Genomic DNA, 72,089 nt, shown 5'->3' with positions numbered 1-72,089 from the left:
CCGGCAAGCAAAGGCAAGTGCCCACAAGACACCAAGTCTCGTGCACCGCCACCGTCTCTCTCGGTCACCCGGCCGAAATCCACTACGGAGCTTCTCCACCAAGGAGGGGGTCTCCTCTCCCCCCGCACAAAGTGTCGTTGCCACTCTACACCAAGTCGGAGGGTCACACGATGGATCACAAGGATTGCTTGCTGCAGCAAGACTTCTCTCAAGGGAGCTCTCGCAAGAACTAATCCCTATTACAAGCACTAAGCACTCTCACAAGTGTGCTTAAGCCTATTTGATGTACAATGAAGCTCTAAGGTGGTTGGAGATGATCTTTGGCTCTTGTATACTTCCTTGGTCTGCAGCACCACCAAATGAGCCGTGGGGTGGAATATATATAGCCCACACACCCCAAACTAGCTGTTGGAAAAAGGCTGACGAAATCCCTTAATGCCGGTTAAACCGACGCTCAGTTCTTATCATCACCGGTTTAACCGGTGAGTGTATTTTCCCAGCAACTTAGCTGTTACTGCTCCAACGGCTACTTGATCAATCGACCGACGCTCTCAAAACTAACGTCGGTTTAACCGATGAGTGCAAGCTCAGAAACCCCCCGAAAAATGGAGTCTCTGGACAACTGCACCGACGCTCACTTTTTCTTTATCGTCGGTTTATCCGGTGCCTCTGGGTCAGTTTTCACTTCAAGTCATTGCACCGATGAGTTGTCTTCAAGCATCGTCGGTTCATCCGGCGCAAAACCCTAGTCTCAGCTTTCTGCTTCCATTGCACCGATGAGTACAATTTGCCTAACGTTGGTTTAACCGGTGATAGCAAATTTTCTCTGTCTTGTTCGTTTTGACTTGATTTCTTCACGATCTCTTCAATTCTTGTCCCTTGGACCGAAAAGGTTTCAGGGCACTGCCCTGAGACCCGCGAGGGGCGGAACCACCATAGGGGCGGTCCTTCGGGCCTTGCTACGCCTATCTTCTCTTTGTCATCACTTGAACCTAAAAGCCTGAGAATGATCATCTTAACAATCATATTAGTTCAAGTGTTGTGTGTGTCATCAATCGCCAAAACTTAATATTGAAATATGGCATGAGAGGCCATTTTCGCTACAGCACACTTGGAAGAAAATCAGTAAATGCCACAGATGATGCCACGTTGAGCAAAGCACATCTCACAGTTCTGCAACAATCAGCCTTGGTGGCTCCATACATGGAGGAGCACATGCAAATTGTGCGAAGCATATACCCTTTGAATGGCTACATACATGGAGGAGCACATGCAAATTGTGCGAAGCATATACCCTTTGAAGTCTGAGACATGGATTACAAAACATCATAACGATACATTCGCCACCTGGTTGCAGAAGCAAGTCGTGGCCAACGATCAATTTCATGAGCAGCTAGCTTGGCTGGCCAGGTGTCCGGAAAATTCAATCCTAATGTACCAAGGATATGAAATTAATGGTTACACATTTTATACAAGAGCCCAAGATAACAAGACCACCAATCAAAATAGTGGTGTCCGTATAGATGCCACCGACTCTAGTGGCCAAACAAACTCATATTTTGGTTACATTGAAGAGATCTGGGAACTCGACTATGGGCCGTTGAAGATACCTCTATTTCGTTGTCAATGGGTTAAACTCACAGGAAAAGGTGTCGATATCGACGAGTACGGAATGACAACGGTAGACCTCAAAGAGCTTGGCTATCGAGACGAGCCATTCGTCCTAGCTAAAGATGTCACTCAAGTTTTCTATGTGCAGGACATGTCTAGCAAACTGAGAAAGGACAAGTCCAGAAATAAATCAAGTTTTGTAGGTGCCGGAGATGAGCCAAAGCGCCATATTGTTCTGGCAGGAAAAAGGAAAATTGTGGGAGTCGACGATATCAAAGATGAAGAAGAATACAATAAGGTTGAAGATATGACTCCGTATGCACATCATGATCATAATGAAGGGACGATTGTAAAGCGAACCATCATTAATATTCCCTTAGTTGAATGATTATGTCTTGTAATATTTTCTGTGAACATTATCAGATTTCTTATGCAATGCATTGATTTATTGGGCAATTAAATGATTTATTATGCAATTATTTGATTTATTATGCAATTAAAATGATTAGTTATGCACCTAAATAATTTATCATGTAGTAATTAGAATTATTGTGCATTTAAATGATTTATTATGCAATTATTTAATTTATTATGCAATTAAAATAATTAGTTATGCACCTAAATGATTTATTATGTAGTAATTAAAATTATTGTGCATTTAAATGATTTATTATGCAATTATTTAATTTATTATGCAATCAAAATGATTACATATGCTACTAAATGATTTATCATGTAGTAATTAGAATTATTGTGCATTTAATTAATTCATTATGCAATTATTTGATTTATTATGCAATTAAAATGATTTATTATGTCTTTAAATGATTTATTAGGCAATTAGTAGACAAATATATCATTTATGTGGCAATTAAGAGAAAACTCCTTTGGTACCGCTTGGTAGTTTCAACTGGTACCAAAGGCTTTTTTGTCAAAAAAAAAAGTGCTCTGGGCGGGAGTCGAACCCAGGCTCCCGCGCTCAAAACAAGTTGAGTTACCATTGCGCTATTTAGAGATTTCAAACATTACAGGGCCACCAGTCTAGATAAAGCAAAAGATGCCTTAGGCACCGGTTTGTTTTCCTCACCCGGTGCCAAAGTGTATTTCATTTCCCGCCCGTTGGGGTCCTAAGGCACCGGGTGAAACAGAAATCGGTGCCTAAGGCTTCATAAAGGCATCGGGTGATACAGAAATCGGTGCCTAAGGCAGGCATTGGCACCGGGTGATGTTTTCACCCGGTACCAAAGGCCCTGCCTATATAATCCATCCCCTTCTTCTTCCTCGGCTAAGTCCTCCCCGATCTTGTTCGTTGCCACCACCGCCACTGCGTCGACCCCAATCCTCGTGCCGCCGTTGCCGTCCTTCATCACGCACCGCCGCATCGTCGTGCCGCCGTCTTCGATGGCCCTCCTCCACTCTCGCTCCACCTCCGCCCTCGCCCGCGCCGGTGGCCCGCCCCTCCTCCGCCCTCGCTCGCACCGACGTCTTCGTCGACGTCGACTCCGGGTGAATCTGCGCGGCCGGCCCGGCTGGGAAACGCCCTCGTGCCGCCGTCCTCGACCTCTCCGGTGCTCGCGCCATCCTCGATCGCCCTCCCGGCCCGCCTCGACGCCGCGCGCGGCCCTCTCCCCTGCGGCAGCGAGCACCTCGACGCCCCCCCCTCCAACACGCCGGCGACTCGCTCCCCACCACCATGCCGGCGACTCGCCCCCCTCGACCGCGCCTTGCAGTGCCCCCACGCGCGCCGACGACGTAAGGAATGGCGGCGTTGCCGCTCGCCGCCCTTTTTTTCTTTATTGTTTTATTTATTTATATATTCTGTATAATTAGTTTGTTATATATGTATATATGTATGTAGTATACAATTTAGGTATATAGTATATAGTATATAATTTATTATATTAGTTTGTATAATTAGATAGAATTTAGTTTTAAATTAGTTTGTATAATTATATAATTGGATAGAATTTAGTTTGTATTATATATGTATATAGTATATAATTTATGTATATTAGTATTTAGATAGAATAATGCTTTTAACTATTACTATTAGATAGAATTTTATTACTTTTATGTATAATTTTATTACACTGTATAATGTAATGACGATGACGAGTAATGACGATGACAACGAGTAATGACGACATGTGTGAACTTGTATTCAAACAATTGAATTTAACAAGTATTGATTATTTTATTTTGTAATTCTTGATTTCATGTATTGCATTTGTAATTTAGATTGATTTAAATTAATTCTCGAGCTCGAACCCGTTCGTATTCGCTCTCTAACTCACACACGCATTCGCCGAACCTCGACCCTTGACCCCGACCCTCAACCCCATCCCTCGACCCTCGACCTCGACCCTCAACCCTCGACCCTGTTACTCGACCCGGTTCCTCGACCCTGTTCCTTGACTCGGTTCCACGACACACACACACACTCACATCACATCACACACACACACTAACTCTCTCTCTCTCTCTCACACTAACTCTCACACACACTCACACTCACTCTCACACAAACACACACACACTCTCTCTCTCTCACACACACACACTCACACACACACTCTCTCGCTCTCTCTCTCTCACACACACACACCCTCTCGCTCTCTCAAAGACACACACACACTCACACTAACACAGACACAGACACACACACACACTCTAACACACACACAAACACACCCTAACACACTCTAACACATTTATATAAAGTATCGACCTTCGACCCTTGACACACACACACACACACTCACACACTGACACACACACACACACACACTAACTCTCTCTCTCTTTCTCTACCCCCTAATACACAAACACACAGACACACACACCCACACCCACACACACACTCACTAACTCTCTCTCTCTCTCTCTCTTTCTCTGTCCCTCTAACATACACACACACACACACTCTCTCTCTCTCTCTCAAACAAGCATATTCGTTCAAAGAATTGAATTCTCCTACTTCATTTAAGGAAGGACACATACTCTAACACATTTTTACAGTTTCAGTTAAGGATGGACCCCTTCGGTGATGACGAGGTCACCAAGCAATACATGTTGGATGCAATAAACGAAGATACAAGGGCCAACACCACCCAGCCAATCGCTGAAGAAGATGCTCAGACAGCTGATTCGTTTCTGAATATATCTGGAGATGCCGATGAAGAAGATGATGACTTTGCGCTGCCTCCCAATCAACAGCAGCATGTTCCAGTACGAATCTTAAAACTATATGCATGGTGACTTCGGTAGATTAGTTTTGCGATTAACAAATCTTTTCTGTAATTTAGTCGACCTCCGCATCGACTTCTTTGAGCAAGTCAAAAGGGAGACGCCGGCCAACCAAGAAAATGGAGGGAAGACAGGTCGTCACAGAAGTGGACGCAAAGGGCTGTCCAAGTGCTCCAGAGGCTGCTAGCACAAAATTTGTCAACAAATGTAGGGTTATGGTTTGGGCAAGAATTCCGATCACCACAAGACTATGGAAAACGAGCAAACCCGAAGAACAGCAACACGACGTGCCTGGACATCAGAAGGAAATGCTATGGGCAGAACTCAAGGATATGTTCACTCTTCCTGAAGGAGTTGACCAAGAACTTGTGAAGAAATGTGCCTTGAAAAAGATGGCCCTTGCCTTTGCAACTTTCAAGAAGAAGTTGTAAATCAATTACATCAAGAAGGATAAGGAGCCGAACTGGGATGATCTTCCTCAGGTTAAACCATACTGGGAGGAGTTCAAACAATACAAACTATCAGAGGAAGCCCAAGAAAAATCCGAACAGGCCAAGGTGAATGCAGCAAATAAGAAGTACAGCCACCACCTTGGGGCTGCCGGGTACAAGAAGTCAGTTAAAAAATGGCAGAAGATGGAGCAGGACCTTATGGATAGAGGCATCAGGCCAACGACTTGGGATTGACCGGATAGATCCAAGTGGTGGTTATTTGCTAATGGCGTGACACTAAACCAGTTGGATGGAAGTTTGGTCGTGCCCGAGCATATGCAAGAAGTGTCCCGTGATCTAGTCGCTGCAATAGATGAGACCCAACAAGGAACATTCCAGCCTCAAAGGGAGAATGATGAGCTGACAAGGGCATTAAAGAATCCGGAACACCCTGGACGAGCCCGCAGCATCGGCGTGGTCCCATGGAAAGTTGCTTGGGCCGGAGATTCCTCTTACAAGACTCATCGAAAGAGCAAAGCCGAATAGGAAGAGAAATTCCGTGCCATACAAGAAGAGAAGAACAGGAAGGTTGCGTCCTTGGAATCTCAGATGGACGCCAGGGTCAATGAGGCAGTGCAGCTAGCTCTGAGCCAAAGGGGTACTGCTGGGTCTCACCCGGATGTTGTGATAAGCCCGGCCTCTCAGCGACGCAGCAGCTGTGCATCCACGGCGGCTCCCGACGTACAAGTGAAACAATAACCCCAGATTGAGCCAATGGCGGTAGATGACCAGAGGTATCCAGTGGATGATGTCACCATGCCGACACTGTGCGAGCTTCATGTGCGAGCAAGAAATATATCCATTCATGTCGCATACGGGTCAGCCCTGCCCCTGAATCCTTCTACTACAATTCATGGAAGGCCGATACCCCCTAGCTACACCTCCGTCACAGTCGAGCAGATAGTTGGAAACAATGAGGATCCTGAGCTCGACTTCGTTGGAGGGGATGGAGAGAAGACATTGGGAGACGCACTGCACGGAGTCGTTCTATGGTGCAAGGCCGACATCAAACTTACTGCAAGCACAACGGCTCCCGTGCAGACCGATCGCCTGTCTCCGCGCCCTCCCTCACCGCCGTCCCCACAACCACCTCTTTCACCACCGTCTCCGTCGGCGCAAAGGGCCACGAGTACTCCAACTCCTCCTGCACCCGAAAAAGGAAAGAAAAAGACAGCATCCCTCCCAGCGGCTGGACCCTCAAAGAAGAAGCAGAAAACGGTAGAAAGAAAATTAACCTATGAGAAAACCGTTGAGGAGTTGGAAGAGGAGACTTCTCGATATATAAAAGAACAATTGAAGCCTAAAGTCCCCCCGCCGAGGGAAAAGGTACCTCTAGATCTAGGGAAAAAGCTTCTCGCAAACCTAGACAACCCACCAAAAACGAAAAGCTTACCCTCGAACTATGATCGTACTCTGACAAAGGCACACTAGGTGAGAAAACTGAAGAAAAAATGTGGCAAGACCATTCCTCAGCTTGGCACACAACAAAAAGAACTCGAGCCCCTCCAGGCGCCAAGGTTGCCACTCCTACACCCGATGGACGTACAACTCCAGGCGGACCTACAGGCCGCGATATTTCTTTCTGAAACTGGATTAACGCTAGAGGAGGCAACGGGGCAAGTGGAGGCGGAAATCCCTGTTGCTCCCGTTCTTACTCCATTCCAGCATGGAAAACCTTTTGTCACTGAGGAAGAGGAGAAAAGTCTAGGCACATAGATGTTCAATTTGCATAGATGGTACCTGCGAATGTCGAATGACGAAGGGACCGGCAATCTTATACTCTTTGACTCAATGAGAAATCCAAAGTCTGCAATCCAACATATCCTAGACCCCTTGAACAGGTAAGTTCAGTTTGCACAATCAAATCCTTTTTCTGTTAATAACAATTTCTGAATATCAAACTTAACTTTGAGCACAGGGTTTGGAAAAATTTGTGAAAAATAACAAAGGACGTGGTCAATGGAGGCCCGAACTGAACGTTAACATGGATTATCCAGTATGTTGATTCATAAAGATTTGTCTAGTTAAGTATATAATCCCAAATTGTTCTAAATTGAGTAATTTATTTATTTCTCCTTAAGTGTGCGAGACAACAACAAGAAACTGATTGGTGCGGGTACTACATATGCGACTACTTGCACATCATGACTCCATGCGGGAAGACTACTGATGAAGACATGAGAGTACGTCCAAACCGTTTACTAGTATATTTTCATAATTGTACTAACGCACATGATGTTAATCCTTTTTTCCTAAATTATAGATGTCTCAAATGGGGGATGAATGTTGCTCTACTGATCGGATCAACGCCGTGTGCGAGCAGCTCGCCTGATTCATTTTGAACGAGATCTTGGATCCTAGAGGCGAGTTCTACCACGACGGTCACATCCATAGAGGATTTCCATCGACCTCCTGAGGGGACCAGTAGTTGGACTACAAACATGACTTGTACATTTGTAAATATTTTTAAACGATATTGCTTGATGTTTGTAAATTTGTAAATATATTAGTTCATCTAATTAGCTTAATTATATGCCCACATTTCACTTTTAGTTAGTTTCAAATATTCTTTGAAAATGAACACAAACGACCAATGAACGTATAGTACTATAGAGCTTGAATGCGTTTATCAATTATAAAAGAATAAACAGTAATAAATATGACAAACAAAACTGGATTTGGAAAAAAAGGAAAAGTCATTGGTACCGGTTGGAAAGACCAACCGGTACCAAAGGGGCTGCCACCTTATGTCAGCGTGGCAGCCTCTTTGGTACCAGTTGGTCTTTCCAACCGGTACCAATGGAAGCCTAAGGCACCGGTTAAAAAACCCGGTGTCTAAAGGTGAGGCCATTGGTCTCGGTTTGCGGGAACTGGTTGGAAAACCGATGTCTAAGGGTGTTTCCAACCGGTTCCCATGGCGTGTTTTCTAGTAGTGAGGTAGGGCTCGACGTTGCACTCGCAGTCCCAGGCGAGGCCAATGACCTGCTTCATCCATGCCTGCACCAGGTGGTTGCGGTGCTGGGCCTCCGTGAGGTGACAGAGCAGGGCATTCATGGTCTCCATCTCGTCCCTGATGAATTCCACGTTGCCGCGGAAGCCGCCTAGTAGCTGTGCCTCGTCAAGGAGCACCGACGTCAGCCGGCCCAGTAGCGAGTCCACCGCCCTCTGCGTCCCCCGCCATCGCTCCTCCTCAGCTCCTTCGTGTTGTTCTCCTTCTCTCGCTACAGGCTATATATAGCTTATTGTATGGAAATCGATCAATGGGTGTTGGGATTTGGGAACATATCATAATGCAAGAAGCATGCAGCTCGTCTTCATCTTGGTAATAGGTTGTTAGCCTAAGATGATGATGGTGACCGGATGCATGGACATGGACATGATGGTGTCTGCTGATGAATGGCTACAGCAAGAAACAAGGCACATTGGGTTAGAGCAAGCAGTAGCAATAGGAGGCCATTGCCGCCATCATCCAACAAGGAAAGGCAACCACCAACTTGTCGACTACAGCATGCATAGATTCTTGTGGACTACAGCTAGCTGCTGCACATTGCCGGAATCAGCTTCTTTGCTTTGCACATTGCGAGGCATCAAGCATATATGGCACTTGGCTTGCTCAGAAATGCGACATCCACTACTGGAAACCACTTTTTTCCTGTGTGTTGACCACTACTACAAAAACGATTTGTAGCGATGCCTCGATTTCTTTTTAGGGGCGGACCAAAAAGTCACCCGTTCCTATAAATGGGGCGCAGGTACTGTAGAAACGAACCGTCCCTAAACATGGCAATTGTAGGGGCGGCTCACCCCTCAGCTGCCCCTGAAAATGCGTGCGGTTTGTAGGGGCGGGTGGGCGGGGGTCAGCCGCCCCTACAAATTAGGTGCTACCGCTTGAGGCAAAGGGATTTACGTGCAGCTAGCTGCTGCACATTGCCGGAATCAGCTTCTTTGCTTTGCACATTGCGTGGCACCAAACATATATGCCACTTGGCTTGCTCATAAATGCGACATCTTTGGTTTTTGCCTTTGTTAAGTATAATTATTCTTTGAACATAAACTTATGTAGCACGTGCATCTCCACTAGTTGTTTCATAATTAGTGAAACTTTGAATTGATGTAATTATTTAGGTCGTGTAATTAATGTACTCCGTCCAGCTATGATCTCTGCATAAGGGTGGTGCGCCAAGAAGTACACTATTAATCTCCTCATCATTTCAGCAGCGTGTAAAGAAAATACTCCGCGGAGAAGATAAGCACATCAAGCGGCAGCACCAACAATTACACTTCAGCACGAACGAGTCAGTGACCAGTTGGTCAGCTGGGCTCAAGTAGCGGTGGAGCTATATGTCGCCCACATTATGCCATTGCCTGAAGGCTCACCCGAAGTCGATTTCCACAGCTCTCCATCGTATTCGGTCCATTTCAATTTCCGCAGCCCAGAACGGTCTTCTTCCTCCTCTCGCACAGCGCCTTCTTCCTCCTCAGTTCATGTTCCTCTGCTCGCCACCGTACTAGGGTTAGGATTCGTAGGTTCGGGGTCAGGGTCATCGCTGGTGATGTTCCCCGGCTGTAGAGGGAGGGCCCAGGGGCGACGGCGGACCGGCGGTGGCGACGGGTTATGGGCGGGCTGGCGGCGAGGTGGCGGAACGCCACCGGTTACGGGTGCCACTACTATGAAAAGCATTTGTAGGGGTGGGTAAAAACGTATTTCTAGGGGCGGGCAGAAAAACTGTTGTTACTTTTCGATGCTAAAAATACTTTTTTTTAGGGGCGGGTAACGAAATGGATTTTCAGGGGCGTGTGAGGGGTGACCGGCCCCTGAAAATGGATTTTTAGAGGCGGTTAGGGGTGTGACCCGCCCCTGGAAAAATTTTCCCGCCCGCCAAAAAATTCACCGATTCGAATTTGAAAGTTTTGATTATGTTTCCTGCTATTTTTTGCAATTTGCATTCCCGCCAATTTTGATCATTCAATCTAGTTGATTGTCGAGACATCGAATATGTTCGGTAACTAAAAATTCTCACATACAAAATTAAATTATAAGAAAGCCAATCATCATTAGAGTACATCATTAGAGTGCACATTGAATACATATTTTTTCCCCTAATCCTCTCTAGGACCGCTACTAGTGGCGACACAGTGCAGTTGATTGTCCCATTCACGAAGCCCAATGTATTTATCTTCCGTTGCCAAATCTTGTGCTTCATAAAAAAATTTTGCCCCTCATGTTGACCACTTTATGCATAATGAAATGGCACAAATCATCGACTACATTTAGAAGTTTTCTCTTGTGGAGCTGGACACCATGTTTTTCAGGGTGAATCTGCAATTATTGAATCCATGGTAAAATTAAGCAAGTGCTAGTTATAGTTAAAAACAGTGTACACATATGCATATCCGTAATAAAAAGTAGCCCCTTATACGTTCGGGATCCGTAGTATATCTCCCTTGCACCCTTAGATGCTCGCACATGTAGTACCCACAGTACACGGAACACGCGGGTTGCTTGTGGCACGGGAACCTTGTGCGTAGAGTCATTTCATTTGGTTTGTGGGCGGGATGAACTCCAAATTTACGAATGTAGAACCTGTAAGCCCTGTTTTAAATGAAACAAATGAAAAGTTAATTTATATATGTATACTTCTCTAGTGAAATAAGCATGATATGCTTAGGGAAGATAAGAAATTCACTCACAATTGTAGAATATTTAAGAATTCTTGGTATCTCTGGGTTGACAAATCTAAGGAGTCCAATACGAGAATTCTTCTGAGTTTTGATTGTATATGGAAAGCAATCCAGTGATTTCTGCAAAAAAATATATGTACATTTTTTAGGCATGGATCGGAGCAATGGTTTATTATGAAATGGTTGATATTAGACTTACTAGATGTGGTATGGCGCAAATATGGCATCCATGTCTTCCCATCGTGTCATCATAACCGATATGTAGGCCGCAACTTTTGTGAAGCTCTCTTGGTGAAATCTTTTTCATTCCTTTTGTTTTTCCTTCTTTGTTTTAAATGTCTTTAGGTGGTCATCGTCGTCCTTCATCCATAACGGCGAGGCGTGCGTAGACTCGCAAATTGCTGTGGGGTCAAGGTATCGGACCTTTCTCTTTAAAATAATAGCATCATATGTTTGCATCCAGTATAATATAATGTATGACAATTAAATATTTATGCATATAATACATTACTTTATGCCATAATATAAAATGAATTAGTATCATGAGGCACTTACATGCACCAGAGTCGAACCATTTCAATACCAAGTTCTTTGAGGCGGAACATGTGCTGGATGTCTGCAAAATTGAACATGATTTCAAAGATTTGTGGACCCTTAAGTCCGCATACATCCGGATGGTGCGGAGCATATATGGTTTTGAGCCCAAGTCTACATGCCCTCTTGTACCAATTATGAAACATTTGCATAAAAGGAGGACAATCTGTTAGTGCCCAATCCGGTAGCAAATCTTTTCCGTACTCAAACTTTATAGGAGCATCGTCCAAGTTTTGAAAGTCATCAACCCCAATGTACATTTTGTGCTCCGTATCAGTGCGGGGCGTAGAAAAGCCCGACCATCTGCTGGCACTAGAATTTGCTGGATTATCCTTGGACTTAGCCTTTTCATCAGACTTTAAGTTTGTGGCGTGCCATCTATTAACAATTTCTCACCCTTCCTTGTCATTTTGGTAAGGCCGCAACATTCAAGGCAGTACTGATCGGGCCATCGAAGCCGGGGCCGGTGGAGTATGCTCTCGTCATCGTGTCAGTGGCGGAGCAAGTGGTGATACCAGGGGCCTGTGGTGATGGCTCTCATGGTGGTGGTGATATTGGGGCCTATGGGGATGGCTCTCATGGTGGTGTTGATACCAGGGCCTGTGGGGATGGCTCTAGTGCTGGCGGTGATGGCAGAGCTAGCTCTCATGGTGGTGTTCGAGGTGGTGGTGATGGCTCTCGTGATACTGGAGCCGCTAGTGATGGCGGAGCCTGAGGTGATGGTTCTCGTGAAAATGTAGTAGCTGGTGATGCATCTCGTGTAAAAAATGGAGCCTGAGGTAGTGAATGCTCTGGTGCTGCCAAAGGTACTTGACTAACCAGTAAGATATCTCGTTTATGCCACAGAATGGTGGTACCGACACATTCTCCAAGTCAACTCTTTCCATCTGCAGTGGAGAAATCTATCTCATTATCCTCATAGCTTGATTTCAAAAGTTTCTCTACTTGTAGGGATGCATATCCGATCGGGATCAGTTTTCCCTCAAATAAACCCCTAGCCGGATGCACCTGGGCCTTGGCTACTTCCTTTGTCTTTCCAGCTCTGCCGATAGGATAGAGCAACAAGCAGGGAGTAATACTCATTATGGTATCCACCGGGTATTGCTGAGCTATGGTCAAGGCGACACTACTCTGTGCACATGATGTAGGTTGTAAATGGATCTACAAAACAAAATGTGACTCCAAAAGGAATGTAGAAAGATATAAAGCGTGACTTGTGGCGAATTGCTTCAAGTAAAGAGAAGGAATAGACTATAATGAGACATTTTCTCCAGTCTCATGCAAGGATTCTTTTAGAATCATATAATGGCGTTAGTGGCACATTATGATTTAGAGTTACATAAGATAGACAAGAAGACGGCATCCTCAACGGGGATTTGCAAGAAAAGTTTACATGGCACAACTCAAAGGTTTCGTCATGGAAGGAAAATAACGTATGGGATGCCACTAGAAGGAATCCATTTATGGATTAAAACAAGCCTCTAGATAATGGTATTTAAAGTTTTGGGTTCAATGAGAATGAGTAGGACAATTGCATTTATGCAAAGTTCAAGAATGGAAAATTCATTTTCCTAATCCTGTATGTGGATGACATCTTACTCACTAGTAAAGATGTTGATCTGCAATTAGAGAAGAAGAAGTTTTTTGTCCTCAAGTTTTTGATATGAATGATCTTAGTAAAGCGTCATTCATTCTAGGAATTGAAGTTAACCGAGATAAAAGAAAAGGGGTATTAGGACTATCATAAAAGGCATACTTAGGAAAATATTCTAAAGAAGCATAGTATGCGTGCGAGTAAACCTACGCCTGCATCTATAGTCATAGGTGATAGTTATGGGAACTTTTAGTGTCCTAGGAATAGTTATGGGAACTTTCAGTGTCCCAGGAACCAATATATGATCGATCGAAAGAAATTGGTTCCATGTGCTTCAGCTGTCGAAGCCTAGAAAGTGTTCAAGAAAGAACTTACTCTGACATAGCTTAAGTATCCGGGATATTTTGGCAGAAGTCCACTCCAGATATAGATCACTGGAATAGAGTTAAGAATGTCTTGTAATTTTTGCAAAGTATTACAGGCCTCATGCTAAGTTAGAAAGAACAAAGTACTCTCAAATAGTTGTGGGTACAAAGATAGAACTTCTGCAAGATGTGTAGAGAAATCCACAGTAGTTGCTAACACTCACAGTTGGAGTTTTAATGTGGAAAAGCTCCAAACAAATAGACAGTTGTGGTATCATCAGTGATGCATATTTTTTCTGTATAACAAGATATGAGGCCACCTAGCAGGCACTTAAAGTTAATAAAATCATTCCCGGAATCAAGTATTTCACTCCTATGACAATAGGTCATGTGTGCTGCCAAACACAATGACATTAAGAGTTACATTGTCAAGGAGAAAATCTAGAATCATATTGAAAGTATTGAACCCGTAAGTACCAAGCAAGTGCTTGCGGATCCGCTTAACAAAGGCTTACCTCCATCCCTCCTCGCCCCTTAAATCATGTCATGCTGCTCCATGCACACCTCCTCACCTTCCCAGCCCTCCACTCTCATCGTCCCGCTCGCATTCCACGCGGATTTGGGGGAAGTTCCCCTTCCTCGTTGCCACCTCCGTGTCTGGCCGTTTCGCCACCGCGCCGGAATTCTTCCCCATCTCCGCGTGCCTTTCCCGAGCCGTGCCCGAGCCATCCCTCTCCGGCATCGCCTCACCGCGTCATCCTCCACCCGTGCCCTCGCTGCCCCATCCTCATCTTTTTCCTCGGCTTTCCCGTCATCTATCACACCACCGCTAGCCTCCCTCCTCAACGCCGCATGCTTCCTCAGCTCCGCCTCACCGCATCCTTCCCCTTGGTGAGCCGCCTCCGCCCCTCTCTTCTCCCTTGCGCGTGCCACCACCATTCACCCTTCACAGCGCCATGCACATCAGTTAACTTGTGTAGTTCATTTTCCATTGCTGCTGCAGCCCTGGTCCTACCTAGCCGGAAGAGGTGCCCCTCAATTTAGTTGAATCAAGTCTGATAGGTGAATTGCAATTGTTATTAAGCTTTCGCTGATAGTGGAACTTGTGTAGTTCATTTTCCACGGCAGCTGTGTCCCAAGCCCCACCTAGCAGGCAAAGGTGCCCCTCCACCTGGTTCATCCAGACCAGGTAGCTAGCCTCATTTCCACCAACACACGACACCCTAGCGAGCTCTGCCAGCGACGAGCTATGGCGCAGCTGCTGGTGGATGACCTCATCAAGGTGGTCCTCCTCCGCTTCCCGCCGGACAAGCCCGAGCGCCTCCTCCACGCCGCGCTGGTCTGCAAGGGCTGGTGCCGCACCGTCTCCGACCCCAGCTTCCACCACCGGTTTTGCGCACCGCCGCACGCGGCCCCTCCTAGGCTTCGTCTACTACCACCGGGCGCCCGCTCGCTTCATTCCCACCACCGCCTTGCCCCCGGACGATAGCTGTACCGACTACCTCCCACTTGACTCCCACCATGATGACGTCGTCCTCCTCGATGTCCTCTCGCTGCAGCCTCAGCTAGGGGTGGTAATGGGCCATGGCCCTAGTGGCCTCTTCCTAGCCCAACATGACTCTTATATTTTTAGTTCAAAATTGTATAGTATTAGAGCCCGACCCTTTTAAGGCCCAGCCCTTGAATTCTCTAGGCTAAATTTTTGTGCCCTTTACCACCCCAAGCCCCAGCAGCAGAGGGAGCTCATCGTATGGGACCCCATGATGGCCGACCTCATTGTGTTCGTGGCCACTGATGACCTCGAGCTGTTCACGCGTACCTATGTCTACTCCTCTGAGGCTGGAGCTTGGAGCGAGCTCACCTGTGTCGAGCATGGCAGCGGCGACAATATCAATCGGGGGCCATGTACCCTTGTGGGGAACACACTATACTTCATGTTTGAAATGAGCATCAGGATCCTCAAGTACGATTTGGGCACAGGAGAGATGTCAGTGATAGAATTACCACGTGCAGTTCACGGGCATCACATTGTGGTCACGGCCACTAGTGGACTGGGATTCGCCACCGTGATTGAGTCAAGCCTCTTCCTTTGGTCCAGGAAGGAGGATGGTCCGGATATAGGATGTGAGATGGTCACAGAGATCCATTGAGCTCAATGCTTTTTTTTTGAATGATGGGGCTCGCTACTGTCCCCGGCCTCACTGGAGGCTTAATAAGCGCGCGCACGTCCGTTCTCGAACCCGGGCGGGTGAGCTCCCCACCGGGAGGCTCAAACAACCGAGCTACGCTCAGCCCAATGCTTTGCTCCCTGTTACTGCCCTCGTGACCTCGCGTGTGGTAGTTGGCTTTGCGGAAGGTGTTGGTGTGTTCTCTTGCGGACATTCGATGGTTTCTTCAGTGTTGATCTGAAGTCCGGCTGTGTTAGGAAGATAGGATAGGGTTTGGGATTCTATGATGTTCTTCCATATGTCAACTTCTACACTACAGGTATTGCCTCCTGAAAGAGAATACTTCACTTAATAAAATGAAGAAATATGTGCAGTGATATATATGCTCAAGAACAATGAGTTTGTAAAAGTAGAATACCATACAAACTATGTTACTCCTGCCTTTTCGTTTTTGCAGTGTCTATGAATGTATTCCTGTAGTATACTCCTCCGGACTCAAGTACATGTCGCTGGTTAGTGCAAAGTTGTACTAACCAGAGACAAGTATAAAAATCTGGAGGGACTATAGGTTTATGGGCTGATTATTTAAGTTTAGGATGATCCAGGAAGGCATATAACTGGAGATTGTTTTTGTTTTTATTTTGAAAAGTTCATTACCTACATGAGCTTTGTACGCTTCAGATAGTAGCCATGTGTTCCTTCGTGCATTTGTGTCAATGTTAGTGAGCAAAATTGAAATATGGATGGCGATAGCTATGCTAAACAAAGGAATATATTTCTTATTGTTTTGAGGTCACCGTCTCTTAGTGTTCTTCAAGTGTGTTTAGCTGGTGGAGATGTGATTAATACATGCATGATGTTTGGCTGTTTAATTAACCACCAGGGGAAACTTGCTGGTTCTTGTGGTGCTAGGAAAAATGTTAATTATTGAGGACAAAATTGGTTCATGAAAGAGATATTGTTTTAAAAGTGTGCGTCATTTTTGCTGTACTGGGAGCAGCAGCATCTGGTGCGGAACCAAGAGCGGGTGCTTCAACTCCATCACAAAATAAAGGATCTCATGTCAGTGATTCTCAATCAAGGGGGAATTGAGCTGCATCATATTGATAATGGTAAAAAGAATAAGCTTTATGGTGGGCCAACTCTAGCACCAGTAAGGTTATTCTGTTTTCTTGGCCTTCTACGTTTCTTTGTTCTCTTGGACAGGTCATTCTCTTACATATTTTTAATTTTGATGTGTTAATGTCAATTCTACTTTTGTGCCTCCAATGTGGTCATCCCTGCATTATCCTACTTGGGGTTTACACTAGTACTTTAGGTTGCAATGACAGCCTGGAACAAAAATTATTCCCTTGTTTGTTTATAAAATCAAGAAACTAAAGAGTATGATTCCTTTCCCCAGAAACATGTATGCTATAAAATACATACCGTGCTTCACTAGTGACTTCTCAATTCATATCACGGTGTGTGCAAGCCAAGGCAAACTCTATGTTTGTCTCACCACAATTTCTCTGCACGATGAACTACTCCTCAACGTAACTAACCTGATCAGAGTTGCCCAAAATGTAGTTTGAGACTCTCTCTTTAATACTACCCTTGTTTAGTTGGGGCCCGAAGTGCTAGAATTCAGAGAACTTGTCGATGCAACATGAAATTTTCCATATTTGGGACAGTTTTCGAGTTTACTGATCTGTAGCAAAACGTATCTTTTTCAGTACGTACTTCTGGCTATCTAAATATTTCCCAGATCCCTGTGATTGTAAACTATCCGCAACTAATACTACGTAAATGGCAAGTCTGCAGCTTCAGGAAGTTGAGAAGCGCAAAGGAACTTCCACTACTAGAAAACAAGTCTTAGGTCTACCCCAAAAGTACCAGTATCAAGATGAACCGGTACCTATGGTAGCATAGGTACCGGTTCATCTCCATACCGATACTTTTGGGGTGGATGGAATCTTTGAATAGGCCTTAGTCACCGGTTGGTATTATCAACCGGTACCTAACGCTCTCCATAGGTACCGAGTGGTAATTTTTATATTAGTACCGGGTGGTACCACCAACCGGTACCTATAGACGAGCCTTAGGTACCGGTTGGTGTTACCAACCGGTACCTTAGGAGCCTTTGGTACCGGTTGGTAACACAAACCGGTACCTAAGGCTCATACATGTGCTACTTTAAAAGGAATATATCTCCTTAATCAGAACAACTGTGTAGTTGAGATGGTAAAGGGGTAGCGTGCGAGGCTAGAGGTCGCGGGTTCAAATCCCAGCGAAAGAATATTTTGTCTCATTTTGGAGGCCTTAGGTATCGATTATTTTACCCGGTACCAAAGGCTCGAGCCATTGGTACCACTTTCGGGGTACTGGTTCAAGAAACCGGTACCAAAGGGCAATCTCAACCGGTGGCTATGGCACTTTTTCTAGTAGGGTTCAGAAGTTCAAGAGAGGATGTCGAGGTTCAGTTAATTCTGAAACGCAGACTTGGGAGTCGACACTCGACAGAAGCCTCGATTTCTCGGTTTTCACAATGTGCGCAACGATTTCAAAAAAATAAAAAAATTAAACTCAGCTGAGCAACATCTCCGCGGCCCTCTTCTGTAACCGTTTATGACAAGGCTCACTGCGAGGACTATCTAAGCGAGTGGATCCACAGAAGGCACCACGAGGCAGGACCTTGCAGCCGAATGAGGAAACAGGCCACAAGAAACGAATAGGTTTCTCTTTCTTTATAAAAGAAGAAAAGGGCCTCCGCCCCTGCCTCCAGAAGTTGGGTTCGATCCTAGCTAGGATCTCTGTATATAGCCTTACTAGCTCCACTAGCAACTATGTAGCTAGGTCTCTCCATTCAACCGAGCGAAGACACGAGCTGCAAGAAACGAATCAGGATTCTTCTTCCTTCCAACGACAAGAGAGAAGCAGACCACAAGAAATGAATCAGGCTCACTTGTTCTCTCTTCTCTTTCTGAAACTGGCCCCAGTGTAACTTTTTTTTGTACGAACGCATCGTACATGTGCAATTTGAGCCTGCAGATCGTGGCCAAGATGCCAAACTTGAAAAAACTATGTACCACTACCTGGAAATTTGAATGCATTATTTTTCCATTCTAAACCTTTTCACAAATTTGTACCAAGGTGACGCTGTTGATGCCGCCGGTGGTGGCCGTGGTGGTCTGGACCATGGCTGTCGTCACTATCGCCGGAGGGTTCTTGGCCTTCTTCTATCTTAATTAAGTCATCCTGATCTGTACCCATAATTGCTCGTGCCGATCTACCCTCTCGTGTACGGGGATGACTCAATTCATGTTTGTAAATTTATTATTGGAATAAACCTAGAGGTCGACCTCTTACAGCCCGAGCAGCCGCAGGGCCCAATCGCCGTGGCGGATCCCTGTTTCTGTACAATCATCCGGAAGAAGTCGTCGTGTCGCCTGTCACTGTGCTGGAGTGGCCACGGACGTATCTCCACACTACGTGCGACTGCCGTCACGTGCTCTTTCTATCTTAGTCGTGGTGTTTCAGATAGTCTCAGCAATCCGAAGTTCAGCGTGCATTGTGTCACCACCTTTTATGAACTTTCAAATAGTCAAACGCTGCTTTTGTTGGAGTTACCTCTCCTGTGTATCTGTGTAGAGTCTGGTGAGACTACCTGGATGGAGGTGGTAGGACCTGATAAAGACATGCAAGTAGAAAGCAGATAGTTCCACTGAATTATGCATCATTAGCTGCGTTGGATGTACAAATGTTACTATTCAAACTGCAAGACATGGTGGAAATATGGGGCCGGTGACTGCGGGCATGGAAAAAAAAGATTTTTGTTTCTTTCTTCGTCGTGTTCTAATGCTGCGATTGTAGCCTCAGATGGAAAAATAGTATATATGAAAGTTGTAGGTCCCGACCATTATAGCTGTGAAATGGGTTATATAAGACATTTGAAAGTGATGACAAAAGAAAAATATCTCATTATTGGTCACATGTGATGGTGTAGCCCAGTGGTGGGGGGTACGCGCGAGGCTAAGGTTGTGGGTTCAAATTCTGGTAACGGTGGGAAAAATAACACGCGCGCATATTCGCGCAAAAAATCGTCTTTGTGATGACATAGGTGACGGGCTAATACTGATACTTGTCACATTTGTGATGACATAGATGACGGGCTTCAGCCCGTCACTTTTGAGTAGTCATTAGTGACATGATAAAGGTAACGGACATCTTAGCACGATGATACCCGTCACCTTAGGGCGTTTCTTACATAGTGGGGTTTCCTCGTTTTGTTTATGATTTGGGGCTGCTCACCGAACTTACTTCTCAGATCGGGAGTCAGGCTTGTTTCACTGGTACGTTGTCTGCTTTGCGTTTTTTCTTACGTAGTTTTCTTGGTGGTCGGGAAAAGAGAGGGGAGCGTTGAAGAGATAGACGCGCCTCAGCTTCTAGTAGGCATAATTCCTTGTTTCATTAGAAAGCAAATGATATGCTAGGGACACAAGCCTACAAAGGCACCCACACAAGGAATGAAAAACTTTATTCTTGCCTCCGAGGCGCGCGCACACGATTCAGGCAGTGCCGAGGCAACAATCTGTGATCCTCCTGCAATGCTAACTTTATCAGCTCCCTTAAATACCAATACGGAACATCCAGGCATCCAGCAACAGGGAAAGGTCATGCCCCTATCCTAGGAAGGCAACATTTTTTTGTTGACAGCTGGAGTCACACTTGGCATTCATGGGAAAACGTAACTCTATGTTGCCGAGGAGCGACACTCTTGGCACTTTGGGCAACAAACTCGGCGCCGGCTTTGGCAGGACATAAGAGCGACCCACCCACGCTGTCCTACAACTCAAAAGCTAGGTTTCTCCTTTCAGCCGAGCGGAGACACAAGCCGCAAGAAATGAATCAGGATTCTCCTTCCTTCAGCCAAGAGAAGAAGCAGACCACAAGAAATGAATCAGGCTCACTTATTCTCTTTTCTTTCTCCAAAACTGGCTCCACCACAATGTACGGTGAACATGAGACCGCGAGAGCTTTGCACCGATGCCGGAAGTTCCACCATGATTCCTCCGGAAATCTTAGAGCTCACATCACCTACCTCCCTATATAATGGCAGCACCGGTCCCCTGCTCTCCATCCTCCTCATCACCACAGATACCAGGGATTGGGTCAGGGCTCCAGTCAGCAACGACCTCACCCCCGCCGCAACAACATACACCAAATCGACGTCTCCGTCTGGTAATTAAGCACATACAGCCCGTCACCCTCTCCATCCAACTCTGTACATGAGGTTCTAAGTAGGAAGCACCATCAGTGCACTCCACACACCAAGGTGAATTTGGATGTCACATATTTAGATGTTTGGCAATTTAACACCTATGTCATGCTAGTTAGTATACAGGGCAGAATTTATATTTCCCTTACAAAAGAAAACGCAGTTCCAAAGTCAAAACTTGATTGCATCAAGCCTATTTAATATATGGTACCCCGTAGTTTATATCGACATTGATGGGGTAAGGACTAAGGAGATGGAAAACACCCTTTTTTTTAGGACTAAAACCTGACAAGTTAAGTGGCCCCCAGGTCATATCTTATTAATCCGTACAGCTCTCAGTGTGTCTATATATTCAATTGCCACATTTATTTACTAGCGAGTCATGTCAGAATCACATCAAAACACTACATGTGCAATTTGAGCCTGCAGATCGTGGCCAAGATGCCATACTAGAAAAAACTATGTACCACTACCTGAAAATTTGAATGCATCATTTTGCCATTCTAATGCTTTTCACAAATTCGTATCCTCCAAATTAGAAGTATCTGTGCAAATTTGTGCAATGCTAAAAGAAGCGCGTGCACCTGGACGAGAGCTGGCATGATAAACAAAAACTTCAAAAAAGCTCCGTGGCAACACCAACTATGCTAGTATTGGTAGTATTTGTACCTATGCTAGTATTGGTACCGGTTCTTCTTCATACCAGTACTTTTGCGATGGATGGAAGTTTATGGAGAGCCTTAGATACCGGTTGGTAACACTAACTGGTACCTAAGGCTACACATAGGCACCGGGTGGTGTTACCACCCGGTGTGCTAAGGTTCGTCCATGGGTTATTTTAAAAGAAAAATATCTCTCTTTGCATCACAAGTAATGCGTAAGTGAGATGGTAAGGATGGTACACGCGAGGCAAGAGGTCCCGAGTTTGAATCCTAGCCTCCACCCGCGCGCATATTTTTGATAAAAATGCTTAGGTACCGGTTATTTTACCCGGTACCAAAGACCAAGCCTTAGGTACCGGATTCGGGGTACCGGTTCTTGAACCGGTACTAAAGGGCATTTTCAACCGATGCCTTAAGTAATTTTTCTAGTAGTGTATTGTGTAGCTAGCCACAGTTTAGCCTCTCCATATATATATATATATATATATATACATACACATACATATACATATATATATATATATACATACACATACATATACATATATATATTTATATTTATATACATATATATATATAATTGTTGATCAAAAATATATATCCTAAGTTGGAAAGGTTCGATTCTACATATCGCTTGTTTACCTTACTGAAGCGAGTAGTAGTAAATTTTAAAGGCTTCTCGGACTCTAAAATTCAAATGCAGGTTAAGATGGCCTCAGAAAAGGTCAGAGTGAATGCTGCCATGAACCCCCCTATACTTCTCGTTGACTACAGTCACAGAGCAAGGTTAAATGGGACGGCAGTGGTGCGTGTCCAAGCACCCTCGTCTATGAAGAGCAATGGGTCCATTGACATAGTTACATTGCTTGATGTTAGCCACAGCATTAGCTGGATGGCATCATCGTCAGATGAGACGCCATCAAAGATGGATTTGCTGAAAAATGCCCTGAAGTTTATAATAAGTCAGCTTGATGACAATGACCGCCTTGCCATCGTAGCATTCAACGATCAGGTCATCAAAGAGCATACTACTGGCATTTTAGAAATTTCAGGCGGTGGTCGGATGGCTATTGAGAAAAAGTGGATGGGCTCGTGACTCAGGGCGACACTGCCTTTAAACCAAGCTTGGAGCATGCTGTGAAGGTATGTAGCGAGCTTAGCTACTCAATTTGATTTCAAATATGAATTTATTTAGGTTTGCACATAAGAATTAAATAGTTGATAACATTTCCATATATATACTTTCTAGTAAAAATGACAACAATAATAGATGGTAATATCCAGCGGCCAAAACTAATTTAGGATGTAACCCAACGAGAGGATAAACGTAGGCATAGCACTCCGGCTGTACTTTCAAGTAAAAGTGTTAACTAGCAAGTCGGTCCCTGCAAATTGCAAATTTGCACAGCAAGCAACCTCTTTTTTCCTTTAATTTGCTTTTCTTTTCTCGAATATCTCTTTATTTTGTTATATTCATATCCTTGTTAGACTATATGATTTCCAATAACTCAAAATATACAATATATTTCAATAGCTTATTGCACTTAATAAGATTACTAATGCTAGCTACGTGCTAATGGTTATCCATGAGAGGTGCAAGGTAATCATTTTACTCCCGAGACCAAAGTTGTCTGGGCCCTCAACTGCTCAACAGAATACATACGCATTTGGTGGTTGTAGACACGTTCTAACATTTTTCTTATTTATGCTTTGTTCCTATCTTTAGCTATATAGTGTTAGCCGCCAAAATATTTATTCCAATTATTATTATTGAGGAAGATATTACACTTCATATATATGAAGGCCCTCCGTACTTTGTTAATTTTAGATTTTAGAGTGCATGCAGAAATTTGATCACTGAGTTTTTCTAATTAATTTTTCTTATAACTACACTCCATTTATTTAGGTATTTTACTTTTGAATTTACATAAAAATAAAACAGTTGATTCATGTAGTCGTTACTCCAAATTTCTATTATTATCAGACTGTAGCTTAGTTAGACTCTTCTTCGCTACAAAATATTTTCCTCTTTTTATTGTTTTATAATTTTTTATGTACCCATGCTTACAGCTCCTGGATGACCGTGCTGATAAGACGCGGGCAGGCTGCATCGTCCTCATTTCGGATGGTGTAGACAAGAGCCAATTCATGTGGAGCCATGAGAGTCTTGCCCCCACTGACCCCATCCGAGGCCTCCTCCGAAAGTACCCAGTTCACACCTTGGGCTTGTTCAAGGCTGACCCAAAGGCGCTGCACTACATCGCCAAAGAATCCTATGGAACCTATTCCTCAATCACAGACAACAAAGACCTCGACAAGAACATCATGGAGGCGCTGGCTGTCTGCCTAGCCGGGTTAAAGACCATCGTCGCCTTTGACACCTGCGTCGACATCACGTCAAGCAGCTTGGAGATAACAAGGGTCGACTCCGGGGGCTACACACGCCGGGCTGCTCCTGGATCAGGCATCTCAATTGGCATGCTGTGTGCTGGGGAGGTGAAGGACTTGGTCGTCTACTTCAGTTACACGACTGGGTCTTGGGAGCGTGGCTACTATACCACTTTGAGTGGGATCACTGCTAGGGTCACGTACAAGGATATGCCGGGTGGGCAGGCATCAACCTCAACTAACAATTGCTCCGTGTCCGTCGCGGTTCACACGACCCAGGATGGATCGCTTCCTGCAAACCCATGCCCTCCATTCCCCTTGGTCCTGCAGCAGATGGTCCGGTTCAAGGTGGTGGACCTGCTCATAGGCATCCTACAGGAATTGAAGGCCTTGAAGAAGGATGCTGGTGGTGCCAAGGAGAAAGATGGTGTTGATGACCCAGTGTTGCAGTCCATTGCAGCCAACATGCTGCAGAGGAAGTGGATGGAGTTCAAGCAATCTGAATATATTGCATGTAGTAGCAATTCAGCAGATGTAGGCCTAGGCAGGGCTGCAACTGTGAAAACACAACATGAGCTGATCTGCGTCTTTCTTCTAAGCATCAGCGCTGGAACTGTAAATGTAGTTATCAAGAACAGTGTTGGTTATAAAATAGTTGAAGATAACATGAAGCAACAATTCATGGTGTTTACAGTGACAAGTGGCTACCTCACACTGGTGTAATGACAATTTGTATATGGTAAAGAGAAAATAGCAAATATTATATGTGAAGGAAATAGCAAGTATGATTTCCAAAGATGATATGTGAAGAAAATAGCAAGGATGATATGTACTGTATAAGCAGGAGGACATGTAAACATGGTAGGAGTACCTAAATCAAAAATATTTTTGCAAGGGTAAGCGCAGAAAGATTATTTGATTAATAAGAAAAATTATGTTCATAATATTGTGATGTAGCAAATGCATAAATTGGCAAGGATTAATAAAGATAATAATTTTTTATCAAGTGTAGCTATCTGTAGCTGATCTATCTGTTTCATCTAGAAGTTTGTAGCAAGGGCATACCTAAGCTTGGGAGTGTCATGGACACAACCATCATCTTTATCTTCATTGTCTTCATCAAGCAGCTGTTTTCTGGCAATTTTCTTGCTAGGTGAGGGGCGTGACCTAAAAATTGTACATGTTAGATATGAGATTATTATTGGATATGTTATGAAAAAACAAATCTGTATTGGCAATACAGACCTTTTACTTGTGATAGTCTTTTCTATCTTAGTTGCTGAATTTGCAGCTCCATCCTTAGACTACTTTGGATTAGCAGTAGACTATATGATAGACCTGGAAGATGAAGCAAAAAATCACATAGATGGAATATGGATGGATATGGCTAAACTCCTATAAGCTCCATCCTAAAACTCTTTTAGATTAGCAGTAGACTACATGATAGAGCAGGAATATGAAGCAAAATATCACATAGATGGAATATAATTGGATATGGCTAAATTCCTTTGTTGAAAAAAGGTAAGTGCTGTTATTTCATAAGGTCAATACTCTTTGTTGTGTGATTAGTCAATGAGAAGAAAGAGATTAAGTGATTGTAGTTTACCTTAGCTAAAATGGTGTCATCATTCTTGTGTGGTGTACTTGTTGATGTTGCAACTGCGGTTTGAGTAAGGATATCTGGAGAATTGATGGACCTTACACCTTGCTGTGTTGGTACTAAAGCAATATCTGTTTCCTTGGTTGGAGTGATCTGCAATTGCAGATAGTAGTTAGACAAGATTACAAAATGTCTCCTACCTATTTTAGAAAAAAAGATTACAAAATGTTTGAATTTTGAATCATCTAGAAACAGGTATGGACAAGACTAATTACAGGCCAATGGCACATTGCAAGACGGAAAAAAAATAGTAACTAGCAAAAAACAGAATAACTATATCAAACCCTACTAAACATATATATACTTCACATAAAGAGTAGCCTAGCTGCATCTATCAGTATCTTTACTTTTTGCAAAAAATAGGATTACTGTTCCTTTATAATACCAGATCTGCGATGCTAAAATAAGCGGAATTTTCATGCCAAACTCTAGCTACGGATTTGTTAAGGTGGGTTATCTAGATAACTGTGCTATAGATAGCAACTTGATTTTTATTTAAGATCAAATTTTACAAATCTACTGATATCATAAAACATGAGGCAATATAAGTAAGGTAGCCTAATTATAAATTTATAAACTAAACAACTGCTTTGCAGGCAGCAACTAAAAATGACTCAAACATATAAAACCACCATAACATAACTAAGGTAAGGAATAGAGCATTTGCAAGTGTAAAAAAAATGAAAAGAAATTGTAGAAACTACAAACTGATTGAAGGAGAAAAAAAGAACCTGATTCACTAAGGGGTCATCTTTTTTTTTTGCACTCATCAGCTGAAACTGCAAACAAAACGATGGGAAATGCATCCTAATCACACTCAGTAAAGGGCTGCAGCATCTGGACGGCAAAAAAGAAACAGGATCAAAGAAGATGAGCTGAACCCACCTTGAAAGGCTTCAATCTGGCTGTTGCTATTTAACCCATACACTCCAAGGTCGCCAGACGCCATCGCGGTACTTACAGGCAGCCACATAGAAACCTTGCCGATTAGGCCAAGGATTTTTTCAGAATGTTAAAATGTCAAAATTTTGAATATGAATAAGGATATTATTTCGCTAGTGTGGAAATATTTGGAGTGATTGGATTTATTTGGCTCTACCTTGTTTAAACGAATTCGAGTTGGATTTATTTTTCTTGGTTGAAAATTGGCCCTCAATTTAATTTCAAATGCTGACTCTTGAGTGGGATTTAATTTGAATCAAACCATTCAAATTAATTCCAAACCCTAACCCGGCTTTGACCCTAGCTCGAGACCTGATCCGCCCCTAACCCTGACCCAGGTCCAGACCAACGAGCCCAAGACTTGGCTTGCACCCAAACCCACCTAAACCTCTCTCAGCCCACTTGGCCAAAGGCCATTTCGGCCTGCTTCACCACCTATAAGACCCCCCTAGTCATCGCCTTTAAACCCTAGAGCTCGGGGATTCTTTTCCCCCTCGCCGCTGCCGCGGTCAGAGCACAGAGAGGAGAGATAGGGAAAGAGGAGAAGGAGGAGTAGAAGAGGAGGAAGGGAGGTGCTGGCCATCGCCGCCGCCACTTCGAGGAGGGGACAGCGCTGTAGTACCCGGAGCCCAGCACGACAAGGAGACGCCGCCGCTGCAGGAGCTCTCCACCATGCTGGCACCAAATACGATGACCTCGATGACCCAGCACGGCACAGCTCTGCCTCACCTCGCCATGGCCGCGCACCCCGCTGCACCAGCCCCTTCGTCCTCACGTGAACCGGGTAGGACGCTGTCATGTCTCCCTCACCCGTTTCCTTGTGTGCTACCGTCGTGCGCATCACTGACGATGAGCCCATCGTAGAACTGCTACAGGACCCCATCCCTCTGGCTGGTTGCAGGAGCCTGATGTCACCGTGCCGCGTAGCCCGCAGCCCGCCGACGCCTTCTTGCCTTGACCGCCGGCCGTCCCGCAGCCCTAGCTTCTTGGGTGCTCGCGCGCAGCCATATGTGCCTTGGCCGGGCCCAAAGGCTATGCTTTTGCCCTCGCTGCGACCAAACCTCGTTCGCCCTAGCGGGCACCATGATGCACCGGTGCCACCTCATGGCGATGTCGTGGCGTGGTGATCGTGAGCACGCCGCGTCTCGCGCGCGCGTGTTCTGGTTGGGCGAGCTGGAAGGCCCGCCCTTGGTCCCGCCGCTGTATCTAGTTGTCGCCTAGCCCTCGCCGCCGTTGGAGCCCCACCAAAGCGCCGTCCGTGTCGTGTCCGTGCCCATCACGACCGCCGCCGTGGCCTCGCTGTGGCCATGCCCGACGAGCCCATGCGCGCGTGCCAAACCACACCCCAGGGCCAAAGGCCATGCCGTTCTTGGCACACCTTGACCAGATCGCTGCCGACATGCCGTGGCCATGCCACCATCGCGTTGTGCGTGCTGTCGCCACGGCGTGGTGCACGCAGGTGCTACTACGGCATTTGGCCGAGCACCCTGCGCGCGTCCCGCCACCGGCTTACCCCCGTGGCCATAGCTGTGCCTCTTCTACCCTTTTCGCCAACGTTACCACGTGTTAGCCCTTGGTCTCACCATCGAACTGTTTTGGCCTCGAACCCGCCTTTGCTTTGCCACTGCCGTGCCTTGGCCTTGCTGCTGCACGACAGCCACGCACCTGAGCCGCCTTGAGCCTTGCCTCGCCAACGTGCTGCCGCGGACCTAGGGTGCTAGGCCCTGTGCGCGCATGTAGCTAGGTCTCTCCATTCAGTCGAGCGAAGACACAAGCTGCAAAAAACGAATCAGGATTCTTCTTGCTTCGAATGACAAGAGAAGAAGCAGACCACAACAAATGAATCAGGCTCACTTGTTATCTCTTCTCTTTCTAAAACTGGCCCCAATGTAACTTTTTTTGTGCGAATGCACCGTATATGTGCAATTTGAGCCTGCAGATCGTGGCCAAGATGCCAAATTTTGAATGCATTATTTTTCCATTCTAAACGTTTTCACAAATTTGTACCAAGGTGGCGCTGCTGATGCCGCCGGTGGTGGCCGCGGTGGTCTGGACCATGGCTGTTGTCACTATCACCGGAGGGTTCTTGGCCTTCTTCTATCCTAATTAAGTCATCGTACCCATAATTGCTTGCGCCGATCTACTCTCTCGTGTACGGGGATGACTCAATTCATGTTTGTAAATTTATTATTGGAATAAAGCTGGAGATCGACCTCTTACAGCCCGAGCAGCCATAGGGCCCAATCGTCATGGCGGATCCCTGTTTGTGTAGAATCATCCGGAAGAAGTCGTCGTGTCGCCTGTGCGATGTGCTGGAGTGGTCACGGACGTATCTCCACACTACGTGCAACTGCCATCACATGCTCCTGCTATCTTAGTCGTGGTGTTTCAGATAGTCTCAGCTATTCGAAGTTCAACGTGGATTGTGTCGCCACCTTTTATGAACTTTCAAATAGTCAAATGCTGCTTTTGTTGGAGTTACCTTTCCTGTGTATCTGTGTAGAGTCTGGTGAGACTACTTGGATGGAGGTGGTAGGACCTGATAAAGACATGTGAGTAGAAAGCAGATAGTTCCACTGAATTACGCTTCATTAGCTGCGTTCGATGTACAAATGTTACTATTCAAACTACAAGACATGGTGGAAATATGGGGCTGGGACTGCGGGCCGTGCCTCTTCTACCCTGATCGCCGCCGTCGCCTCACCGCCGGCCGCATGTTAGCCCTTGGTCTCACCATCGCCCTGTTTTGGCTTCGAACCCGCCTTTGCCTTGCCGCTGCCGTGCCTTGGCCTTGTCGCGGCACGACAGCCACGCACCCGAGCCACCTTGAGCCTTGCTTCGCCGTTGCTCTGCCTCGCCAATGCGCTGCCGCGGACCTGGGGTGCTAGGCCCTGCGCGCTCATGTTCCTCGAGCCGCTACCTTGCCATTTCACCAGCCAGCACCGGCCGATGATGCTCCGGACCGTTTCGCCGCCACTTGGACGCTGTCGACCTGCCGCTCGCCGTTCTGAGCCCAAGATTGAGCCTTGACCCTACCCTGCTGTGTTCTGTCACCATGGCCTAGACCTAGCCGCCAGAGTATTCTGTCCTCACCACCTCAGCCTTGGTCTGCCATGCCTAGACCCCGCCGGACCACGCCTAACTCCTTGTCGCCGCCGTGCGCCTGGGACACCGGACCCCCGCGTGCACGCACGAACCCTAGGCGCACCATCTGACCCACCGTTGCCGCCGTGTATCCTTGTCGCGCCGCCGGACCACCGTCGTCCCAGCCTTGCCATGCCTTTGCTCCACCATGGCCGTGGCCACCCCTGTTTCCATCACACGAGCAGCCACACACACGCTCCACACAAGCCCGATTCGCACGGGATCACACCCTGGCGCACTGGATCCGGGGTGTCACTGACAGCCGAGCCCCACCCATTAGTGGACGGGCGGGATCGCTAACCCACGGGACTGCCTTGTAAGTGAGTCAGTGAGGAAGAGGGATAGAGCCGAGCGGGCTGGGCCACTTTTGGCCCAAACCCACAAAACCGAGAGGCAGCCCAACCTCCCTTTTGGCCTGTTGAGCCCGCTAACACAATGCCCTTTATCCTTTTTGCTTTTGCTTTAACCTGACACGCGGGTCCTACCCGTCAGCCACCGTGTGTAACTGACCAGCGGGACCCACTAACAGCGGACCCCACCTCTGACCCGTTGACCGGTCAACGGTCAATGTTGACTTGGTCAACACAGACGTTAGCAGGGTTCCACTACTAACGTCAGCAGGATCTTATCCCGGGTGACATCATACTGACGTCAGCATGCCACATATCATGCTCTGGTGCTGCCACATGTCACCTTTGAGTGATTTCCTTTTTCTGATAATTCTTTATTAATTCCAAAAAATGTTTTAGTCTTCAAAAATTCATAATAAATTAATCGGACCTCCGAAAAATATGAAACCAGTTTCATAATTCTTATAAAATCATGCTCTACCCGTTAGAGTAGGTTTTGTTATGTGATTGGATCTTTGCACTTTGGCCCCTATGTTTATATGTAATTACTATTAGGTCCCTACGGAAAGAAGCTGACCGACGTCCCGGACGACCAGAGAATTCAGAAGGATGTACCAGGAGACCAGAAGTCCCAGGAGAACCAGGAAGACCACGAAGAACCCTCAGGTTCACGCCCATCTCCATCTTGAATCCCTATTTAGACATTGCTTGCTAGTTATGCTACCGCTTTACTTTTCTGTCATGATGTGATGGAACCTACATGGCCATTTGTTTACCGTATTCCATGTTATCCCGTGATTATCTAGATTCACTATCGAATGCTTTGGCAACTATGAGGTTGTGTTTGTGTTGAGTGGGAATTCGTGATCTGATAGTCTTGGTGTGAGTGGAGATCCACCATATGAGGAGTTGTTGTCTAGGACTTTAGCAGGGGCGAGTGAACCTTCCCGAACTTTGGATTGGGAGCTAGGGATTGTGTGTTGGGCACATCCTACGGAGCACCGAATTCGGGGGTTTTTGGAGGTGTGTGTTGACTGGGTGTCCGGAGTGCCGGTATGGCCAATGTCAGGGTGTTTGGATGAGGTATATAAATATATATACTTGCCTGCGGCTTGCATAGGAAAACCCAGCTTATCCTTTGGCAATACTTTTATACCATTGCATCCACATAAAGTTTGCAAATGAATGGTGACGTGAACCTATCTCGTCCTTGGGGATAGCCCGATAGATGCAGGATCAGTTTGGAAGGATTCAACCAAGACGACGAAGGAAGAAGTTAAGGACATCCAAGCTACACTCCGAGTTGCCTATGGAGAAGAGTTGAGAAGATGAAGAATGCCCAGAAGTTTAGCTATCGCTTCCGTTTTCTGTTTATTTTCTTTTAGCCCAAGGGGCTTGTAATCAAAGACTCGTATTACAATCCTTTGGATTATGTAATAAATAAATCTATGTAATTATTTAACGTGAGATATGTCTGTGATATCTAATTGAAATGAGTTCTATGTATGATAGCTACTGATTCAGGGACAATCACGACGATACAAGGGTTCGGGTTCTCCTTTTGGAAACCCGGGTTGTTTCAACAGGGTAGGAGAGAGGAACGGAAGCAGAAGAAAGATGCGGACCTCACAAATGTCTATGCTCTGGTCTGGGACGGCGTAGGAACCAGAGGGAACAACAAAGCAAAACAAAGCTGCTGCTGGGGTCTAGCCTCGAGGCGAGATGGAACAGGCAGTGGAGGGTGGGGAGGTACTTATCTCGGCCACCGTCGTAGGACTGGCGGGATGGCACGATCTCCACCAACTGCTCCGATGAGACAGCCCAGCCTCGGCATCAGCACGGAGAGGGAGCGGGTGCACGCTTGCATGGGGGAGTGGCACGTCTCCACGCAGCAGAGAGAGGAGGGAGTACATGCGCCTGAGCAGCGCCATGCGTCGTGCGATCTGCTCGGACGGGATCGAACACCGCGGTGAGGTGGCTGTAGGCGAATCTGAGGAGATGGCAATGGATTGACTACGGGCGGAGCGGTCCATGACCCTATCAGCCTACCCACCGTTCTCCCTTTTTTTCCCCAGCTATACATCTTGTACCACCATCCTTATCCCTGCCTGCCGGGGCCACGTTCATCGGAGGCCCACCGTCCATTGAGCTGAGGAAACAATGGTCTGACGCGTCGAGGGAATAGCGATCCCCTCTCCACAAATCCAGCGCAGGATATCTATTCCTTGCCATAGCAATGACAGTGGGGAAACAGCATAGCAGGGCCCACCGGCCAACAGCTCGTTGCAGCCTCTGCCGAGTCCACGAGGCCGAGTTGGTGCAGCAGCAGTTCTGGAGGAGGCAAGCAGCGAAGCAAGAGCGCTAGCCTAGGGCCCTCTCCCTCTTTACCGCTCTCATGCCTGAGTGGGAGAGCGAATCCTAGACTGACCAGCACCGCAGCTTTTCAGCATGCCGCAAAGTGCCTGCAAGCGAGCAGCAGACGCCGTACCCGTGACGTTCCCGAGTGAAAGAAGTACCGTGAATCTCTCCCGAGCGAGGAGGAGGAACTTCTCTTAAGAAACCCGATTATTGGATGGGAATCTTGCAGCCAAATGGAGCTTTTCTACTTCAGTGAAACCTGATCCTGGGAAAGGACCAGCATCCATGTCCATCAGGTGGAAGCACTTGGGCTTCAGTGAGTATTTTAAAGATGTCACGTGTTCCTGAAATGATAACAATGTGACAACATATTCAATGGCATTTGTTTGAGTTCTATAATGGCATGCGAAAACTATTTGTAAATACAATATACTTCGCCTTTTGGTCCACTCGGCACCGCGGTGATGAGGGATCGCTCCCGGGGTACCCACGAGGCATGAGTCAGGATATTTACCTTCCTTCATTAACCTGTATTTCATAGGTGATGGGCAGTATGTTATGGAATGCCCCTGGAAACCGCGTAGTATGGTACACTCAGCCTTCGGCCTTGTTTGCTTCCAGAGATTTTTTTTAGTCCCTGTCACATCAAAAAGAATCTTACTATTTTAGATTATCAAATAAAATCTGTTTATAAATTTTTTAATAGCTGAGTGCTAATTCGCGAGACGAATCTAATGAGCCTAATTAATCCATAATTTGCTACAGTGCACGAGGACGAGGATGAGCTGGTCGGCCTGTGCACCGACTGCGACGCCACGAGCTGCCCCGACGCCCCGCGGCTCTGTGCCCCGTCTTGCCGCGACCAGCGGCCGCTGCGCACGCGCCCGGCGACTGCCGCGCAGGACGATGAGGACGAAGACGAGCTGGTCGGCCTGTGCACCGATTGTGACGCCACGAGCTGCCCCGACGCCCCACGGCCATGTGCCCCGTCGGGACACACAGTTGACATGCACGCACCCCGCAACCACCGTGCACGTGCCCCATTGCCGCCAAGCCATGGAGCACGAGGACACCGAGCTGGACCACGTGGACGATGACGAGGATGAGGATGAGCTGGTCGGCCTACGCGCCGACTGCGACGCCGCGAGTTGACCCGACACCCGCGGCCGTGTGCCCCACCGTGCAGCTTGCCACGCCACCGTCGGGACCCGCAGTCCCCATGCACATGCCCCGTGACCTCTGCGCATGCGCCCCACTGCCGCCGAGCCATGGAGCGCGAGGAGGCTGAGCTGGAGGACGTGGACGACAACGAGGAAGAGGACGAGCTGGTCGGCCTACGCGCCGACTGCGACGCCGCGAGCTACCCCAACGCCCCGCGGCCATGTGCCCTGTTGCACCACGTGCCACGCCGCCGTTGTACCCTGCGGCCGCCGCGCACGCACCCCACCGCCACCACGCCATGGAGCACAAGGAGGCCGAGCTGGACGACGTGGATGATGATGAGGATGAGCAGAAGCTGGTCGGCTTGCGCACTGACTATGACGCCGTGAGCTACCCTGACGCCCCGCGGCCATGTGCCCCGCCGCGGCGCGCACCGCCCCGCCGCGCACACACCCCACCGCCGTCGCACCATGGAGCACGAGGAGGCTGAGCTGGAAGACATGGATGACAACGAGGATGAGCTGATCGACCTGTGCGCCAACTATGACGCCGCGAGCTGTCCTGACGTCCCGCGGCCGTGTGCACCGCCGCGCCGCGCATCGTGCCGCCTTTGCCGCTCCATTGCGGCCGCGGCCCCATGCCGCTGCCGCGCCACCTTCGCAGCTCCGCCCAGCCGTGCCGCCGCCGTAGCTCCGTTGCAAGGGAGGAGATGGGGAAAGGAGATGGCGTGGGAGAGAAAATGGGGAAAGGACCGAAGTGATAGAAGAGAGAGGAAGGGGGCTGTGCGGCGCTGCTGCCTCTGCAAAGACAGAGATAATGGAAGAGAGAGAGAGGGGAGGAGGGGGCATCCGCTCCACTACTTTTCAATTTTTTTTCAGGGGCGGGTGAAGCTGTCACCCGCTCCTGAAAATGGCATCATTTTTAAGGGTGGGTGACGGCATCACCCGCCCCTAAAAATTCTTTTCTAAGGGCGGGTAACTGCTACAATAACCTCGCTCCTTTTGTAGGAGATAGTTATATTTTGACCGACCCCTAAAAAATGGGGTGTTGCTAACAAATTATTTTTGTAGTAGTGGGCCGGGGTACCATACTAGTACGAAGAACCTTCCCCGAGTGTGCGGCCCCCTACGGTGAAATAAATTGACTGGAATGGGAGTGTAGCTGAAAAGGCAGCACCGCACCGGCGATTTCGATGCCAGGGTGCAGACTGTAGCGGAGCGGAGATGGGAGCGGCGACAGATACACCAGTCATACCGTCGATCGCAGTGGAGTGGGCGGGCTACTGGTCTAGCTCTAGACGGTGGATCCCTTCATGCGACAGCAGATCTAGTCGGAGGAAGGTGGCGGACCTCCCGGATTCGACGGCGGGCGGCGACTCGGGAACGCTGCCGGGTGAGGAAGACGAAAGGACGAGGGGTGGGAGTGGGAAATCTAACTGAACAAATCCAAGAATTATGTGGGCCCACTGGACACTTGGCGCGGTTCCCAAAATTTTGAAATGGAATTCCTACAGGCCAAAAATTGCGGGGGCTTGAATTTTGCTTGTTAATGAAAAAAGATACAGCAGATATGTTTCAAAAAAAATATACGGGGAATTGTTGTAAAGTGATGCATTTTAACGTATTTGTGCAGAATTCACGCATGCAAATAATACTGTCCATAAATTTAAAATAAGTCAACTAAAAAAACTGCCATGGTCGATACCGTATTAAAAGAAAATATGGTCGATACCAAATTAACTAAAAAATACAGATGGTACAATATTAACTAAAAATAACTTTGCTTACAAAACAACAACAACATAGCCTTTTTCCCAAGCAAGTTGGGGTAGAATAGAGATGAAACCCGAAAGAAATAAGTTCAAGGTTCAGACACATTGATAGCTAGTCTCCAAGCGCTCCTATCCAAAGCTATCTCTTTAGAGATATTCCAATCCTTAAGTCTCTCTTAATCGACCCATCCCAAGTCAGTTTAGGTCTAGCTCTACCCCTCTTTACATTGTCGACCCGCTCAAGAACCCCACTACGCACCGGCGCCTCAGGAGGCCTTCGTTGGACATGTCCAAACCATCTCAGCCGATGTTGGGTAAGTTTCTCCTCAATTGGTGCCACCCCGATCCTATCCCGAATAACTTCGTTGCGGACTCTATCCCTCCTTGTGTGCCCGCAAAACCACCGCAACATCCGCATCTCTGCTACACTCAGTTGCTGGACATGTCGCCTTTTTGTAGGCCAACATTCAGCACCGTATAACATCGCCGGACGAATTGCTGTCCTATAGAACTTACATTTTAGCTTTTGTGGCACTCTCTTGTCACAAAGGATGCCAGAAGGTTGCCGCCATTTCAACCAGCCAGCTGAAATTCTATGCCTAACATCTTCATCAATGTCGCCATCCTTTTGTAGCACCGATCCTAAATACCGAAAAGTATCCTTCTGGACCACCACTTGCCCATCTAGACTAACGTCTCTCCCCTCATGCCTAGTCACGCTGAAATCGCACATCATGTACTCGGTCTTGGTCCTACTAAGTCTGAATCCTTTCGACTCTAACGTGCGTCTCCACAGCTCTAACTTCCTATTAACCCCTGCCATACTCTCGTCAACTAGCACCACATCATCAGCAAAGAGCATACACCAAGGGATCTCACCTTGTGTATCCCTTGTGACCTCATTCATCACTAAAATAACTTTGCTTGAAAAACTAAAAAAATAACTGGTCGATACCGCATTAACTACAAAAAATACAGTCATCCCTAAAAATGAATGCGGACACCGTATTAGCAAGGTTCCAAAAATTTGATATGGCCTCCCGCAACACCGTATTGTTTGCCGTATGAAATAACTAGAAAAACTGTTAGACAAGAGGAAAAAAAGTATGAGCCAACTTGGTGAGTCACTCTTGTATATTACTGTTGCTGACATATGAAAACGGTTCGTTAAACCGTATAGATTCGGAAGGATTTTGCGGAACGGCCAGTGGGGTGCGTTGGAACATGGTAGGCCTAATTAAATGCACCTGGTATACGGTCGGGGTGGGAGGGGGCAGTCGCCGGAGCGGATATATATTATGATTTTTTTGGACAGGATGAGTTTTTTCTACACTCATGTGTACTATTCTCACCAGCAGTATACCACCATATGTATATCTGCATACTCATTTATCACTTTGAGTATGTTCACATACTAATTCTAAGATACTTCAAAGGAATATATATGAAAATTTTCAAAAACAACCCTATTTTTTAAATATATTATGATTATACCTTAGTATTAGTATATAAAAATAAGTATGTCCATATACTCTATGTATGTACCATCATAGATGTTCTAGTATGATCTTATACTCCACGTACATACTCTTTGTTGGGTCAGATATGGCATACATGATGAGATACATATGTAGGACCAACTACAAACGAGTGTAGCAAGGTATATATATATATATATATATATATATATATATACTATTCCACTCCCAGTGCTCTAAATAATATTTAGCACACCGCCGGAGCACTAGCCAGCATTAAGTCCCAAAACCGTAAAATATCCAATCTATTTACTACAACCTTATTTTGCAAGCCTGCAACAATTGAAACGCAAATTGAATAAAAAATAGACATTAGTGCCACATTTATTATGGTCATGTCGCTCCATAATTGGTGGCAATTCGTCAGCAGCTATTAATTTTGTTTGCCTTAATACTCTCCTCCTTGCCAAAATGCTGAGCAACAATACATCGATTAGAGCGGAAAGATCATTGTATCCATTTGGTGACAATATTAGCTTCATTATGGTGTTCTCCCCCGCTGGACCATTCACAGCAAGATCAATAGTTGAATACGAGATCTAATACTTTATTTTTCTATAAAGGTTGTACATACAAGATTATTTTTTTTTGTTTATGGTTCATGGTTGGAGTATTTTTTAGTTAATGTGCTTGGAATATATGGAGTATAATTTTGTAAGTTTAGTTTATGGTTTAGTAGTATACTAAAACTACTTTCATCAAGTTAATGTGCTTGGAATATATGGTACAAGTACTGGGAAGTTTATGCATGTCACGTGGGTGGGGGGGGGGGGATTAAGTTTGTGCAGTGTAATCAATTGATTTCCAAAAAAACTAGTAACTGAGTATTGATATGAGCAGTAATATTATCAATCTCAGAGTGTAATATCATAGAATTAGAGGAGTAATAGTAACAGAAATAGCTTTTCTATCACGGGGTTGATGTCATAATTATTTTTACTTCTCATATTTTGGAAAATTACTCCAGTAAATTTCCAAGTTCTTTTTGTCTATTTTGTGGACGTGTACCATTGCGAGCTTAATTATTTCTCCTAGAAAATTACTTGTCTAAGTTTTGGAAATTACTTCTGAATTAATGTTATTTGAAATAACTAAAACTCAAAATGGAGTGATTGGCTTACTCAAAGAACCTAACTTCTGCTGTTGATTTCCGGCACACCGTAAAAAAAGCATTGCCAGTTCAAAGTATCATTCGACCAAAAAAATATTTCTCTTGTTAATTAATAAATACTATCGGACCGTTCTGAGATAGAGAAAACCGATCCATTGATGCTTGCCAATCACATGTCCGGTGGCGGGATTCATGTGGCTACAACCCATTGTAACAGCAGATTTGAGTAATTGATGGTGGAGACCAACACAATTGAAAGAATATTACTGTCAAGTCTATGAAAATACTGCTCTATGTATATGTAAATTTTACTTCTTTATGTTTGAAAATTATTTTGAACAACAATGACATTTTGTCATAATAAGTGGAAATTATTTCTACGTTGACTTAGTTTTCAAACATATCCGTGTATATTCTCCATGAAATCTCTCTCACATTGGCGGTTTACTAATAATAACTACATCCTAGAATGTCTCTCCGTGCAATTTTAAATTAAGGCCATAAAGCCTCCATGTAGGCCGCAGCATGCTCCCATGCACTGCATGGCAAGCAAAGAGATCATGATTGATTATTACTGCATCTGGACCATGCATCGTGCTAGAGTCCGACAACGACTACAATGCACGCAAGAAATTACTTTTCTGTATTAACCATGGAATTGTAAAAAACATTCAATATTACTTCTCTGAAAATTTGAAAATTGTTCCTTAGTTAATAGTTTTAATTTTTCAAGTGTTAAATTGTCAAAGGCCCATTCAATATTACTTTCCAAGTGTTGGAAAATTACAAAGCGTTGTCAACGGCCAATTTAATATTACTTTTTCTGAAAATTAATTAAATGTATTACTACTTTCTGTGTGTTGGAAAATTATTCCCCGAGTGCTGTCTTGGGCCAAATCCATGTGTACATTGCTCTTGCAAGAATCTCGCACACACTCGCCCGCAATGTCGTGCATGTAAGCATTATTAACTCCGGCCAAAATTTTCTCTCTGTCCAGCAGTAGATAATGCCCTGCATGCAGACTAGTTTGGGTTACCTACAGGGTGCTGACCATGAGGAACAAAAGCTCATGCCTAAATGAGAAAATAGAAGCATGAAATATTTTAATCAAGAGGCCTGATGCAGGCCTCCATCCACCGGAGAAGACTGGAGCGAGGAGAGGACGACAGCGGGGCTACATCGGCCGCACGTCACCCTAATGCAGCACCCTAACATGCTGTTGCACCGCCCTGACCTACAAACGAACTTTTTTTTTGATAGAAACATACCTGTATTAAAATTTAAGGAGAGTACAAAGACAGTACAGGTACATTCGGGAAGGATAGAGAAGGCAGCTATCTCGACCTTTTACACAGAGGCCCCTACCAAACATAGAAATTACAAACAAATCCCTAGGCACTGTGCCGATCGAATCCACCTGACTCCGCTGCCGCCGGCCATCACCGGAGGACCTCCACCACGGATCCTAGGTCGGAAGGAGCCCAATCGCCATGAGGATTTGGAGGTAGCAGCAGTAGACACCCGTTTGGGACGGGATGAAGCCGTCGGTACTACATCGGCCGGGGACACACCCCGAGCTCCATATCGACAACAGACGCTGCCACAAGATATGCGAACCAGGTCCACTCTCCAAACTTCCACACAACCCGAAGCTGCTTCTTTATCCTCGAACCAAAAAGCCAGAAGACGCACCTTCCAACCAGGACGATGTGCCGCCGGCAAACTCCTGAACAGAGCCTCCACATAGGAAGACCCCCACCTCACTCGCCCATCGCCATTTCCGGAGCAAAAGAAGGCGAGGTGGATCGGGACGAGCAATACCTTATTCCACATAGGCAACACCACCTCCACCGAGCAGCCGCCGCCGGGATACAAACCGTAGAACAGGCCTAATCTACACCGCCGGGCGAGGAGATGCGGATTCCCCCCACATCCGAAGGCCGGAAGGCCATCGGAGGCAGAGGGAATCGACGCTCCGGCCGGCAGGAGCACAGGAAAGTGAGTTCGCCCCCTTTTCGCCTCTCTTCTATGTAGAAAAGGGGAGAGGTTTCGAGAGAGCCCTCCCGTACTACAAACAAACTTTACTGCCACGAATCGAGGAGAGGACTATAGGATGGATCATCAACACATCAAGACGGATGCGGAAAAGACCCTACACACGATTTTTACTGCCACCAAGAATTTTTACGGCTTAGAGGCTAGCCAGACCTCCGGCGCGAAGCACCGCTGGTCCGCTGAATGATATTTAGCTCGCTGTGAGCTAAATAGACCTATTGTCTATTTGACTCCCAGACCGCTAAATATTAATCAGCGCGCTGGCGGCGCCGCCACCTCTCCAGCGAGCCACCCACCACCGCATATAATTCACAGCAATGGATCCCCGAAACATGCATGCACGGAGGGTGCAGTAAACCGCCAAATCAAATGCATAATTAAAGGAGTCATTTGTGGAGTAAAAACCAAACGTCTCAACCATAAAAACTAGTGATTTTTATGGTTCAAAAACCATCACCAGAGCAGTGTTTATGGATAAGGAAGGACGCTTTATTCGAAACCATCGGGAATCACGCCCCTGATTCTGCGAGATGATTATGCTACCAGTGCAAGCAAGGAAACCAGGAGGCCTCCTCCCCTCCCCCCTCCCAAACCATCGACCCGCACCCAATCCACTGCCGCACTCCGGAAAAATCACACCTCTGGTGTCCCCCCTAACCATCGACCCGCACCCAATCCACTTTCGCACGTCGGAAAAATCACACCTCTGGCCACCACTGTTCTCTCTCGCCCACCCCATACGGCCGACTCGGCGGACTCCCCACACCTCGGATAAAGGTCTTTTTGCAGAAAGGACCCTGAATGTTTTTGAATGTCTTGAGATCGTGTCCTTGGCCGGATTTGGGTGAGGGGGACAGAGGAGGGTGGCCGGATTCCGGCGAGGCCAGTCGCTGGCGGTGAGGGGAAAGAGACCAGGGAGCGAGAGGAGGTCATGGCGCACCTATTGGTGTACTTGTATAGGGTTCGGGGTGGTCAGAGAGGGCTCGTCGGCGAAGGATAGAGTGCGGCGGCGGAGAGGCTCGTCGACGGCGGTGCTCCGGTGGTGGATTGGCAGGGAGGAGTGGCGGATAAGCTGCGCTGGAGCGAGGCGAGGCTAGCAAGGGGGACAGGGTGGTGGGGGTGGGCCTGTAGTGGAGGATCGACGGCGGAGCTGAGCTCGCCGCCGTATAAGAAGAGGGGCGGCGGGGCTGGCCGGCGATGGGACTCTGCCGGGCCTTTTATAGGCCAGAAAAGGAAAGGATGAGCACGAGGATGGGTTCAGGGATGATCTTGGCTGAGGTCGAAGCGAAATCGGCGACGAGAACGGGCGGTCCACGGCGGCCGGTGAGGTGGCAATGCAGGGGAGCTCTCGGGAGGTCGTGGCGCGGGGCTAGCAGCCAAGCAGAGGCGGTTCAAGGTGGCTGCAGTGCTTGAGGGTGACACGTGGGGCGTCTTGGGTCCTAGGGAGGTGGTTCCCGCGGCGGCCTAGCTTGCCGGAGGGAGAAACAAGGGGCGGCGGCAGCGGCGGCACTGTTTGGAGAGGGAAGAGGGTGCCAGCGAGGGTTGATGGGGTCCAGGAGGCGATGTAGAAGCTTGACGGCACGCCAAATGGCGGCGCGGAGCAACCAGGGGTGATGGAAATAGCGGCGGTGAGTGGCGGCGCTGTTCTAGCAGAGCTGGAGGTAGGAGATGAAGTGAGGGATTTGGTTGTAATTACAGAAAAGTTCAGGGGTGCAAGTGAAAACTAAAAATTTCTGTTGATCTAGGGCTCAAAAGAAAAAGTGCCCAAAATGAAAATTGTTCAGTTTTTCAATATCTACAACTTTCATGTTGTGCAATTTTTCACTAGATCAAAGGATTTTAAAATATTTTGAAAACTTTGAAAGAACTCTATTTAAATAAGGAAAAAAATACTTTTTGATTGCAATTTCGTCACAATTTTAGACTTAAATGCAATAAAGCTGCCAAAATCATGATTACTTACATTTTGCAAGAAAATCCTTCAAAATTTTTGAAATTACTCCCTAAGTTAAAATTTTTTTGCAAAAATGGGCTAGTAATTTTGTATAATTACAAATATACCCCTAATTTGCATTGAAATTTTTTGACTAACACACAAAGCTAAACACACAATTGCACATATCACCTTATGTTCTAATAGTTAGACACCTGAGGTGTCACAGAGCTGCTCCTGAATAACTGGATCTCTGCATAATTGAACCCAAACGAGTGTACAAAAATTATTGGTGAAAGTCTTGAATAACCCAAAAATATGAGAAAAACAACTGAATGCGCAAAGAAAATACTGAATTTAATGTGGAAAAGCTCCAAACAAATAGACAGTTGTGGTATCATCAGTGATGCATATTTTTTCTGTATAACAAGATATGAGGCCACCTAGCAGGCACTTAAAGTTAATAAAATCATTCCCGGAATCAAGTATTTCACTCCTATGACAATAGGTCATGTGTGCTGCCAAACACAATGACATTAAGAGTTACATTGTCAAGGAGAAAATCTAGAATCATATTGAAAGTATTGAACCCATAAGTACCAAGCAAGTGCTTGCGGATCCGCTTAACAAAGGCTTACCTCCATCCCTCCGCGCCCCTTAAATCATGTCATGCTGCTCCATGCACACCTCCTCACCTTCCCAGCCCTCCACTCTCATCGTCCCGCTCGCATTCCACGCGGATTTGGGGGAAGTTCCCCTTCCTCGTTGCCACCTCCGTGTCTGGCCGTTTCGCCACCACGCCGGAATTCTTCCCCATCTCCGCGTGCCTTTCCCGAGCCGTGCCCGAGCCATCCCTCTCCGGCATCGCCTCACCGCGTCATCCTCCGCCCGTGCCCTCGCTGCCCCATCCTCATCTTTTTCCTCGGCTTTCCCGTCATCTATCACACCACCGCTAGCCTCCCTCCTCAACGCCGCATGCTTCCTCAGCTCCGCCTCACCGCATCCTTCCCCTTGGTGAGCCGCCTCCGCCCCTCTCTTCTCCCTTGCGCGTGCCACCACCATTCACCCTTCACAGTGCCATGCACATCAGTTAACTTGCGTAGTTCATTTTCCATTGCTGCTGCAGCCTTGGTCCTACCTAGCCGGAAGAGGTGCCCCTCAATTTAGTTGAATCAAGTCTGATAGGTGAATTGCAATTGTTATTAAGCTTTCGCTGATAGTGGAACTTGTGTAGTTCATTTTCCACGGCAGCTGTGTCCCAAGCCCCACCTAGCAGGCAAAGGTGCCCCTCCACCTGGTTCATCCAGACCAGGTAGCTAGCCTCATTTCCACCAACACACAACACGCTAGCGAGCTCTGCCAGCGACGAGCTATGGCGCAGCTGCTGGTGGATGACCTCATCAAGGTGGTCCTCCTCCGCTTCCCGCCGGACAAGCCCGAGTGCCTCCTCCACGCCGCGCTGGTCTGCAAGGGCTAGTGCCGCACCGTCTCCGACCCCAGCTTCCACCACCGGTTTTGCGAGCACCACCGCCGCACGCGGCCCCTCCTAGGCTTCGTCTACTACCACCGGGCGCCCGCTCGCTTCATTCCCACCACCGCCTTGCCCCCGGACGATAGCTGTACCGACTACCTCCCGCTTGACTCCCACCATGATGACGTCGTCCTCCTCGATGTCCTCTCGCTGCAGCCTCAGCTAGGGGTGGTAATGGGCCATGACCCTAGTGGCCTCTTCATAGCCCAACATGACTCTTATATTTTTAGTTCAAAATTGTATAGTATTAGAGCCCGACCCTTTTAAGGCCCAGCCCTTGAATTCTCTAGGCTAAATTTTTGGGCCCTTTACCACCCCAAGCCCCAGCAGCAGAGGGAGCTCATCGTATGGGACCCCATGATGGCCGACCTCATTGTGTTCGTGGCCACTGATGACCTCGAGCTGTTCACGCGTACCTATGTCTACTCCTCTGAGGCTGGAGCTTGGAGCGAGCTCACCTGTGTCGAGCATGGCAGCGGCGACAATATCAATCGGGGGCCATGTACCCTTGTGGGGAACACACTATACTTCATGTTTGAAATGAGCATCAGGATCCTCAAGTACGATTAGGGCACAGGAGAGATGTCAGTGATAGAATTACCACGTGCAGTTCACGGGCATCACATTGTGGTCACGGCCACTAGTGGACTGGGATTCGCCACCGTGATTGAGTCAAGCCTCTTCCTTTGGTCCAGGAAGGAGGATGGTCCGGATATAGGATGTGAGATGGTCACAGAGATCCATTGAGCTCAATGCTTTTTTTTTGAATGATGGGGCTCGCTACTGTCCCCGGCCTCACTGGAGGCTTAATAAGCGCGCGCACGTCCGTTCTCGAACCCGGGCGGGTGAGCTCCCCACCGGGAGGCTCAAACAACCGAGCTACGCTCAGCCCAATGCTTTGCTCCCTGTTACTGCCCTCGTGACCTCGCGTGTGGTAGTTGGCTTTGCGGAAGGTGTTGGTGTTCTCTTGCGGACTTTCGATGGTTTCTTCAGTGTTGATCTGAAGTCCGGCTGTGTTAGGAAGATAGGATAGGGTTTGGGATTCTATGATGTTCTTCCATATGTCAACTTCTACACTACAGGTATTGCCTCCTGAAAGAGAATACTTCACTTAATAAAATGAAGAAATATGTGCAGTGATATATATGCTCAAGAACAATGAGTTTGTAAAAGTAGAATACCATACAAACTATGTTACTCCTGCCTTTTCGTTTTTGCAGTGTCTATGAATGTATTCCTGTAGTATACTCCTCCGGACTCAAGTACATGTCGCTGGTTAGTGCAAAGTTGTACTAACCAGAGACAAGTATAAAAATCTGGAGGGACTATAGGTTTATGGGCTGATTATTTAAGTTTAGGATGATCCAGGAAGGCATATAACTGGAGATTGTTTTTGTTTTTATTTTGAAAAGTTCATTACCTACATGAGCTTTGTACGCTTCAGATAGTAGCGATGTGTTCCTTCGTGCATTTGTGTCAATGTTAGCGAGCAAAATTGAAATATGGATGGCGATAGCTATGCTAAACAAAGGAATATATTTCTTATTGTTTTGAGGTCACCGTCTCTTAGTGTTCTTCAAGTGTGTTTAGCTGGTGGAGATGTGATTAATACATGCATGATGTTTGGCTGTTTAATTAACCACCAGGGGAAACTTGCTGGTTCTTGTGGTGCTAGGAAAAATGTTAATTATTGAGGACAAAATTGGTTCATGAAAGAGATATTGTTTTAAAAGTGTGCGTCATTTTTGCTGTACTGGGAGCAGCAGCATCTGGTGCGGAACCAAGAGCGGGTGCTTCAACTCCATCACAAAATAAAGGATCTCATGTCAGTGATTCTCAATCAAGGGGGAATTGAGCTGCATCATATTGATAATGGTAAAAAGAATAAGCTTTATGGTGGGCCAACTCTAGCACCAGTAAGGTTATTCTGTTTTCTTGGCCTTCTACGTTTCTTTGTTCTCTTGGACAGGTCATTCTCTTACATATTTTTAATTTTGATGTGTTAATGTCAATTCTACTTTTGTGCCTCCAATGTGGTCATCCCTGCATTATCCTACTTGGGGTTTACACTAGTACTTTAGGTTGCAATGACAGCCTGGAACAAAAATTATTCCCTTGTTTGTTTATAAAATCAAGAAACTAAAGAGTATGATTCCTTTCCCCAGAAACATGTATGCTATAAAATACATACCGTGCTTCACTAGTGACTTCTCAATTCATATCACGGTGTGTGCAAGCCAAGGCAAACTCTATGTTTGTCTCACCACAATTTCTCTGCACGATGAACTACTCCTCAACGTAACTAACCTGATCAGAGTTGCCCAAAATGTAGTTTGAGACTCTCTCTTTAATACTACCCTTGTTTAGTTGGGGCCCGAAGTGCTAGAATTCAGAGAACTTGTCGATGCAACATGAAATTTTCCATATTTGGGACAGTTTTCGAGTTTACTGATCTGTAGCAAAACGTATCTTTTTCAGTACGTACTTCTGGCTATCTAAATATTTCCCAGATCCCTGTGATTGTAAACTATCCGCAACTAATACTACGTAAATGGCAAGTCTGCAGCTTCAGGAAGTTGAGAAGCGCAAAAGAACTTCCACTACTAGAAAACAAGCCTTAGGTCTACCCCAAAAGTACCAGTATCAAGATGAACCAGTACCTATGGTAGCATAGGTACCGGTTCATCTCCATACCGGTACTTTTGGGGTGGATGGAATCTTTGAATGGGCCTTAGTCACCGGTTGGTATTATCAACCGACGCTCTCCATAGGTACCGAGTGGTAATTTTTATATTAGTACCGGGTGGTACCACCAACCGGTACCTATAGACGAGCCTTAGGTACCGGTTGGTGTTACCAACCGGTACCTTAGGAGCCTTTGGTACCGGTTGGTAACACAAACCGGTATCTAAGGCTCATACATGTGCTACTTTAAAAGGAATATATCTCCTTAATCAGAACAACTGTGTAGTTGAGATGGTAAAGGGGTAGCGTGCGAGGCTAGAGGTCGCGGGTTCAAATCCCAGCGAAAGAATATTTTGTCTCATTTTGGAGGCCTTAGGTATCGATTATTTTACCTGGTACCAAAGGCTCGAGCCATTGGTACCACTTTCGGGGTACTGGTTCAAGAAACCGGTACCAAAGGGCAATCTCAACCGGTGGCTATGGCACTTTTTCTAGTAGGGTTCAGAAGTTCAAGAGAGGATGTCGAGGTTCAGTTAATTCTGAAACGCAGACTTGGGAGTCGACACTCGACAGAAGCCTCGATTTCTCGGTTTTCACTCTGTGCGCAAAGATTTCAAAAAAATAAAAAAATAAAACTCAGCTGAGCAACATCTCCGCGGCCCTCTTCTGTAACCGTTTATGACAAGGCTCACTGCGAGGACTATCTAAGCGAGTGGATCCACAGAAGAAGGCACCACCAGGAAGGACCTTGCAGCCGAATGAGGAAACAGGCCACAAGAAACGAATAGGTTTCTCTTTCTTTATAAAAGAAGAAAAGGGCCTCCGCCCCTGCCTCCAGAAGTTGGGTTCGATCCTAGCTAGGATCTCTGTATATAGCCTTACTAGCTCCACTAGCAACTATGTAGCTAGGTCTCTCCATTCAACCGAGCGAAGACACGAGCTGCAAGAAACGAATCAGGATTCTTCTTCCTTCCAACGACAAGAGAGAAGCAGACCACAAGAAATGAATCAGGCTCACTTGTTCTCTCTTCTCTTTCTGAAACTGGCCCCAGTGTAACTTTTTTTTGTACGAACGCATCGTACATGTGCAATTTGAGCCTGCAGATCGTGGCCAAGATGCCAAACTTGAAAAAACTATGTACCACTACCTGGAAATTTGAATGCATTATTTTTCCATTCTAAACCTTTTCACAAATTTGTACCAAGGTGACGCTGTTGATGCCGCCGGTGGTGGCCGCGGTGGTCTGGACCATGGCTGTCGTCACTATCGCCGGAGGGTTCTTGGCCTTCTTCTATCTTAATTAAGTCATCCTGATCTGTACCCATAATTGCTCGTGCCGATCTACCCTCTCGTGTACGGGGATGACTCAATTCATGTTTGTAAATTTATTATTGGAATAAACCTAGAGGTCGACCTCTTACAGCCCGAGCAGCCGCAGGGCCCAATCGCCGTGGCGGATCCCTGTTTCTGTACAATCATCCGGAAGAAGTCGTCGTGTCGCCTGTCACTGTGCTGGAGTGGTCACGGACGTATCTCCACACTACGTGCGACTGCCGTCACGTGCTCTTTCTATCTTAGTCGTGGTGTTTCAGATAGTCTCAGCAATCCGAAGTTCAGCGTGCATTGTGTCACCACCTTTTATGAACTTTCAAATAGTCAAACGCTGCTTTTGTTGGAGTTACCTCTCCTGTGTATCTGTGTAGAGTCTGGTGAGACTACCTGGATGGAGGTGGTAGGACCTGATAAAGACATGCAAGTAGAAAGCAGATAGTTCCACTGAATTACGCATCATTAGTTGCGTTGGATGTACAAATGTTACTATTCAAACTGCAAGACATGGTGGAAATATGGGGCCGGTGACTGCGGGCATGGAAAAAAAAGATTTTTGTTTCTTTCTTCGTCGTGTTCTAATGCTGCGATTGTAGCCTCAGATGGAAAAATAGTATATATGAAAGTTGTAGGTCCCGACCATTATAGCTGTGAAATGGGTTATATAAGACTTTTGAAAGTGATGACAAAAGAAAAATATCTCATTATTGGTCACATGTGATGGTGTAGCCCAGTGGTGGGGGGTACGCGCGAGGCTAAGGTTGTGGGTTCAAATTCTGGTAACGGTGGGAAAAATAACACGCGCGCATATTCGCGCAAAAAATCGTCTTTGTGATGACATAGGTGACGGGCTAATACTGATACTTGTCACATTTGTGATGACATAGATGACGGGCTTCAGCCCGTCACTTTTGAGTAGTCATTAGTGACATGATAAAGGTAACGGACATCTTAGCACGATGATACCCGTCACCTTAGGGCGTTTCTTACATAGTGGGGTTTCCTCGTTTTGTTTATGATTTGGGGCTGCTCACCGAACTTACTTCTCAGATCGGGAGTCAGGCTTGTTTCACTGGTACGTTGTCTGCTTTGCGTTTTTTCTTACGTAGTTTTCTTGGTGGTCGGGAAAAGAGAGGGGAGCGTTGAAGAGATAGACGCGCCTCAGCTTCTAGTAGGCATAATTCCTTGTTTCATTAGAAAGCAAATGATATGCTAGGGACACAAGCCTACAAAGGCACCCACACAAGGAATGAAAAACTTTATTCTTGCCTCCGAGGCGCGCGCACACGATTCAGGCAGTGCCGAGGCAACAATCTGTGATCCTCCTGCAATGCTAACTTTATCAGCTCCCTTAAATACCAATACGGAACATCCAGGCATCCAGCAACAGGGAAAGGTCATGCCCCTATCCTAGGAAGGCAACATTTTTTTGTTGACAGCTGGAGTCACACTTGGCATTCATGGGAAAACGTAACTCTATGTTGCCGAGGAGCGACACTCTTGGCACTTTGGGCAACAAACTCGGCGCCGGCTTTGGCAGGACATAAGAGCGACCCACCCACGCTGTCCTACAACTCAAAAGCTAGGTTTCTCCTTTCAGCCGAGCGGAGACACAAGCCGCAAGAAATGAATCAGGATTCTCCTTCCTTCAGCCAAGAGAAGAAGCAGACCACAAGAAATGAATCAGGCTCACTTATTCTCTTTTCTTTCTCCAAAACTGGCTCCACCACAATGTACGGTGAACATGAGACCGCGAGAGCTTTGCACCGATGCCGGAAGTTCCACCATGATTCCTCCGGAAATCTTAGAGCTCACATCACCTACCTCCCTATATAATGGCAGCACCGGTCCCCTGCTCTCCATCCTCCTCATCACCACAGATACCAGGGATTGGGTCAGGGCTCCAGTCAGCAACGACCTCACCCCCGCCGCAACAACATACACCAAATCGACGTCTCCGTCTGGTAATTAAGCACATACAGCCCGTCACCCTCTCCATCCAACTCTGTACATGAGGTTCTAAGTAGGAAGCACCATCAGTGCACTCCACACACCAAGGTGAATTTGGATGTCACATATTTAGATGTTTGGCAATTTAACACCTATGTCATGCTAGTTAGTATACAGGGCAGAATTTATATTTCCCTTACAAAAGAAAACGCAGTTCCAAAGTCAAAACTTGATTGCATCAAGCCTATTTAATATATGGTACCCCGTAGTTTATATCGACATTGATGGGGTAAGGACTAAGGAGATGGAAAACACCCTTTTTTTTAGGACTAAAACCTGACAAGTTAAGTGGCCCCCAGGTCATATCTTATTAATCCGTACAGCTCTCAGTGTGTCTATATATTCAATTGCCACATTTATTTACTAGCGAGTCATGTCAGAATCACATCAAAACACTACATGTGCAATTTGAGCCTGCAGATCGTGGCCAAGATGCCATACTAGAAAAAACTATGTACCACTACCTGAAAATTTGAATGCATCATTTTGCCATTCTAATGCTTTTCACAAATTCGTATCCTCCAAATTAGAAGTATCTGTGCAAATTTGTGCAATGCTAAAAGAAGCGCGTGCACCTGGACGAGAGCTGGCATGATAAACAAAAACTTCAAAAAAGCTCCGTGGCAACACCAACTATGCTAGTATTGGTAGTATTTGTACCTATGCTAGTATTGGTACCGGTTCTTCTTCATACCAGTACTTTTGCGATGGATGGAAGTTTATGGAGAGCCTTAGATACCGGTTGGTAACACTAACTGGTACCTAAGGCTACACATAGGCACCGGGTGGTGTTACCACCCGGTGTGCTAAGGTTCGTCCATGGGTTATTTTAAAAGAAAAATATCTCTCTTTGCATCACAAGTAATGCGTAAGTGAGATGGTAAGGATGGTACACGCGAGGCAAGAGGTCCCGAGTTTGAATCCTAGCCTCCACCCGCGCGCATATTTTTGATAAAAATGCTTAGGTACCGGTTATTTTACCCGGTACCAAAGACCAAGCCTTAGGTACCGGATTCGGGGTACCGGTTCTTGAACCGGTACTAAAGGGCATTTTCAACCGATGCCTTAAGTAATTTTTCTAGTAGTGTATTGTGTAGCTAGCCACAGTTTAGCCTCTCCATATATATATATATATATATATATATATATATATATATATACATACACATACATATACATATATATATATTTATATTTATATACATATATATATAATTGTTGATCAAAAATATATATCCTAAGTTGGAAAGGTTCGATTCTACATATCGCTTGTTTACCTTACTGAAGCGAGTAGTAGTAAATTTTAAAGGCTTCTCGGACTCTAAAATTCAAATGCAGGTTAAGATGGCCTCAGAAAAGGTCAGAGTGAATGCTGCCATGAACCCCCCTATACTTCTCGTTGACTACAGTCACAGAGCAAGGTTAAATGGGACGGCAGTGGTGCGTGTCCAAGCACCCTCGTCTATGAAGAGCAATGGGTCCATTGACATAGTTACATTGCTTGATGTTAGCCACAGCATTAGCTGGATGGCATCATCGTCAGATGAGACGCCATCAAAGATGGATTTGCTGAAAAATGCCCTGAAGTTTATAATAAGTCAGCTTGATGACAATGACCGCCTTGCCATCGTAGCATTCAACGATCAGGTCATCAAAGAGCATACTACTGGCATTTTAGAAATTTCAGGCGGTGGTCGGATGGCTATTGAGAAAAAAGTGGATGGGCTCGTGACTCAGGGCGACACTGCCTTTAAACCAAGCTTGGAGCATGCTGTGAAGGTATGTAGCGAGCTTAGCTACTCAATTTGATTTCAAATATGAATTTATTTAGGTTTGCACATAAGAATTAAATAGTTGATAACATTTCCATATATATACTTTCTAGTAAAAATGACAACAATAATAGATGGTAATATCCAGCGGCCAAAACTAATTTAGGATGTAACCCAACGAGAGGATAAACGTAGGCATAGCACTCCGGCTGTACTTTCAAGTAAAAGTGTTAACTAGCAAGTCGGTCCCTGCAAATTGCAAATTTGCACAGCAAGCAACCTCTTTTTTCCTTTAATTTGCTTTTCTTTTCTCGAATATCTCTTTATTTTGTTATATTCATATCCTTGTTAGACTATATGATTTCCAATAACTCAAAATATACAATATATTTCAATAGCTTATTGCACTTAATAAGATTACTAATGCTAGCTACGTGCTAATGGTTATCCATGAGAGGTGCAAGGTAATCATTTTACTCCCGAGACCAAAGTTATCTGGGCCCTCAACTGCTCAACAGAATACATACGCATTTGGTGGTTGTAGACACGTTCTAACATTTTTCTTATTTATGCTTTGTTCCTATCTTTAGCTATATAGTGTTAGCCGCCAAAATATTTATTCCAATTATTATTATTGAGGAAGATATTACACTTCATATATATGAAGGCCCTCCGTACTTTGTTAATTTTAGATTTTAGAGTGCATGCAGAAATTTGATCACTGAGTTTTTCTAATTAATTTTTCTTATAACTACACTCCATTTATTTAGGTATTTTACTTTTGAATTTACATAAAAATAAAACAGTTGATTCATGTAGTCGTTACTCCAAATTTCTATTATTATCAGACTGTAGCTTAGTTAGACTCTTCTTCGCTACAAAATATTTTCCTCTTTTTATTGTTTTATAATTTTTTATGTACCCATGCTTACAGCTCCTGGATGACCGTGCTGATAAGACGCGGGCAGGCTGCATCGTCCTCATTTCGGATGGTGTAGACAAGAGCCAATTCATGTGGAGCCATGAGAGTCTTGCCCCCACTGACCCCATCCGAGGCCTCCTCCGAAAGTACCCAGTTCACACCTTGGGCTTGTTCAAGGCTGACCCAAAGGCGCTGCACTACATCGCCAAAGAATCCTATGGAACCTATTCCTCAATCACAGACAACAAAGACCTCGACAAGAACATCATGGAGGCGCTGGCTGTCTGCCTAGCCGGGTTAAAGACCATCGTCGCCTTTGACACCTGCGTCGACATCACGTCAAGCAGCTTGGAGATAACAAGGGTCGACTCCGGGGGCTACACACGCCGGGCTGCTCCTGGATCAGGCATCTCAATTGGCATGCTGTGTGCTGGGGAGGTGAAGGACTTGGTCGTCTACTTCAGTTACACGACTGGGTCTTGGGAGCGTGGCTACTATACCACTTTGAGTGGGATCACTGCTAGGGTCACGTACAAGGATATGCCGGGTGGGCAGGCATCAACCTCAACTAACAATTGCTCCGTGTCCGTCGCGGTTCACACGACCCAGGATGGATCGCTTCCTGCAAACCCATGCCCTCCATTCCCCTTGGTCCTGCAGCAGATGGTCCGGTTCAAGGTGGTGGACCTGCTCATAGGCATCCTACAGGAATTGAAGGCCTTGAAGAAGGATGCTGGTGGTGCCAAGGAGAAAGATGGTGTTGATGACCCAGTGTTGCAGTCCATTGCAGCCAACATGCTGCAGAGGAAGTGGATGGAGTTCAAGCAATCTGATGAATCCTGGAAAGCAGCCACCCCGAAGTCCTTGCTTGACCTGGGCAGCATTGACGGGGACGTCAATGCAATGGTGGGCATCCTCAGGAAGGGCTTGGGTGTTGGATGCATTTACTCATGGCTGTCGAGCCATGAGATGCAGCGCGCAACGGTTACAGGCTTACCGGCGGAGGCCATGTTCCGCACGCCAGTGATGGAGATGATGGTGCAGAAGGTCCACAGGCAGTTGCTGCTCAAGGAAGCATATGAACAAGTAGCGGAAGACCGAGCTGTCTACGACGGCGCCATTGGGCTCTTGGACGGTATCAACAAGCGATTCCAACTGTGGTGCAAGCTGGACGCCGAGGTGCCACCAGCTTTCCAGCTGGACCATCAGCATCAAGACGACGAGTCCCGCAATCTCACTGACGTCCTGCATGGGGGGATAAGCCGCGCAAGGCAGCATGACATTTACCTGGTACGTATACATTTTTTTGTGTTTGTACCAACATCTATCTATGAATCCGATCAATCTCTATTTGTCTTGGATATGCAGGCCGCTATTCATGCGATCAAGCAGTGGCAGAGCTCCTCCACCCCCGAGAGAAGACGCATGGCCACGGGCCGGACGAGTAGGCGCATGCATGCATGACGCACCGCCAAAAGCAGAGGAATCTTGTGAGTGGCCACAGTACAAATAAAAATGAGCCAGGCCATAGTAGTGCCTCCGGCTCCCTCCCGAGAATAATATGCATGCGGGCAGCACCCGCCCATTAGTACTTACTAATTGTTCTTGTTATTAGTCCCCATATATCAGTTCCCAATTAAGTTGTACTATCGTCCTTTAATAAAGATGCCATCAGCAGAAAGCTGAAGCTAATGAATGGATCACTGCGTCATCCTCACCATCCACCAGCTGTACGATATGAAAAGATGCAATAAAAAAGTTTTAAAAATCAGACGAATGCAAATTTTATGCCTACAAGATTGTGTTGAAACATGTGCTTCAGATGGCCCGTACAGGAGGTAGAGATTACTTAATAAAAGATCAGCAAGTCACACCCTACGCATCACTGAAACAAACAAAATAAAGTCGGAGCAATATGTTGCATAAGAGATACATACACTATCGTCCATGTATATGGTGAAGTGTGCTACGCTGTGAGACTCAATATAATTATGTTGTGCACGTAAAACTCTGAACTCGGCTCTAAAAATAATAAAGTCAGTCGATATGAACACCAGTACGTTCACTTATTATGCCCCAAATATACTTTCATAAATAGCTATTAATACTTTTATTTGCATATTAATATTTTCAGATTATCAGAGTACACCTTTGACTCTTAAATGTACTTTAAATTGTTATTTCCACAGCTCAACAGTATTGCCATGTCAATGTAGAAACATGTATTAGTACGTATAATGCATGTCTCGTGCGAACAGTAATGTAACATGCTATTTCAATTAAAATATGGTGTTCTCATAAAAATGGCATGTCCTCCGCAAACTTCACAAGGATCACCACCATCCTCCTCCCAGCAATCAGCGATAGCACGGTTGTACCGGTGGCCTAAGTCTTTAAGTTCACTAGAACATAATGTGCGCGTTGCGCGCTCTATCATCAGTTTCTTGATTCCATATAAAAATATCTCTATATATGAGTAAATATAGCATAAAAATTCAGATCGAAACATAGAAATGTAGCAGCCGGAGAGATTAGAAATATAGTACAAGCAATGCTTTGAATGATAGGCAAACACATAGCAATTGTCTCATGCAAATATATATGTTAACAGCGGCGGCAGTACTATTGATTGAATGGCATGTGCAGTCGATAGATTCTGTCAAGCCATATATTACAATTGAGGATCAGCATTAGTAGATACCAAAAATTTTAGTAGGTAGCTTAGAATGCTAATCCAAATAAAAGCGAGTACTAATATATTAAAAAGTAGGAAATAACACCGTTTGCAGCCATAGAAGTATTCAAAAGAGAGTTAACTGATGCTGAGGTTATAAAACAGCTGAATATATTGCATGTAGTAGCAATTCAGCAGATGTAGGCCTAGGCAGGGCTGCAACTGTGAAAACAGAACATGAGCTGATCTGCGTCTTTCTTCTAAGCATCAGCGCTGGAACTGTAAATGTAGTTATCAAGAACAGTGTTGGTTATAAAATAGTTGAAGATAACATGAAGCAACAATTCATGGTGTTTACAGTGACAAGTGGCTACCTCACACTGGTGTAATGACAATTTGTATAAGGTAAAGAGAAAATAGCAAATATTATATGTGAAGGAAATAGCAAGTATGATTTCCAAAGATGATATGTGAAGAAAATAGCAAGGATGATATGTACTGTATAAGCAGGAGGACATGTAAACATGGTAGGAGTACCTAAATCAAAAATATTTTTTGCAAGGGTAAGCGCAGAAAGATTATTTGATTAATAAGAAAAATTATGTTCATAATATTGTGATGTAGCAAATGCATAAATTGGCAAGGATTAATAAAGATAATAATTTTTTGTCAAGTGTAGCTATCTGTAGCTGATCTATCTGTTTCATCTAGAAGTTTGTAGCAAGGGCATACCTAAGCTTGGGAGTGTCATGGACACAACCATCATCTTTATCTTCATTGTCTTCATCAAGCAGCTGTTTTCTGGCAATTTTCTTGCTAGGTGAGGGGCATGACCTAAAAATTGTACATGTTAGATATGAGATTATTATTGGATATGTTATGAAAAAACAAATCTGTATTGGCAATACAGACCTTTTACTTGTGATAGTCTTTTCTATCTTAGTTGCTGAATTTGCAGCTCCATCCTTAGACTACTTTGGATTAGCAGTAGACTATATGATAGACCTGGAAGATGAAGCAAAAAATCACATAGATGGAATATGGATGGATATGGCTAAACTCCTATAAGCTCCATCCTAAAACTCTTTTAGATTAGCAGTAGACTACATGATAGAGCAGGAATATGAAGCAAAATATCACATAGATGGAATATAGTTGGATATGGCTAAATTCCTTTGTTGAAAAAAGGTAAGTGCTGTTATTTCATAAGGTCAATACTCTTTGTTGTGTGATTAGTCAATGAGAAGAAAGAGATTAAGTGATTGTAGTTTACCTTAGCTAAAATGGTGTCATCATTCTTGTGTGGTGTACCTGTTGATGTTGCAACTGCGGTTTGAGTAAGGATATCTGGAGAATTGATGGACCTTACACCTTGCTGTGTTGGTACTAAAGCAATATCTGTTTCCTTGGTTGGAGTGATCTGCAATTGCAGATAGTAGTTAGACAAGATTACAAAATGTCTCCTACCTATTTTAGAAAAAAAGATTACAAAATGTTTGAATTTTGAATCATCTAGAAACAGGTATGGACAAGACTAATTACAGGCCAATGGCACATTGCAAGACGGAAAAAAAATAGTAACTAGCAAAAAACAGAATAACTATATCAAACCCTACTGAACATACATATACTTCACATAAAGAGTAGCCTAGCTGCATCTATCAGTATCTTTACTTTTTGCAAAAAATAGGATTACTGTTCCTTTATAATACCAGATCTGCGATGCTAAAATAAGCGGAATTTTCATGCCAAACTCTAGCTACGGATTTGTTAAGGTGGGTTATCTAGATAACTGTGCTATAGATAGCAACTTGATTTTTATTTAAGATCAAATTTTCCAAATCTACTGATATCATAAAACATGAGGCAATATAAGTAAGGTAGCCTAATCATAAATTTATAAACTAAACAACTGCTTTGCAGGCAGCAACTAAAAATGACTCAAACATATAAAACCACCATAACGTAACTAAGGTAAGGAATAGAGCATTTGCAAGTGTAAAAAAAATGAAAAGAAATTGTAGAAACTACAAACTGATTGAAGGAGAAAAAAAGACCCTGATTCACTAAGGGGTCATCTTTTTTTTTTTGCACTCATCAGCTGAAACTGCAAACAAAACGATGGGAAATGCATCCTAATCACACTCAGTAAAGGGCTGCAGCATCTGGACGGCAAAAAAGAAACAGGATCAAAGAAGATGAGCTGAACCCACCTTGAAAGGCTTCAATCTGGCTGTTGCTATTTAACCCATACACTCCAAGGTCGCCAGACGCCATCGCGGTACTTACAGGCAGCCACATAGAAACCTTGCCGATTAGGCCAAGGATTTTTTCAGAATGTTAAAATGTCAAAATTTTGAATATGAATAAGGATATTATTTCACTAGTGTGGAAATATTTGGAGTGATTGGATTTATTTGGCTCTACCTTGTTTAAACGAATTCGAGTTGGATTTATTTTTCTTGGTTGAAAATTGGCCCTCAATTTAATTTCAAATGCTGACTCTTGAGTGGGATTTAATTTGAATCAAACCATTCAAATTAATTCCAAACCCTAACCCGGCTTTGACCCTAGCTCGAGACCTGATCCGCCCCTAACCCTGACCCAGGTCCAGACCAACGAGCCCAAGACTTGGCTTGCACCCAAACCCACCTGAACCTCTCTCAGCCCACTTGGCCAAAGGCCATTTCGGCCTGCTTCACCACCTATAAGACCCCCCTAGTCATCGCCTTTAAACCCTAGAGCTCGGGGATTCTTTTCCCCCTCGCCGCCGCCGCGGTCAGAGCACAGAGAGGAGAGATAGGGAAAGAGGAGAAGGAGGAGTAGAAGAGGAGGAAGGGAGGTGCTGGCCATCGCCGCCGCCACTTCGAGGAGGGGACAGCGCTGTAGTACCCGGAGCCCAGCACGACAAGGAGACGCCGCCGCTGCAGGAGCTCTCCACCATGCTGGCACCAAATACGATGACCTCGATGACCCAGCACGGCACAGCTCTGCCTCACCTCGCCATGGCCGCGCACCCTGCTGCACCAGCCCCTTCGTCCTCACATGAACCGGGTAGGACGCTGTCATGTCTCCCTCACCCGTTTCCTTGTGTGCTACCGTCGTGCGCATCACCGACGATGAGCCCATCGTAGAACTGCTACAGGACCCCATCCCTCTGGCTGGTTGCAGGAGCCTGATGTCACCGTGCCGCGTAGCCCGCAGCCCGCCGACGCCTTCTTGCCTTGACCGCCGGCCGTCCCGCAGCCCTAGCTTCTTGGGTGCTCGCGCGCAGCCATATGTGCCTTGGCCGGGCCCAAAGGCTATGCTTTTGGCCTCGCTGCGACCAAACCTCGTTCGCCCTAGCGGGCACCATGATGCACCGGTGCCACCTCATGGCGATGTCGTGGCGTGGTGATCGTGAGCACGCTGCGTCTCGCGCGCGCGTGTTCTGGTTGGGCGAGCTGGAAGGCCCGCCCTCGGTCCCGCCACTGTATCTAGTTGTCGCCTAGCCCTCGCCGCTGTTGGAGCCCCACCAAAGCGCCGTCCGTGTCGTGTACGTGCCCATCACGACCGCCGCCGTGGCCTCGCTGTGGCCATGCCCGACGAGCCCATGCGCGCGTGCCAAACCACACCCCAGGGCCAAAGGCCATGCCGTTCTTGGCACACCTTGACCAGATCGCTGCCGACATGCCGTGGCCATGCCACCATCGCGTTGTGCGTGCTGTCGCCACGGCGTGGTGCACGCAGGTGCTACTACGGCATTTGGCCGAGCACCCTGCGCGCGTCCCGCCACCGGCTTAAGCCCCGTGGCCATAGCCGTGCCTCTTCTACCCTTTTCGCCACCGTTACCACGTGTTAGCCCTTGGTCTCACCATCGAACTGTTTTGGCCTCGAACCCGCCTTTGCTTTGCCACTGCCGTGCCTTGGCCTTGCTGCTGCACGACAGCTACGCACCTGAGCCACCTTGAGCCTTGCCTCGCCAACGTGCTGCCGCGGACCTAGGGTGCTAGGCCCTGTGCGCGCATGTAGCTAGGTCTCTCCATTCAGTCGAGCGAAGACACAAGCTGCAAAAAACGAATCAGGATTCTTCTTGCTTCGAATGACAAGAGAAGAAGCAGACCACAACAAATGAATCAGGCTCACTTGTTATCTCTTCTCTTTCTAAAACTGGCCCCAATGTAACTTTTTTTGTGCGAATGCACCGTATATGTGCAATTTGAGCCTGCAGATCGTGGCCAAGATGCCAAATTTTGAATGCATTATTTTTCCATTCTAAACATTTTCACAAATTTGTACCAAGGTGGCGCTGCTGATGCCGCCGGTGGTGGCCGCGGTGGTCTGGACCATGGCTGTTGTCACTATCACCGGAGGGTTCTTGGCCTTCTTCTATCCTAATTAAGTCATCGTGATCTGTACCCATAATTGCTCGCGCCGATCTACTCTCTCATTTACGGGGATGACTCAATTCATGTTTGTAAATTTATTATTGGAATAAAGCTGGAGATCGACCTCTTACAGCCCGAGCAGCCACAGGGCCCAATCGTCATGGCGGATCCCTGTTTGTGTACAATATAATCATCCGGAAGAAGTCGTCGTGTCGCCTGTGCACTGTGCTGGAGTGGTCACGGACGTATCTCCACACTACGTGCAACTGCCATCACATGCTCCTGCTATCTTAGTCGTGGTGTTTCAGATAGTCTCAGCTATTCGAAGTTCAACGTGGATTGTGTCGCCACCTTTTATGAACTTTCAAATAGTCAAATGCTGCTTTTGTTGGAGTTACCTTTCCTGTGTATCTGTGTAGAGTCTGGTGAGACTACTTGGATGGAGGTGGTAGGACCTGATAAAGACATGTGAGTAGAAAGCAGATAGTTCCACTGAATTACGCTTCATTAGCTGCGTTCGATGTACAAATGTTACTATTCAAACTACAAGACATGGTGGAAATATGGGGCCGGGACTGCGGGCCGTGCCTCTTCTACCCTGATCGCCGCCGTCGCCTCACCGCCGGCCGCGTGTTAGCCCTTGGTCTCACCATCGCCCTGTTTTGGCTTCGAACCCGCCTTTGCCTTGCCGCTGCCGTGCCTTGGCCTTGTCGCGGCACGACAGCCACGCACCCGAGCCACCTTGAGCCTTGCTTCGCCGTTGCTCTGCCTCGCCAATGCGCTGCCGCGGACCTGGGGTGCTAGGCCCTGCGCGCGCATGTTCCTCGAGCCGCTACCTTGCCATTTCACCGGCCAGCACCGGCCGATGACGCTCCGGACCGTTTCGCCGCCACTTGGACGCTGTCGACCTGCCGCTCGCCGTTCTGAGCCCAAGATTGAGCCTTGACCCTACCCTGCTGTGTTCTGTCACCATGGCCTAGACCTAGCCGCCAGAGTATTCCGTCCTCACCACCTCAGCCTTGGTCTGCCATGCCTAGACCCCGCCGGACCACGCCTAACTCCTTGTCGCCGCCGTGCGCCTGGGACACCGGACCCCCGCGTGCACGCACGAACCCTAGCCGCACCATCTGACCCACCGTTGCAGCCGTGTATCCTTGTCACGCCGCCGGACCACCGTCGTCCCAGCCTTGCCATGCCTTTGCTCCACCATGGCCGCGGCCACCCCTGTTTCCATCACACGAGCAGCCACACACACGCTCCGCACAAGCCCGATTCGCACGGGATCACACCCTGGCGCACTGGATCCGGGGTGTCACTGACAGCCGAGCCCCACCCATTAGTGGACGGGCGGGATCGCTAACCCACAGGACTGCCTTGTAAGTGAGTCAATGAGGAAGAGGGATAGAGCCGAGCGGGCTGGGCCACTTTTGGCCCAAACCCACAAAACCGAGAGGCAGCCCAACCTCCCTTTTGGCCTGTTGAGCCCGCTAACACAATGCCCTTTATCCTTTTTGCTTTTGCTTTAACCTGACACGCGGGTCCTACCCGTCAGCCACCGTGTGTAACTGACCAGCGGGACCCACTAACAGCGGACCCCACCTCTGACCCGTTGACCGGTCAACGGTCAATGTTGACTTGGTCAACACAGACGTTAGCAGGGTTCCACTACTGACGTCAGCAGGATCTTATCCCGGGTGACATCATACTGACGTCAGCATGCCACATATCATGCTCTGGTGCTGCCACATGTCACCTTTGAGTGATTTCCTTTTTTTGATAATTCTTTATTAATTCCAAAAAATGTTTTAGTCTTCAAAAATTCATAATAAATTAATCGGACCTCCGAAAAATATGAAACCAGTTTCATAATTCTTATAAAATCATGCTCTACCCGTTAGAGTAGGTTTTGTTATGTGATTGGATCTTTGCACTTTGGCCCCTATGTTTATATGTAATTACTATTAGGTCCCTACGGAAAGAAGCTGACCGACGTCCCGGACGACCAGAGAATTCAGAAGGATGTACCAGGAGACCAGAAGTCCCAGGAGAACCAGGAAGACCACGAAGAACCCTCAGGTTCACGCCCATCTCCATCTTGAATCCCTATTTAGACATTGCTTGCTAGTTATGCTACCGCTTTACTTTTCTGTCATGATGTGATGGAACCTACATGGCCATTTGTTTACCGTATTCCATGTTATCCCGTGATTATCTAGATTCACTATCGAATGCTTTGGCAACTATGAGGTTGTGTTTGTGTTGAGTGGGAATTCGTGATCTGATAGTCTTGGTGTGAGTGGAGATCCACCATATGAGGAGTTGTTGTCTAGGACTTTAGCAGGGGCGAGTGAACCTTCCCGAACTTTGGATTGGGAGCTAGGGATTGTGTGTTGGGCACATCCTACGGAGCACCGAATTCGGGGGTTTTTGGAGGTGTGTGTTGACCGGGTGTCCGGAGTGCCGGTATGGCCAATGTCAGGGTGTTTGGATGAGGTATATAAATATATATACTTGCCTGCGGCTTGCATAGGAAAACCCAGCTTATCCTTTGGCAATACTTTTATACCATTGCATCCACATAAAGTTTGCAAATGAATGGTGACGTGAACCTATCTCGTCCTTGGGGATAGCCCGATAGATGCAGGATCAGTTTGGAAGGATTCAACCAAGACGACGAAGGAAGAAGTTAAGGACATCCAAGCTACACTCCGAGTTGCCTATGGAGAAGAGTTGAGAAGATGAAGAATGCCCAGAAGTTTAGCTATCGCTTCCGTTTTCTGTTTATTTTCTTTTAGCCCAAGGGGCTTGTAATCAAAGACTCGTATTACAATCCTTTGGATTATGTAATAAATAAATCTATGTAATTATTTAACGTGAGATATGTCTGTGATATCTAATTGAAATGAGTTCTATGTATGATAGCTACTGATTCAGGGACAATCACGACGATACAAGGGTTCGGGTTCTCCTTTTGGAAACCCGGGTTGTTTCAACAGGGTAGGAGAGAGGAACGGAAGCAGAAGAAAGATGCGGACCTCACAAATGTCTATGCTCTGGTCTGGGACGGCGTAGGAACCAGAGGGAACAACAAAGCAAAACAAAGCTGCTGCTGGGGTCTAGCCTCGAGGCGAGATGGAACAGGCAGTGGAGGGTGGGGAGGTACTTATCTCGGCCACCGTTGTAGGACTGGCGGGATGGCACGATCTCCACCAACTGCTCCGATGAGACAGCCCAGCCTCGGCATCAGCACGGAGAGGGAGCGGGTGCACGCTTGCATGGGGGAGTGGCACGTCTCCACGCAGCAGAGAGAGGAGGGAGTACATGCGCCTGAGCAGCGCCATGCGTCGTGCGATCTGCTCGGACGGGATCGAACACCGCGGTGAGGTGGCTGTAGGCGAATCTGAGGAGATGGCAATGGATTGACTACGGGCGGAGCGGTCCATGACCCTATCAGCCTACCCACCGTTCTCCCTTTTTTTCCCCAGCTATACATCTTGTACCACCATCCTTATCCCTGCCTGCCGGGGCCACGTTCATCGGAGGCCCACCGTCCATTGAGCTGAGGAAACAATGGTCTGACGCGTCGAGGGAATAGCGATCCCCTCTCCACAAATCCAGCGCAGGATATCTATTCCTTGCCATAGCAATGACAGTGGGGAAACAGCATAGCAGGGCCCACCGGCCAACAGCTCGTTGCAGCCTCTGCCGAGTCCACGAGGCCGAGTTGGTGCAGCAGCAGTTCTGGAGGAGGCAAGCAGCGAAGCAAGAGCGCTAGCCTAGGGCCCTCTCCCTCTTTACCGCTCTCATGCCTGAGTGGGAGAGCGAATCCTAGACTGACCAGCACCGCAGCTTTTCAGCATGCCGCAAAGTGCCTGCAAGCGAGCAGCAGACGCCGTACCCGTGACGTTCCCGAGTGAAAGAAGTACCGTGAATCTCTCCCGAGCGAGGAGGAGGAACTTCTCTTAAGAAACCCGATTATTGGATGGGAATCTTGCAGCCAAATGGAGCTTTTCTACTTCAGTGAAACCTGATCCTGGGAAAGGACCAGCATCCATGTCCATCAGGTGGAAGCACTTGGGCTTCAGTGAGTATTTTAAAGATGTCACGTGTTCCTGAAATGATAACAATGTGACAACATATTCAATGGCATTTGTTTGAGTTCTATAATGGCATGCGAAAACTATTTGTAAATACAATATACTTCGCCTTTTGGTCCACTCGGCACCGCGGTGATGAGGGATCGCTCCCGGGGTACCCACGAGGCATGAGTCAGGATATTTACCTTCCTTCATTAACCTGTATTTCATAGGTGATGGGCAGTATGTTATGGAATGCCCCTGGAAACCGCGTAGTATGGTACACTCAGCCTTCGGCCTTGTTTGCTTCCAGAGATTTTTTTTAGTCCCTGTCACATCAAAAAGAATCTTACTATTTTAGATTATCAAATAAAATCTGTTTATAAATTTTTTAATAGCTGAGTGCTAATTCGCGAGACGAATCTAATGAGCCTAATTAATCCATAATTTACTACAGTGCACGAGGACGAGGATGAGCTGGTCGGCCTGTGCACCGACTGCGACGCCACGAGCTGCCCCGACGCCCCGCGGCTCTGTGCCCCGTCTTGCCGCGACCAGCGGCCGCTGCGCACGCGCCCGGCGACTGCCGCGCAGGACGATGAGGACGAAGACGAGCTGGTCGGCCTGTGCACCGATTGTGACGCCACGAGCTGCCCCGACGCCCCACGGCCATGTGCCCCGTCGGGACACACAGTTGACATGCACGCACCCCGCAACCACCGTGCACGTGCCCCATTGCCGCCAAGCCATGGAGCACGAGGACACCGAGCTGGACCACGTGGACGATGACGAGGATGAGGATGAGCTGGTCGGCCTACGCGCCGACTGCGACGCCGCGAGTTGACCCGACACCCGCGGCCGTGTGCCCCACCGTGCAGCTTGCCACGCCACCGTCGGGACCCGCAGTCCCCATGCACATGCCCCGTGACCTCTGCGCATGCGCCCCACTGCCGCCGAGCCATGGAGCGCGAGGAGGCTGAGCTGGAGGACGTGGACGACAACGAGGAAGAGGACGAGCTGGTCGGCCTACGCGCCGACTGCGACGCCGCGAGCTACCCCAACGCCCCGCGGCCATGTGCCCTGTTGCACCACGTGCCACGCCGCCGTTGTACCCTGCGGCCGCCGCGCACGCGCCCCACCGCCACCACGCCATGGAGCACAAGGAGGCCGAGCTGGACGACGTGGATGATGATGAGGATGAGCAGAAGCTGGTCGGCTTGCGCACTGACTATGACGCCGTGAGCTACCCTGACGCCCCGCGGCCATGTGCCCCGCCGCGGCGCGCACCGCCCCGCCGCGCACACACCCCACCGCCGTCGCACCATGGAGCACGAGGAGGCTGAGCTGGAAGACATGGATGACAACGAGGATGAGCTGATCGACCTGTGCGCCAACTATGACGCCGCGAGCTGTCCTGACGTCCCGCGGCCGTGTGCACCGCCGCGCCGCGCATCGTGCCGCCTTTGCCGCTCCATTGCGGCCGCGGCCCCATGCCGCTGCCGCGCCACCTTCGCAGCTCCGCGCAGCCGTGCCGCCGCCGTAGCTCCGTTGCAAGGGAGGAGATGGGGAAAGGAGATGGCGTGGGAGAGAAAATGGGGAAAGGACCGAAGTGATAGAAGAGAGAGGAAGGGGGCTGTGCGGCGCTGCTGCCTCTGCAAAGACAGAGATAATGGAAGAGAGAGAGAGGGGAGGAGGGGGCATCCGCGCCACTACTTTTCAATTTTTTTTCAGGGGCGGGTGAAGCTGTCACCCGCTCCTGAAAATGGCATCATTTTTAAGGGTGGGTGACGGCATCACCCGCCCCTAAAAATTCTTTTCTAAGGGCGGGTAACTGCTACAATAACCTCGCTCCTTTTGTAGGAGATAGTTATATTTTGACCGACCCCTAAAAAATGGGGTGTTGCTAACAAATTATTTTTGTAGTAGTGGGCCGGGGTACCATACTAGTACGAAGAACCTTCCCCGAGTGTGCGGCCCCCTACGGTGAAATAAATTGACTGGAATGGGAGTGTAGCTGAAAAGGCAGCACCGCACCGGCGATTTCGATGCCAGGGTGCAGACTGTAGCGGAGCGGAGATGGGAGCGGCGACAGATACACCAGTCATACCGTCGATCACAGTGGAGTGGGCGGGCTACTGGTCTAGCTCTAGACGGTGGATCCCTTCATGCGACAGCAGATCTAGTCGGAGGAAGGTGGCGGACCTCCCGGATTCGACGGCGGGCGGCGACTCGGGAACGCTGCCGGGTGAGGAAGACGAAAGGACGAGGGGTGGGAGTGGGAAATCTAACTGAACAAATCCAAGAATTATGTGGGCCCATTGGACACTTGGCGCGGTTCCCAAAATTTTGAAATGGAATTCCTACAGGCCAAAAATTGCGGGGGCTTGAATTTTGCTTGTTAATGAAAAAAGATACAGCAGATATGTTTCAAAAAAAATATACGGGGAATTGTTGTAAAGTGATGCATTTTAACGTATTTGTGCAGAATTCACGCATGCAAATAATACTGTCCATAAATTTAAAATAAGTCAACTAAAAAAACTGCCATGGTCGATACCGTATTAAAAGAAAATATGGTCGATACCAAATTAACTAAAAAATACAGATGGTACAATATTAACTAAAAATAACTTTGCTTACAAAACAACAACAACAACATAGCCTTTTTCCCAAGCAAGTTGGGGTAGAATAGAGATGAAACCCGAAAGAAATAAGTTCAAGGTTCAGACACATTGATAGCTAGTCTCCAAGCGCTCCTATCCAAAGCTATCTCTTTAGAGATATTCCAATCCTTAAGTCTCTCTTAATCGACCCATCCCAAGTCAGTTTAGGTCTAGCTCTACCCCTCTTTACATTGTCGACCCGCTCAAGAACCCCACTACGCACCGGCGCCTCAGGAGGCCTTCGTTGGACATGTCCAAACCATCTCAGCCGATGTTGGGTAAGTTTCTCCTCAATTGGTGCCACCCCGATCCTATCCCGAATAACTTCGTTCCGGACTCTATCCCTCCTTGTGTGCCCGCAAAACCACCGCAACATCCGCATCTCTGCTACACTCAGTTGCTGGACATGTCGCCTTTTTGTAGGCCAACATTCAGCACCGTATAACATCGCCGGACGAATTGCTGTCCTATAGAACTTACATTTTAGCTTTTGTGGCACTCTCTTGTCACAAAGGATGCCAGAAGGTTGCCGCCATTTCAACCAGCCAGCTGAAATTCTATGCCTAACATCTTCATCAATGTCGCCATCCTTTTGTAGCACCGATCCTAAATACCGAAAAGTATCCTTCTGGACCACCACTTGCCCATCTAGACTAACGTCTCTCCCCTCATGCCTAGTCACGCTGAAATCGCACATCATGTACTCGGTCTTGGTCCTACTAAGTCTGAATCCTTTCGACTCTAACGTGCGTCTCCACAGCTCTAACTTCCTATTAACCCCTGCCATACTCTCGTCAACTAGCACCACATCATCAGCAAAGAGCATACACCAAGGGATCTCACCTTGTGTATCCCTTGTGACCTCATTCATCACTAAAATAACTTTGCTTGAAAAACTAAAAAAATAACTGGTCGATACCGCATTAACTACAAAAAATACAGTCATCCCTAAAAATGAATGCGGACACCGTATTAGCAAGGTTCCAAAAATTTGATATGGCCTCCCGCAACACCGTATTGTTTGCCGTATGAAATAACTAGAAAAACTGTTAGACAAGAGGAAAAAAAGTATGAGCCAACTTGGTGAGTCACTCTTGTATATTACTGTTGCTGACATATGAAAACGGTTCGTTAAACCGTATAGATTCGGAAGGATTTTGCGGAACGGCCAGTGGGGTGCGTTGGAACATGGTAGGCCTAATTAAATGCACCTGGTATACGGTCGGGGTGGGAGGGGGCAGTCGCCGGAGCGGATATATATTATGATTTTTTTGGACAGGATGAGTTTTTTCTACACTCATGTGTACTATTCTCACCAGCAGTATACCACCATATGTATATCTGCATACTCATTTATCACTTTGAGTATGTTCACATACTAATTCTAAGATACTTCAAAGGAATATATATGAAAATTTTCAAAAACAACCCTATTTTTTAAATATATTATGATTATACCTTAGTATTAGTATATAAAAATAAGTATGTTCATATACTCTATGTATGTACCATCATAGATGTTCTAGTATGATCTTATACTCCACGTACATACTCTTTGTTGGGTCAGATATGGCATACATGATGAGATACATATGTAGGACCAACTACAAACGAGTGTAGCAAGGTATATATATATATATATATATATATATATATATATATATATATATATATATATATATACTATTCCACTCCCAGTGCTCTAAATAATATTTAGCACACCGCCGGAGCACTAGCCAGCATTAAGTCCCAAAACCGTAAAATATCCAATCTATTTACTACAACCTTATTTTGCAAGCCTGCAACAATTGAAACGCAAATTGAATAAAAAATAGACATTAGTGCCACATTTATTATGGTCATGTCGCTCCATAATTGGTGGCAATTCGTCAGCAGCTATTAATTTTGTTTGCCTTAATACTCTCCTCCTTGCCAAAATGCTGAGCAACAATACATCGATTAGAGCGGAAAGATCATTGTATCCATTTGGTGACAATATTAGCTTCATTATGGTGTTCTCCCCCGCTGGACCATTCACAGCAAGATCAATAGTTGAATACGAGATCTAATACTTTATTTTTCTATAAAGGTTGTACATACAAGATTATTTTTTTTTGTTTATGGTTCATGGTTGGAGTATTTTTTAGTTAATGTGCTTGGAATATATGGAGTATAATTTTGTAAGTTTAGTTTATGGTTTAGTAGTATACTAAAACTACTTTCATCAAGTTAATGTGCTTGGAATATATGGTACAAGTACTGGGAAGTTTATGCATGTCACGTGGGTGGGGGGGGGGGATTAAGTTTGTGCAGTGTAATCAATTGATTTCCAAAAAAACTAGTAACTGAGTATTGATATGAGCAGTAATATTATCAATCTCAGAGTGTAATATCATAGAATTAGAGGAGTAATAGTAACAGAAATAGCTTTTCTATCACGGGGTTGATGTCATAATTATTTTTACTTCTCATATTTTGGAAAATTACTCCAGTAAATTTCCAAGTTCTTTTTGTCTATTTTGTGGACGTGTACCATTGCGAGCTTAATTATTTCTCCTAGAAAATTACTTGTCTAAGTTTTGGAAATTACTTCTGAATTAATGTTATTTGAAATAACTAAAACTCAAAATGGAGTGATTGGCTTACTCAAAGAACCTAACTTCTGCTGTTGATTTCCGGCACACCGTAAAAAAAGCATTGCCAGTTCAAAGTATCATTCGACCAAAAAAATATTTCTCTTGTTAATTAATAAATACTATCGGACCGTTCTGAGATAGAGAAAACCGATCCATTGATGCTTGCCAATCACATGTCCGGTGGCGGGATTCATGTGGCTACAACCCATTGTAACAGCAGATTTGAGTAATTGATGGTGGAGACCAACACAATTGAAAGAATATTACTGTCAAGTCTATGAAAATACTGCTCTATGTATATGTAAATTTTACTTCTTTATGTTTGAAAATTATTTTGAACAACAATGACATTTTGTCATAATAAGTGGAAATTATTTCTACGTTGACTTAGTTTTCAAACATATCCGTGTATATTCTCCATGAAATCTCTCTCACATTGGCGGTTTACTAATAATAACTACATCCTAGAATGTCTCTCCGTGCAATTTTAAATTAAGGCCATAAAGCCTCCATGTAGGCCGCAGCATGCTCCCATGCACTGCATGGCAAGCAAAGAGATCATGATTGATTATTACTGCATCTGGACCATGCATCGTGCTAGAGTCCGACAACGACTACAATGCACGCAAGAAATTACTTTTCTGTATTAACCATGGAATTGTAAAAAACATTCAATATTACTTCTCTGAAAATTTGAAAATTGTTCCTTAGTTAATAGTTTTAATTTTTCAAGTGTTAAATTGTCAAAGGCCCATTCAATATTACTTTCCAAGTGTTGGAAAATTACAAAGCGTTGTCAACGGCCAATTTAATATTACTTTTTCTGAAAATTAATTAAATGTATTACTACTTTCTGTGTGTTGGAAAATTATTCCCCGAGTGCTGTCTTGGGCCAAATCCATGTGTACATTGCTCTTGCAAGAATCTCGCACACACTCGCCCGCAATGTCGTGCATGTAAGCATTATTAACTCCGGCCAAAATTTTCTCTCTGTCCAGCAGTAGATAATGCCCTGCATGCAGACTAGTTTGGGTTACCTACAGGGTGCTGACCATGAGGAACAAAAGCTCATGCCTAAATGAGAAAATAGAAGCATGAAATATTTTAATCAAGAGGCCTGATGCAGGCCTCCATCCACCGGAGAAGACTGGAGCGAGGAGAGGACGACAGCGGGGCTACATCGGCCGCACGTCACCCTAATGCAGCACCCTAACATGCTGTTGCACCGCCCTGACCTACAAACGAACTTTTTTTTTGATAGAAACATACCTGTATTAAAATTTAAGGAGAGTACAAAGACAGTACAGGTACATTCGGGAAGGATAGAGAAGGCAGCTATCTCGACCTTTTACACAGAGGCCCCTACCAAACATAGAAATTACAAACAAATCCCTAGGCACTGTGCCGATCGAATCCACCTGACTCCGCTGCCGCCGGCCATCACCGGAGGACCTCCACCACGGATCCTAGGTCGGAAGGAGCCCAATCGCCATGAGGATTTGGAGGTAGCAGCAGTAGACACCCGTTTGGGACGGGATGAAGCCGTCGGTACTACATCGGCCGGGGACACACCCCGAGCTCCATATCGACAACAGACGCTGCCACAAGATATGCGAACCAGGTCCACTCTCCAAACTTCCACACAACCCGAAGCTGCTTCTTTATCCTCGAACCAAAAAGCCAGAAGACGCACCTTCCAACCAGGACGATGTGCCGCCGGCAAACTCCTGAACAGAGCCTCCACATAGGAAGACCCCCACCTCACTCGCCCATCGCCATTTCCGGAGCAAAAGAAGGCGAGGTGGATCGGGACGAGCAATACCTTATTCCACATAGGCAACACCACCTCCACCGAGCAGCCGCCGCCGGGATACAAACCATAGAACAGGCCTAATCTACACCGCCGGGCGAGGAGACGCGGATTCCCCCCACATCCGAAGGCCGGAAGGCCATCGGAGGCAGAGGGAATCGACGCTCCGGCCGGCAGGAGCACAGGAAAGTGAGTTCGCCCCCTTTTCGCCTCTCTTCTATGTAGAAAAGGGGAGAGGTTTCGAGAGAGCCCTCCCGTACTACAAACAAACTTTACTGCCACGAATCGAGGAGAGGACTATAGGATGGATCATCAACACATCAAGACGGATGCGGAAAAGACCCTACACACGATTTTTACTGCCACCAAGAATTTTTACGGCTTAGAGGCTCGCCAGACCTCCGGCGCGAAGCACCGCTGGTCCGCTGAATGATATTTAGCTCGCTGTGAGCTAAATAGACCTATTGTCTATTTGACTCCCAGACCGCTAAATATTAATCAGCGCGCTGGCGGCGCCGCCACCTCTCCAGCGAGCCACCCACCACCGCATATAATTCACAGCAATGGATCCCCGAAACATGCATGCACGGAGGGTGCAGTAAACCGCCGAATCATATGCATAATTAAAGGAGTCATTTGTGGAGTAAAAACCAAACGTCTCAACCATAAAAACTAGTGATTTTTATGGTTCAAAAACCATCACCGGAGCAGTGTTTATGGATAAGGAAGGACGCTTTATTCGAAACCATCGGGAATCACGCCCCTGATTCTGCGAGATGATTATGCTACCAGTGCAAGCAAGGAAACCAGGAGGCCTCCTCCCCTCCCCCCCCCCCAAACCATCGACCCGCACCCAATCCACTGCCGCACTCCGGAAAAATCACACCTCTGGTGTCCCCCCTAACCATCGACCCGCACCCAATCCACTGCCGCACTCCGGAAAAATCACACCTCTGGTGTCCCCCCTAACCATCGACCCGCACCCAATCCACTTTCGCACGTCGGAAAAATCACACCTCTGGCCACCACTGTTCTCTCTCGCCCACCCCATACGGCCGACTCGGCGGACTCCCCACACCTCGGATAAAGGTCTTTTTGCAGAAAGGACCCTGAATGTTTTTGAATGTCTTGAGATCGTGTCCTTGGCCGGATTTGGGTGAGGGGGACAGAGGAGGGTGGCCGGATTCCGGCGAGGCCAGTCGCTGGCGGTGAGGGGAAAGAGACCAGGGAGCGAGAGGAGGTCATGGCGCACCTATTGGTGTACTTGTATAGGGTTCGGGGTGGTCAGAGAGGGCTCGTCGGCGAAGGATAGAGTGCGGCGGCGGAGAGGCTCGTCGACGGCGGTGCTCCGGTGGTGGATTGGCAGGGAGGAGTGGCGGATAAGCTGCGCTGGAGCGAGGCGAGGCTAGCAAGGGGGACAGGGTGGTGGGGGTGGGCCTGTAGTGGAGGATCGACGGCGGAGCTGAGCTCGCCGCCGTATAAGAAGAGGGGCGGCGGGGCTGGCCGGCGATGGGACTCTGCCGGGCCTTTT

The 72,089-nt window shown here is 46.6% G+C and overlaps 2 pseudogenes; both read left to right on the top strand.

Annotated features, from left to right (window-relative positions):
* Nucleotides 1-20,788: 20,788 nt before the first annotated feature.
* LOC120699374 lies at nt 20,789-24,785 on the top strand (annotated as a pseudogene).
* Nucleotides 24,786-49,437: 24,652 nt separating this feature from the next.
* Nucleotides 49,438-54,032, top strand: LOC120699372 (annotated as a pseudogene).
* The last annotated feature ends 18,057 nt before the right edge of the window (nt 54,033-72,089 follow it).

This window comes from Panicum virgatum, chromosome 3K, assembly GCF_016808335.1.
Source record: "Panicum virgatum strain AP13 chromosome 3K, P.virgatum_v5, whole genome shotgun sequence".
Classification (NCBI taxonomy): domain Eukaryota; kingdom Viridiplantae; phylum Streptophyta; class Magnoliopsida; order Poales; family Poaceae; genus Panicum; species Panicum virgatum.
This window is presented reverse-complemented; position numbering and strand designations above follow the sequence as displayed.